This window comes from Amborella trichopoda, chromosome 2 (genome assembly GCF_054954075.1).
Source record: "Amborella trichopoda isolate Santa Cruz 75 chromosome 2, AtrichopodaSantaCruz75HAP2 v2.0, whole genome shotgun sequence".
Taxonomy (NCBI): Eukaryota; Viridiplantae; Streptophyta; class Magnoliopsida; order Amborellales; family Amborellaceae; genus Amborella; species Amborella trichopoda.
The window spans coordinates 19,567,784-19,639,872 of record NC_142337.1 but is presented as its reverse complement, the minus strand read 5'-3'; the positions used below and the strand labels follow the sequence as shown (position 1 = coordinate 19,639,872).

General features: G+C 35.4%; 1 protein-coding gene and 1 long non-coding RNA gene across 23 annotated transcripts; both read right to left on the bottom strand.

Annotated features, from left to right (window-relative positions):
* Positions 1-9,245: 9,245 nt before the first annotated feature.
* On the bottom strand, positions 9,246-12,229 carry LOC18445668 (galactan beta-1,4-galactosyltransferase GALS3). Its single transcript, XM_006855803.4, has 2 exons — positions 10,851-12,229; positions 9,246-9,957 (listed from the first exon to the last, which is right to left on the bottom strand). The coding sequence occupies exons 1-2, from the start codon at positions 12,062-12,064 to the stop codon at positions 9,612-9,614; spliced, it is 1,560 nt and encodes a 519-aa protein (XP_006855865.2). The 5' UTR covers positions 12,065-12,229; the 3' UTR covers positions 9,246-9,611.
* A 14,375-nt stretch (positions 12,230-26,604) lies between these two features.
* On the bottom strand, positions 26,605-64,988 carry LOC105421543 (uncharacterized). 22 transcript variants are annotated; one of them, XR_016049368.1, is made up of 9 exons: positions 64,645-64,988; positions 61,984-62,063; positions 61,662-61,741; positions 61,341-61,420; positions 61,020-61,099; positions 33,666-33,719; positions 28,978-29,205; positions 28,269-28,323; positions 26,605-26,750 (listed from the first exon to the last, which is right to left on the bottom strand). It is a non-coding gene; the product is annotated as an uncharacterized LOC105421543 (long non-coding RNA). The 22 variants fall into 22 exon arrangements; XR_016049363.1 differs by lacking the exon at positions 28,978-29,205 and having other exon boundaries at positions 28,269-28,329; XR_016049367.1 differs by lacking the exon at positions 28,978-29,205.
* Positions 64,989-72,089: the final 7,101 nt, after the last annotated feature.

Here is a 72,089-nt window from a genome sequence, read left to right as displayed (position 1 = left end):
TATTATTTTAGTGATTAGTCTACATGCATATCATAGTGTGTGTAAGTACTTTGTTTGTTATTATTATTTAAAAATAATTTCTATGATTTTAAAAATAATATAATAAAAAAAAAGAATAATATATTATTTTAGTGATTAGTCTACGTGCATATCATAGTGTGTGTGTGGTGGGGGGAATGATTTCATGCAACGGTTGTGTGTGTGTGCGTGTGGGGCAGGGGGGACGGGGGGGGGGGGGGGGGGGGGGGGGGGGGGGCGGTGGGGTGGGGGTCGTATAATAATAGTATAATGCAACCATATTCAAAAACCATGTTAGTGACATTTGTGTTGACACAAATTTTAAATATACACTCTTTTCATTTTATAGAACAATCACAAAAAATAAAAATTTGAAAAAACACCCTAGAAATTGTTTTTCTAGCCCGATTAATATAAACCGTCCATTTTAGTGAGATGGTTAGATGTAAGTCACAGAAAGATTTTTTTATTCCCAAAATTTTAATATAGCGTTATCATCATTAGATTGACAATGCTAAAAAAAAAATGATTTTGAATTTGTTAAGGGCTAGATTTTGAAATACACCAAATGGACAGTCAAGATTCATTGTTGAAGGGTATTAATTTTGACCAAATCTAGGGTGCAAATTGAATATTTCATTTCGTAGGATTGATTGAGGATGGAGAGAATGTATATAGGGTCATACAAATGCCAAAAACACGGTTTTCTATGGGTGTGGTTGCATTATACTATTATTATACAACCATTGCATGAAATCATGGGCCATATATATATATATATATATATATATATATATATATATATATATATATATATAGTGTACATCTTAGTGAGACACACCTAATAAAAACATCAAAAAATAATTCATGAAAAATAACGTATTCAAAATACCCCCGAAACTTTTAAGGGGTATTTTGATCAATTTTTTCATGTAAAATATTTTTTTGATATTTTTCGTAGATTTGCCTATTTTTTATGACAACACGCTCCAAATTTCAAGTCATTCCAATCAGTATAAAAAAACAAAAAAAGAAACACTACCGGACAATCTTGATCGTACGATGAACTTTGGACGGTGATGAGGATAGGCGAAACTACTGTTCATTTTCACCTATAGTGATGAACAGTAATTTCATCTACCCTTATCACCGTCCAAAGGATATCGCACAATCACGATTGTCCGATAGTGTTTCATTCTTCATTTTTTTTTACAAATCCGAATGATCTGAAATTTGGAGCGTGTGTACATCTTAGTGAAGCGCACCTAATAAAAATATAAAAAAATAATTCATGAAATTTCTTTTGCTAAAAATACCCCTGAAACTTTTTGGGGGTATTTTGGTCAATGTTTTTCATGTAAAATATTTTTTTGATATTTTTCGTAGATTTGCCTCTTTTTTATGAAAACACGCTCCAAATTTCAGGTCATTTCAATTAGTATAAAAAAACTAAAAAAGAAACACTACCGTACGATGAACTTTGGACGATGATGAGGATAAGCGAAACTACTGTTCATTTTCGCCTATAGTGATGAACAGTGATTTCACCTACCCTCATCACCGTCCAAAGTTCATCACACAATCACGATTGTCCGATAGTGTTTCATTCTTCATTTTTTTTTACAAATCCGAATAGTCTAAAATTTGGAGCGTGTGTACATCTTAGTGAGGCGCACTTAATAAAAATATAAAAAAATAATTCATGAAATTTTTTTTGATAAAAATACCCCTGAAACTTTTTGGGGGTATTTTGGTCAATGTTTTTCATGTAAAATATTTTTTTGATATTTTTCGTAGATTTTCCTATTTTTGATGAACACACACTCCAAATTTCAGATCATTCCGATTTGTAGGAAAAAAAATAAAAAATGAAACACTACCAGGCAATCATGACTATGCGATGAACCATTAATATCATCAATCATAAATTCAAATGTTGATAATATAACATGTCATCTTGCAAATATTTGTTTTGAAACTAGGTTTTTTATATCTTTTTCTAAGATTTTTTTTACAGATTTACAATCAATCATGATAAGAAATTTTTTATTAAGTAGATCACTTTAGTGACACAGTGAACAATAGCTAAGACCTCCTTTTTTACTGTGGAATATTTTTGCTAGGCAGGATTTGAGACTTTAGAAGTAAATCTGACTAGTTATTCTTTATCATGGATTCTTTGTTTAAGAATCCCTCCTAATCCCTGCTCAGATGCATCTCTTTCTACTATCTTAAAAGCATCAGGATTGGATAAGGTTAAGCTCGGTAATTCTTTAGCTTTTAATTTTATAAAAATCTGAGATGTAATTTAAACATCCTAAAAACTTTTGGAACCCTATCTTTTAAAATGTCGAGAAATTTGTTAGCAAATTGTATAGCTCTTTCAATTGCAATAATACTCCTTTGGTGGATATTATGACCAAGGAACCTGATCCTTATTTGGAAAAGAGTAATCTTCTTTGCAGAGACTAGTAAACCTGCATTCTTTACCACTTTTTCAAAGATATTTAAATGCTTCCAATGTTGTTCTAAAGAGTTAGAAAAAATTAGCACATCATCAATATAAACAATCGTGCACTTTGTATAAGGATTAAAAATATCATTCATAATATTTTGGAATTCAGAAGAGGCATTTTTCAACCTAAATGGCATCAAATTCTATTCATAATGCCCAAAAGGAACATTAAAGTCTGTGTGCAGGAAGGACGCCCATATAGGTCCCTCAAGGATTAGATCAAGGTTGTCGTCTTCTAAGCCCTCCAGCTTTCCTCCTCTCGGGTCTCGATTTCTCCCTTTGATCATAGCGGTTCAACACTCGACTGTCCATGCGGCTCAGCGACCGGTAGTTAGCCATCCTCGCAATGCTAACTCAACCAACTTGTGATATGTCGCTCGTACGCCGACTGTTGAATGTCTTCGTGATGTCAACTTGCTTGGTTCCAAGTATTTTCCTCATCAATTGACAGTTAACCATCCTCGTGATGCTAACTCAACTAGATTGCGATGTGTCACCCATACGTCAGTTGTTGAACATCTTCGCGACATCAACTTGCCTAGTTTCAACTATTTTCCTCATCAACCAACAGTTCTAAGTATCTTCCTCATCAAATAATGCTACACATTTTAAGGGTGATAAAACATTGAGTCAGGAATCCAACAATCTTAGTCCTATGAGTAAATTCCTTACATTCAGAGAGATATCCCAATTTTGGTGACTGGGGTTCATCATGCCTATAACAGATGGCGCATAAGCTTTTAAGGCTTTAACTGCCAAGGGATACGAATGATGGGTTAAGCCAAATCCGAATGACATGAAACTTCAGGGTGATGAATATCATGCCTCAAATATGATTTCCTGAGAGTCTCATCTCAATCCCAAAACATGAAGTTTTGGAGCGTCATCTTGATTGAGAATGAATACAAACGATGGGGTTAAACCAACTACAAGTATTGTTAAATTTGTATAATTCTTGGACTTAGAGGCATATGAAGGCCCCATGATATATATCTTCATGGATATACCTCATTTCGATATCATATTACGAGGTTTCTTTATACGTCGTCTGTTAAGTATTATATCCTTTACTGGCGATGGGTCAAAAGAATCATATTATGTCTCATCAAAACTCGTCCAGAATCATTTGGAGAGGCATATATGGGTCATAGGAATATATGTATCATAGAGTTTCGTCTTAAATTATATCGTCTTCATGATTTCTTACCATCGATGGTTAGGCACGTTGCACATGTGTGACCGATGATGAATGGAAAGCATATCATTCCATATCAAATTCCTACACCTATCACATGGAGAGGCCTATAGGGGCCTTAGGGGTATATGTATCCCAAAATTCATCTCATATTGAGATTGGTCTGATATCTTCTATCATCACCCGTTAATCAAGATGGACATGCTTGACCAACGTCTGGCTGGTATTACATCAAATATCTTGAATATCTTGTGAAGAGATATGTATAAGCCTTAGGAGTATATGTATCCTAGAATATGTCTCATATTAAGATGGTTTGATTCTTTTTTCTATTATTGGTCGTAAGTCAGGATATATATAGGGGCTTGATTGACGAATTAGGACTTCAAAGGCAATTGAGGCCTTCATATGATAAATCCCAATCATATCATATCTTTTATATCTTATTTCATAGCTTCTTATCCCATTATATCATATCAAGAGCATATCTCAACAGGTATTATCAAGAACCATGCTGATATCCTATCATTTGTCTCTTAAGACAATTATCCAGTGTTCGTCAAAAGACTTTGTTTTATAATCAAGCCTCCAATCTTATCAAGCGTTCGTCATAATGCATCTAGTCTTGTATATGACTAAAAATACATCTAACATGGGCAATAAAATTATCATATTTGAGCTTGATAGAGACATATTGAGGGTGAATGAGAAAGAATTAGAACTCATGATGGTGCCATGGTGAGGTCAATGGGCATGTATTAAGAAATCACACCAAATATGGAATGGGAGAATAAGATGAGGTCTATAGAAGATAAAAAGTATAGAGAGAAATTAAAAATGAGTATAGAAAAGGATTAACACGGAGAGAAATAACTGTATCGTGAACAGTGACTTGAACAAGACTCTGTACAGTGATATGAATAGTATCGTGTATAGTAACATGAACGGTAGGTTCCTTAATATGGAAGATATATGAGAGAGAGATAAGAGTTCAGGATAGAAGAATGAGAATGATTAAAGAGGGTAAATATTGAAGAAGAAATATTAGTGTTTAGAAGAGGAAGAGATTATGGATCTCCAAAAGAAGAAGAAGGAAACATGGGTTACGTTTATTAGATTTTTATCACACTGAGGTGCTATCTAAACCTACCCTGATTATTTTTTTTTATGCTTAGAGAAGACAAGAGAGAGGCATGCTAGACTTTTGGCATGAAATGAATTGGGCAATAGACACACGCCCAAGACAATGAATACTGATATTCAAATAAGCGGTGTTGCATTAAGGCAGCAACTTTGCTAAAATGCCCTTGTACAAATACCATATTATCAAATACAAATATAGATAAAACAAACCTTCCAATACTTATATAACATATTACATGTTCCAAGCTCGTGCAAGCATATAGGGGGTAAAAATTATATTTTGAACTCCTAGCGAATGATTAGTTGGGGCCTTAACAATAATAGTTACATATATGCTAAGTAAAGACAACGTACTACTGATCGCCCATCATATTTGTACTTCAAAACTATCCTAGTGTCGTGGGATGATTATAGGTTCCAAGCTCTATGCAGGCATATGGGGGGGGAGCGGATAACTATATTATGACAATTAGCATACTCTATATGATATATATGTTGTCGTCGACCTAATCAGGCCGGTCAAACCTTTAAGCCCCAAGCTGTACATGAAAACACAAGGGGTCAAGGCCAAGGTCTACCTCCAGGACCTCCTATGATTAGCTAGGTATCAAAGGAGAGATTCTATAATCCATTGCATGAACCTTTGTTTTTTGTTTCCAAGGATAACCCTGAGCCTAGCTCTTCTTCCCCAATTAACATCAATCATCTATAAGATACCCTAGGATAACTACTCGTTGTCCGTGCTCTCCTCTCATCAAGGCTCGTGTTCTCAGTTCCTCAGAGATCGAGAACCAAATGAAGAAGGGGAGGAAGAAACGAGAACCGATGAAGAAGTCGTAGGTGTAGAGGAATCCCCCAAAGACAAATTGAAGAATTTCAGTAATGCTTAACTGAAAAAGGACACCAAACCCAGGTTTGAGTACCAAAAGCGATGCAGAAGTCGCCCACTCTCAGCCAAGGTAAACATGATTCCAGCCAGCTGCACCTTTGGGACACCGAGTCCGGTGATACTTATCATTCCGCATATCAACACTCCTGTTTCTAGTTTGACTCCAATCGCACCACCTGCCCCTAGAATCCTATTGGAATCCTTACCAATCTTACATTGACGAGCTTTCATTCCCTCCAGTGTACCAACTCCCTACATTGGAAAAAATCAATGTATTTCTCACTTCAGAGATGATTGTACCTATACCACTTTAGACGGATGTTTGATTCTACGACAATTTGTTCGGTCATTAACCAGAGCTGTATACTCTCTATATTCTCAATTGCCTCCCAATTCGATAAATATGTGGGAGCAAATGGAGGAATTGTTCTATCAATGCTTTTATGGCACCTAAGAACTTATTATAGGACAACAAAGGGATGATGAATCCCCCACCGACTTCATAACCTGCTGGACATACCTATATATTAGCACGAGGTCACCAGTAAGCTGCCTGAGTAGGATGAACACAAATGGCCACCATTTTTCCAGGATGAAATGTTAAACCTATGTTATACCATAGGAAGCCAAAATCCTAATTTCTCTGCAAACTTTAGAAACCCTATAAGAGGATTGACCCTACTAGACAAAGCTAAAGCCCTAGATGTAAATTCCTAGGAAAAACTGCCTTGGACATTTAAGAAATCTCTAGATCAGTAAAACTCAAAGATCCAGATCGAAACTCACATATTGTGTTTGATATGGGACCCAATTCCAAAGTGTTTAGGCCTAAAAGATACATATTTTGACCATGTATACAAATATTTTAGTAGGGTTTTTGACATGTGGCTTTACTTCGTGACATAGAGCCTAAGTCTCATGCTGACCAAACTCGAACACTCCCAAACATCACAAGCCCACTAATTTATTGTAGATAGAAGAACAAATGCCTCACTTTGTAGGGTTCTCAGGAACCCCTAGCTTGCGGAATGGAGAATCCAACCCAAGATCGCGTACATTACAAAATGCATTCAAAGCTCGATCCTCTCGATGCTTGTCCGTCAAAACGGCCAAAGCTAATCCTTGATTCCCCGATTGTCGAAAATTCCTCTTACGCACCTCAACACACATAAGAAATAGGGATTGAAGACCTTTTTGCTGACCTAGATTTGAAGGTATGCACAATCGGCTCTAACACAGCCAAGCGTGGTCATCCACTGATACAAACCCTGGAACATAGTTGGTCGATCATTCCTCTATGTCGATAATAGCTGGAAGCATACCAACGGCACCTTCAAGTCCCGGTGCCAAAAAAGGGATAGGCGCAGGGTGGCCATCTAACAACCCTGCGCGTCCAATCCCCAACATTTCTCTCGCGAGTCTCATAAGGGACACCTCTTGTGTTATTTCAAAAACTGTTGAAAATTCAAAACATGATAAAACTGATAATAATGAAAAAGATTTTTCAAAAGCGGCGAACACTCAAGGTAGCTCAATAACAGTGCATAATACCCAAGACGAAGAATTTGACGACCAAGATGAAGATCAAGAGAGCCAAGAGTCTTCCCCAGCAATGGATTCGATGTGGTAACATCGACCTTTGTAATGATCAAGGCTAGTAAGTCTATTGGTCCCACAGTTGTCCATGTACCAGCGGAAGATTCGGCAGCTACTGCAGCTCCTGCTGCTCTAGCTAATTGTCCGCCATTTCCAAGTGTTATTTCTATATTATGTATGGTCGTGCCTATGGGCATATCGGTTGAAGTAGATTCTTGAAGAAATCCCTCAACTTGAGGAACTCATTTCCCATGTTGAGCAATTCAAGAAGAGGTTCGATGGTGACCCAACGGCTATCATCAAAGAGACGATCGACGTAAACCTAAGAACTGAGAAGGACCCAAGGTTAACCAAGATTGGAACCTCCCTATCTCCTGAGGAGCGGGAACATATGATTCCTTTCTCAAGGAATATCGCGATGTCTTCGTTTGGTCATACAATGATATGCCAGCGTTATATCCCACATTGGTGCCACATCACCTAATATTCAACAAAGGGGCAAAGCCTGTAGCGCAGAAATTCCGACATCAAAAAATCCACCTTGAGCTCAAAATTAAAGAATAAATCGATATACTGCTCAAGACGAAATTCATTACCCCCATCGATTACTCAGAATGGTTGGCCAACATAATTGTCGTACCAAAAAAAGACGGGAAGATCCGAATGTGTGTCGACTACAGAGACCTCAATAAGGCATGTCCTAAAGACAATTTTCCATTACCAAACAAGATCTCTTCATTTACAATACGGTTGAGATTTGTATAAAGTGCCAATCTTATATTATTAAACTCTAAACCTTGCGAAAAAAAATGCAATCGTGGTGCTGAAAAGCCTTACTATAGCATGGAAAATTTATTGCAACCTCTAATTATGAAATACAAAATTACAAAAATCATGACGATCAAGCAAATCTGCTTGAAAATCTCGAATATAGGCTGTCCAGATAATGCTAGAAGACAAACCCACTTTTAGGACTTCAGGTCCTCTTTTAGGTACACGTTATTTCTACATTACATGGTTCATGACTTTTTCCTTCCGATACTACATGGTTCAAACCCTCTATAGACCTTTTCCTGCGTTAATTCTACATTACAAGGTTCAAACTTCAAACTTTGTATAGACTTTTTCCTTCTGATACATAAAACGCGGTATTATCAGATTCACATCGAAGCATAAATGAGGTGTTCTCAAATTCACATCAGTCATCAAAGACTCATTCGGTTGGCTGTAAAAATGAAATTATTTGGTGCTTTAACTGCTTTTGAAATTTTTAAAAAAAATTAATATAAATAGAATATATTTTTAAAAAATATATTTTTATATATAAAAATCTATTAAAATAAAAAAATAAAAACATTTTTTTAAAAAAGAAGACAATTGTGTGCTCCAATAAGAAAGGCCAAAGTTTTAGTCGAAGATGCAAAAGCAACCTGAAGCAAATAAATGCACTAGAGCTAGTAGCTTTGTTCCGCTTCGGTCCTGATTGAAAATCCAAAAATCTCGTTGTCTTAAAAAATGAGCCTAATAAAAAAAAAAAAAAACCCTTCCTCTTAAAAACGAATCTAATAGCATTTGATTCATTATTATAACTACCCCTAAAAAATATCAAATAGCATTGGTACAATGTGCATGATTCCTCTGTTTAATGAAATAAACATAGGAACAGCAGTATGATCAAAAGTTAAAAACGGGGAAAGAAGGTCACATGGGAGTGGTTAGGTTTAGGACGTCATGGTCCCCACCGGGCAATCATGCTCCATAAAAAAAAGTTTGGCGCTGTGCTGGTTTCATTCGGTGGCCACAGGACCGGCGTTAAAAGAATTGTATAAAGGAGAAAAGAATAGTCGTATAAAGGTGAAAGAGGCGTCAAAAGAATTGTACAAAAAAAGGAAAAAAGAAAAGAATAAATTCTTATATATCGCCATTAAAAATCCAATAAAAACACATTTGTCTCCCTCTCCCTCTCCCTCTCCCTCTCCCCTCCTCTCTTAATTTTTTTGCAATGTTTTTTTATTCCCATGTCGACCTCCCCCAATTCGAACCATGATAAAGCAGATAATAAACAAATGGAGGAGGTTTAAGACAGCAGGGAGTGTCCCCACGCGTGTCGGATGTCCCCATCTGGTGGCCCCACGACCGACGCACCTCTATTCCGACCGACACAGCCCCTTTGTGTACAGGGTCAAAAAAAATGATTAATCGACACAAGAATAAACTGCACCGTGATTAAAATACATGACAAGGAGGGAGACGACTCATTGACGCGTGGACCGCAGGCGCTCACCGATTGTCTTGAGCTCGAATTTCTTGATGGAGGGGGCGAGGGCCCGCATGGTGGTGTCCAGGACGAAGGGGGAGCTCTCGAAGATGAGCTCCGACGCGTTCACGAATTTCCGGCAGGGCTCCCGGCGCGTCGAGATCGTCCCGTGGTAGTGGAAGTACTTGATCCTCCCCTCTGTTTTGTGCTGTGCCTTCCCCACCACATTTTCCGACATGTGAACCCCTGTCGCGAAGGCGTTGCGGGCCTGAATCGCATATTTCCGATCTCTTCTAATCCCCCGCTTCACATTCCTGAACACCAGTTTCTCGATGCCCCATTCCCTAACCACACCCACACAACAATCAACCATCATCACATCACGATTCATGAAAAGTTTTGGTAAAATTTCAAATCAACTACAGGAACACGACGCAACCGTCGTCCACGATTCATAAAAAGTTTTGGAAAAGTCCTAAATTAGCTACCGGCCAACACTGCCTAAAGAACCGAAGGAGCTAAAGATCCCTCGCAGCAAGAGAAGAGAATGTAGACCGGAGAGAGCACCACAAGAACAACAGAAACTAAAATCACTGAACGCAGGTGACTGTAGACACGAGAGTAAAGAGAATAATGCGTAAAAACAATAGCAGATAGATGGACCATATTACCTATCTACAAGTTCTGACTTTCCCAATATTTATGAGGCTATCTATAGTCATGAAAGTACAGAGAATACTGTAGGCAAGAGAGTAAAGAGAACGGCAGATAGATAACCCACATTGTCTCTACCAGTTCAGACTCTGTCAATATTTATGAGTACAATACATTTTTTTTGCTCAAAAAAAGAAAAATTGTGAGTACAAGAATCTTAGATTAGTGTAACAAGCATTCTAATGGTTAGATTTCTTTAGCAAGGTCCTCATACTCCCTGCTTGTCACCAATATGGAAATCAGAGAGGAATTAATCCATCTTACAGAGCTATTTTTTAAGAAAGAAAAATCTAAATAAGAAAATACCATCACAGGATCTGGGAAAGAATTAATCCATCCAATAATCCCATTTAAGGAGTAGAAAAAATGAAAATAAAATCTCAAGAGAAAATGGTCCAAATGAATTGCAGAAACCATGATCATGACCTAATTTTAATCTTATAATGCAAAATGAGGAACCTGAAATGGATTTGAGGAGGAGGCCAAAGGAAAGGGAAACAAACTGTAGAGCAAAGAGCAGTACCTTGGAGCACGGCGATAGTCCTGAAGGAGGCAGAGCTTATTGGACATGGGCATCTGCTCAATGGTGAACTGTGTGTAATTAGAGAGGGAGCTGAGAAGAGAGGGGAGTGTGTTCCCCGGGGGAACATAGATATACTCGTCAACATCGAAGAAGAAGATCCATCGCGACATAAACCTATACCTATGCAGGCAATCGTTCACCACCAGGAACTGGTTATGGTAGTACCCATCGAACTTCTCCTGCTCTGTAATATCATGCACCGTCACATATCCGGCCTCAATCCATGGCTCCAAAACCCGAAACACATCAGGGTGAACCCCACCCGCATTGTATATGATGATCCGAGACCTTGGACCAAAGAGCTTCACATGATACGCCAACCATTCCCTAACCCTCTGGGGGCTTAGGTCGCCATACAGGGGAGACCCACAGTAGACATAATCAAGAGATGGGGGAGAGGTGAACACCGAGGCATTGAGGGATCCAGGGCGCTCCGTCAGGGCCACAAATTCTTCGGGCTGCCTGTCCTCGTGGCTGCCGTGGAAGGCCCGTAGGAGGAGACGGCCGCCGGATCGGTCATCACCAACATTGGTTGGGAAGGTGCAGTTGAGGACGACCACCGTGTAGACGCGGCCATAGCCCCAATCGGGGAGGAACTTTGTGGCATTGACAGTGATAGAAGAAGAAGATGCGTTCAGGGTTTTGTTGCCTGAGGCCGAGGGAATCCAAATGCATTGGAAGGTAGGCTTGCCGAAGACATGGAGGGGCTTAGAGGCAAGGCCCGTGACCGCAAAAGTGTTGAGGCCGCCTCTGTAAGAGCTCATCTGGATGAAGAGGTACGCGGCAGCACCGTATGGACGGAATATCTGTTTCAGCACAGGCCCTGCTGTGCTTGCTTCCTCCAGCTCCAAAGGAGGAGGCGGAGGCGGAGGTGGAGGCGGAGCTGGTAATGACAATTTTTGGGTGGCCAAGGAGGGGGAGGAGGAGGACAATTTTTGGGTGGCCAAGGAGGGGGAGGGGGAGGAGGAGGATTGGTTTTGGAAGATCCTCGACAAGCAGGAGCGGAACTCGGTTGGGGAGATGGTGGTGGCGCGAGGGGGAAGGAACTGGAGGAGGGTGAAGAAGGAACCCAAGAGGAGGAGACCCGTTAGCACAAACTTCAGCTCTGCGCAGTTCCACACCACCCCCACCACCATGCTTCTCTCTTTCCCCATTCTCTCTCTCTTTCCTCTATTCAAAATTCCTCCAAAGTCGAAAGCCTCTGTTTACTGAGTAAGCACAGGTGTCTTCTCTAGAGGAGGATGTGTCATGGGGCACGGCAGCTGCTGCGATGGGCACGTGTAGAAGACCACTCGAAGTTTCCTTCTGCCTCGGCCTCCTCCTCCTCCTCCTCCTCCTCCTCCTCCTCTTATGAAAAATAGGCTCCTCTGGTGGTCCTCTTTTGAATGGACCATCTCTTGTGGACTCCTTGACATTGCATCTTTTAGGCTGTGGATTCATGCATCTCCAATTCATCATTTTTGTTTATTGAAACTGTGGAATGGTTTCCACCTTAAACGCACTTCCAAATTTTATTATAACATGTAATTTTGTCTAAATTTTTTTTATAATTATCTTAAAATCTATTTTCATATCTAATTAAAAAAGTTTCAATTTAAAAAATAGTTAAAATCAAGTCGATCTATAAACATATAAAATTTTGAAAAATAGACGGTCTGGATAATATGTTACAAGATACATTATTTTAATAAACTCAAAACTTTTTGTTTTCGTATTCATACATCTCGATGTTAAGATGATCAATTAGAGGGTTTTTCAATATTAAAACAACTTTTTCGATAGATTTTTTAGGTGTATCTATAATTCTACATTTTAAATATGCAACCTTATACAAACTTTTTTTTTTTTCAATTATAGGTTTAGTTTATATAAGGCGTAGGTTTTATGCAAGGTAAATCTCATTCGAATCCTTGTCTAGAATGGATTTTGAGCAGTGATTTGAAAAAAGGGATAAGTGACAAGGATCGTGCATCACAAAAATCGACCTAGATCGGTGGGTCCGAATCACCATTTTATTATGCAGAAAAAATAGTGAACCGGTAAAAAAAATATGTGCTAAAACAGCGAACCGACCAAAAACAAGTCAAGATTGGTGAATCAGTATTTTTTACTGTAGCAAAACGATGTTTTTTACTATAGCAAAACGATGTTTTTTACTATAGCAAAACACCGTTTTACTATAGCAAATTGCCAGTTCTCTTCCAGACTCGGACGATTTCCTATATATTGAAAGATTCGACATGGGAGACCGATTCCTGGGTACAGGATGATTTTGAGCCGACCCGATGTTTTTTAAATCAATGATTTTGAGTATCCAAATTTTTTAATGATAAAATCACTATTTTCGATTTTCAAGACCAACTTGGAAGCTCAAAAAATACGAGAGATCTTAGACATTTAAGATGAAATCACTATTTTTACTTTTTTTTTTTTAGAATTCAAACATCCTAATATTTTTCTACGGCAATAACAGTGAAGGCCGAGAAATTTTGAGTGAGTTTTGATGTAACGATTCTATTTTATTTTTATAGGTGCAACTCTATCAAAACAGTTTCCTTTAATTATTGGTTCTCTCTTTCTCCTCTTTGTCACGAAGCAAAGCAGGAGTTTCTCACTTTAATGTGTCCCGATAAAGAGGATCTCTCTCTTGCGTACACAGGAACAAGCGTATTTTATATTTGTATTACATCCGGGATGCTTTCCTATCGAGTTTAGGATATGTGTGTCACCGTCAGACAATAAAGGCACCTAATTTTTATTGATTTAAATGTATGCTCTACATTCATCTCTCCATTCTCCTTATATAGGAATGGCAAAAAGTCTCTTTGATACAATAAATAACGGAAAAAGTTTGTAGAAGGATGCTACCTTATAACGTAGAACTACGGATGCCCCTCAAAAATCCATCGAAAAATGTAGTTTTAATGTTGGAAAACCTTTTGATTGATCATCTCGACATCGAGATGTAGGACTATGAAATATAAAAAGATTTTAAGTCTCATAAATAGTGCATTTTACAACATATTATCTACACCGTCAATTTTCAAGATTTTTATATGTTTATAGATCTACTTGATTTTAACCATTTTTTAAATTTAAAATTTTATACTTAGATATAAAAATAGATTTTAAGATAATCCTAAGAACATTTTATATCAAAATTATATACCATGATAAAATTTGAAGGTGCACCTTACCTCTACACCTACGGATGCATCCGTATGCCAACTGCACCCATAAATAACATGGTAATAGGGATTCATTGCTTGTAAAAGAAATACATTCACATTCTCAATATTTATGAGTTTTTATAAATAGGGATTCCTTGGCATGCATAGGAATGAGGTCTATATTTTTGAAATATTTGCCTCCCATGTACATTCCTTATAGATTATGGGTTCCAAATTATGAAATGCAAAGCATGCACTGAAAATTTTGAAGACTCTCATCAACAAGGGCACGAGATCACGCTATGAGGAGGGCATTCAACTTTTCATTGAGTTGATAGAATGATGCTAAGATTCTTCTCTCCCGCCTTTCAAAGTAAGAGTCTCTATTATCCTACATAATCCATGTAAAATATGATTACGTACAAATATAAGAATAAAATATAGGGATGCAGGGATACAATTTCTGTAAGATTTAGGCTTTACGAAACCAATGTAAAGCCTCAACTAGAATCCTCATTTGGAAAGTACTTTGGACATCGAAAATCTCTATAATTGCTCTAGAATTAATTTTCAATACCGATTATAAAATTTTGAAGCTAAAAAAAAACAGGTACAGATATTGCAAATCTCTGAACACTTATTTTTAAAGGCGAAATAAACTATCTAGATAATGTATTATAGTTTACATTATTTTTTAAGGTTTGAAATCCTTTTTTTTCCTACAACCATAATGTTTAAGGTTGAGATGGTCCATTTGAAGGTTTCCAATGCCATAACTGCAAATTGTGGTGACTTTTGAGATGAGGCTTTACCTATTTTGATTACGCTAAAGTATAGGTCACTAAAATAGAACGTACGAATGAGTCCACACAGTCTTCTAGAGACATGTTTGAATAGATGGTAAGTTCTATGTGATAGATGGTAAATACTATGGTGATCACTTCATGTGTTTTTCTGCTCCATTTCCAGTAAGAAAGTATATCACATTACAAGGTGTTTTAATGAAACATTTATCATATGTTTTTCTGCTCCATTTCCAATATGTATTAAGAAAGGCAAAATTAGGGTCATAGATTTCTCCCATATTGGTTTCTACTCTTAAAACCTTGATCATATGCCATAGGAAACATTTGGTTAGGCAAGACTTAACTATATTTGTTCTTATACTATTAGGCCAAGTCCAAAATCTCCTCCTAATAAACTTTTTTTTCTTTCAAATAATTCATTATTTGACATTATGTCCTGCAATGATTGATGCAAACGTTCAAATGCATATTTTATTATCATCAGTGCTTCATCCTATATGATTAAGGATATTTCTTTATAGATTTTGCTAAATTACTTTGCTTTCCAATATTACAGGTTGATCTAGCGGTTGGGTTAAATGGTATCTCAAATGTGTGGTCATCCACGGCAACTATTCTGGATGATGTTGTAGGCAGTCCAATTTTTCCTTTTGTACAAATAGTAGCTAATATTGATCGATGTAGATCGATTTTTCCTGTTACTCCAGGTTCGTCTACAAAATAGCATTCAGGCTTATTATTTTCTATTTCATCAAATATTGTATTATAAGCATTCCTTTGTTCATGATTTAAATGCAGATACAAATTTCTTTTGTTTCTCTGAAACTTCGATAAGTTTTTGTTCTTGTATAACAACTAAGATTTGTTGATTAGTTTTGTCAGATAAATCTAGGCCTTTGTAGTACAAAATCAACTAATGTTTTACCTATGTCATGAGGTTAATTTCAAGAACTAAGGTTTGCTCAAGGTCTTCATCTGAAAGATTATTTGACCGAAGGTCATCAGTCATTTGTATTATAAGCAAAGTTCCAAAGTTCTTTACTATTGACCAGTTAACAATGCATTAATATAACTATTGTTGGAGTTATGTCCTCAAGGCTTTTAAAACTCTGTCTTCACTTAAGTGGGAGTGAAAATAGCGGTATGACTCTAGGATCTTGGCGCATTGGGACCAAGAGTCATAGGAATCATGAGACCGTTATGAAGAGGATTCTTGTGATTGATAGAAGGCACCGAGAGGTTACACGGTTGCCTATAGTCAAGGTCGGCTATTGTTATTGGGCCTCATTACTAGATAATTGGGCTAGGGCAATATGATTTTATGTGTATAATGATATGAGCTCAATGATTGTGTGCATGGGAAGATTAGGGCTAATAGAACCTTCTCATAGCATGTGCACTAACAGTTGTATAATGTGAAGCTGACTCTTCTAACAATCCACTATGAAGAGGTTTGTGCATGTGCCGAAGAAGGAACCCTCGCACCTCGTGTGCGCATGCTTATAAGGGGTGCACCTAAAATCTATTGAAACTTGGGGATTCGGGGTTCCTCATTAGTTTGCCTTGGATAAACTATATCATGAGCCCTTTATTAACATTATTAGCCATGAGTTTGTTGGGTCTTGCGGAGAAAGTGACTTCGGATTCTGGGTCTAGCCAGGTCAAGTGATCTGATACCTAGTTCAACTCCATAGGATCCTAATTCCTCTTGAAATTATTTTTAAATGGTGCCAAAATGATTTATTTTAAGAAAAAATGATTAGTTGGAGTTTTGGGAATTTTCGAGAACTTTTTCAGATTTTTCTATGAAGTACAAATGGTTTTCTAAAACCGTTTGGGCTTAATGACAAGCAAGCCTCCACTCTCTCATTTCCCCCACACCAGCCTCCACTCTCTCTCTCTAAGGATTGGCACACCCCACTCCATTCTCACTGTAGGCGGCATCCCTAGCTATTTCCCTCTTATTTTCTCTCATATTGGGATTAAAACCTAGAGTGAGGTGAGACGTAAAGTTTTAGAGAGAGAAAGGTGAATTGAGAAGCCATGAAAGCTTAACTCAAGCTCCATCAACGTTGAAGATGATCAGGCACTTATGAGGCTCTTCAATTGAATAAGATCCAAACCATCTCCATTGTTTTAAATTCATTTCTCTGCTGTAAAATCCAAATTGCAGTAAGATTCTAGAGAGAGAAAGGTGAATTGAGAAGCCATGAAAGCTCAACTCAAACTCCATCAAGATTGAAGATGATCAAGCAACTATGAGGCTCTTCAATTGAGTACGATCCAAACCATCCCCATTGTTTTGAACTCATTTCTCTGTTGTAAAATCGAAATTGCAGTAAGGCTTCATAATCTCTTAGCTCTACGTTTCATGAGTTATTGGTCTATGCTTGATTCTATAAAGAGAAATTGATCTTTGTATTCAATAATACAATCATATTTTCAATACAATGATATTTTTATAGAGATTGTACAACCAATACTTACTAAAAACTGAAGGATATAGTTTCTATGTAAACATAGTATACAATTGGACATTGACATGTCTAGGATACAGTTTCTATGTAGAGTTTTGCCATATCTGTGACTACTACATCTGTTCACACTCCCCCTCAAATTCGAGATGATTTGAGACGATTTCTAAACTGGGAGAAAGGATGCGGGGATGAGACTTAGTGAAGAGATCGGAGAGTTGTGCTGCATTAGGCACATATGGTAAGGAAATTGTGCCTGCGATATATTCGTGTTGAACATAGTGGCAATCAAATTCAATATGTTTCACGCGCTCATGAAATTCTAGATTCTTAGAAATATAAATGGCACTCTTATTGTCACAATAAAACGGAGTAGGAGTAGAGATAGTGACACCTATGTTTTGCAAGCAGCCAACGAATCCAAATAATCTCAGTGGTGGTTTATGCCATAGGCCAGTATTCAGCTTCCGCAGTTGATCAAGCAATTCGTTTCTGTTTCTTGCTTTTCCAAGATATGAGAGAATCACCGAGAAAAATGCAAAATCATGTGGTAGATTTGCGATCACTTAGATTTCAGACAAAATCGGATTTTGTATATGTCCGGAGCTCAGGTGAGGTAGAAGAGGAGAAGAATAAGGCATGGTGACGAGTATCCCTGATATAACGAATGATGTGCAAAACAATAGCAAGATGTATAGAACGCAAGGCACTTAAAAACTGACTAACCATATGTACGGCGTAAGCAATATCGGGGCGTGAAATGGTTAAATATATCACTTTTCCAACCAGTTTCCTATAAAAGGTTGCGTTAGGAAGAGCTTCACCATCTGTAGCCTGAAATTTGACATTGACCTCAAGAGAGGTATCAATGTTTTTTGTATCATTCTGAAGTTGAGCTTGATAAACGATCTCGGAAGCATATTTGAGCTTGGACAACAGATAGCCATGAGGAGAGTAAGCAACTTCGAGCCCAAGGAAATACAGCAAAAAACCCAAATCTTTCATTTCAAATGCGTTATTAAGCTTCCGTTTGATTTTCTGAATTGTGCCCATATCATTGCTAGAGATAATTATGTCGTCAACATAGAGTAACAAGAAAACCCAACCAGCAGAAGTTTCAAATACAAAGAGTGCTGGATCATGATGATTTGGTCGAAAGCCAACAGAAAGAGCTTCATTACGAAATTTCTCAAACCAAGCACGAGGTGCTTGTTTGAGTCCATATAAGGCTCGTCGAAGTTTACATACGCGATTGTGAGGATCCACAAAGCCAGGAAGTAATTTCATATAAACGCATGTATCAAGATCACCATTGAGAAAAACATTTTTGACATCCAATTGATAGAGAGGCCATTGACGAGCAGAAGTCATTGAGATCAGTGTTCGAATTGTGGTCATATGAGAAACTGGAGCAAAAGTCTCTGCAAAGTCAATGCCATATTGTTGACTGTAACCTTTTGCCACCAGGCGGGCTTTGTATCGTTCTAGACTACCATCTGCATTGGTTTTAATTTTATATACCCATCGGCAACCGACAACAGTTTTTCCTTTCCCAAGAGGTACCAGGTCCCAAGCTTGCATATGCTCGAGAGCGTTCAACTCATCAGTCACGACTTGTTGCCACTCAAGTTGACTTGCAGCTTCTTTGTAAGTCTGAGGTTCAGAAAAAAAATGAACAGAGGAGAGGAATGCTTGATGTTGAGGTAAAAATGTTTCACAGTCGGCAAGTCAGGAAGGTTAAAAAGATAAACGGGTACTCTGTCTAAGAGCAGGGAACGGTAGAAGATAAGTAGGTGTAGGGTTCTGATCAGGATTGTCAGCATGAAATGGTGGAGTTTTTTCCTAGACTTCAAAAGGAGTGACCCAGGTGCAATGACTAGAGGAAGGAGGAACAAAAGCAGAGAAGGGGACCAAAAAACAAAGGTGTGAAGGTGAGGAAGTATTGTTATTAACAAATACTGGAATGTTCTCAGAAAACACCACATGTCGAGATACCCAAAGCCTTATGGTCACATGGTCATAACACCTGTATCCTTTTTTATGATCAGGGTAACCAATAAAGCAACATTTGATCGACTTTGGAGAAAACGTATCTCTCTCAGTTGGAGGTAACAAAACAAAACAAGTGCAGCCAAATACACTTAGGAGAGAATAATCGAGTGGCCATGTAAACAATTTTTGGTAAGGTGTTTCACCAAATAAAATGGAGGATGGCATGAGGAAGATCGAGTTACGAACAGCTTCTGCCTAAAATTCTTTTGGGACAGATGTAGAAAACATAAGGGATCTTGTGGTTTCTAAAATATGATGATTTTAACGTTCAGGAATACCATTTTGTCCTGGTGTATAAGGACATGTTTTGTGGTGCTGAATGTTGTACTTAACCAAGAATTGTTGAAGCAACCCACTAACATATTCCCCTCCAGAATCTGAGCGCAGGGCTTTAATTTTAGTGGAGAATTGGGTTTCGACATACGAATAAAACTGAGTGAAGATTTGAAAACGTTCAATGCGAGTATTCATAAAGAAAGCCCATATAAAACGAGCATGATCATCAATAAAAGTTACAAAATAATGGGACCCTCCTTTAGATGGAATAGGTGCAGGACCTCACACATCAGTATAAATAAGATCGAACATAAAAAGGGAAACAAAAGTACTTTGAGAAAAAGGTAAAGCGTAAGATTTAGATAATTTACAAATTGCACAATGTTGGACATTAATAAAAAATTTATTTTTAACAGTACCTAGCACATTTCGGGAAAATAAAGACTGGAAACGAGAAGCAGAGATGTGACCAAGACGTTGATGACATAGGGATGTGTCATTGACAGTAGAAACAACACAGACAAAAGAGTTTGGCATATGCAGATAGTCCAGGTAGTACAAATTGACAACTTTATACCCAGTCCCAATCAATTGCCCTGACTGTTGATCCTGTATGTAACAAGAAGATGGAGAAAAAACAACATTACAATTGAAACGGGTAATCTGACTGACAGATAATAAATTCATGGAAAGAGAAGGAACATAGTAAACATTCGAAATTTTAAATTTATCAGAAGGGTCAGAGGTAAGAGATATATAGCCCATTTTTTATGCTTTCATAATGGCCCCATCAGCAATATAGATAGAATCAGAAAAGGGCTTACAATCAACTAGGATTGACTCATTGGAGATCATATGGTGAGAAGCACCTGAGTCAAGCAACCAAGAGGTAGAAACAAAGTTACTTGAAAAGGAGGGAGTGGGTTTTGAGGCTAGTTGTGACTGGGAAAGCATAGACTGTACTTGTTCCAGAGTAAATGTTACTGGTGGTGAAGCGGGAGTAGGACTCTGACCTCCAATATGAGTTGGTGTGTGCTTGATCAATGGTTGACTTGTATCAGCAACACAAGCAAAGACTTGTTTCTTCTTGCTTGGGCAGGTGTATTTGAAATGTCTCAGTTCTTTACAATAGCTACATTTGATCGATTGCATGTTCTTAAGAGGAAGATAATACGAATTGCGCTGATTTTGTTTAAACACATTAGTCGTCTGAGGTCGGGTCGCCACAAAAACCGCGTCGCCTTTAAATTTTGAGTTAAGAGATTTGATCTTGGTTTCTTTTGCAATTAGCTTAGAGAGAGCTTGATTCAAAGTGGGGAGAGAGCTTCTATGCATCAGGACATTTTTGACACCCTCAAATTCTGGACGGAGTACCATTAAGAATTCAATTACTTGAAAGTCCTCCCGAGATTTGGCGATTATTTTTGCGCTAGAACCATGTTCAATTGCAGGTTCCATCATTGCAAGAGCATCCCAAAGTGACTTCATATATGAGTAAAAGTCCTAAATTGACTGCTCTCCCTGTCTGAGGGACTACTCTCCCTGTCTGAGGGAGCGAAGTTCCTATAATAACTGGTACTTTCGTGCCCAGTTAGTCTAATTATAAATTTCCTCAAAAAATATCCATGCTTCTCGAGCAGTTTTGAAAAAGCTCAGGTTGATCCCTATATTACTTGCAGATGAGCCCATCAACCATGCTATAATGTGAGTATTATTTATGCTCCATTCTTCGAAGTTTCTTCTAGGTCCCATCTATGTATCCGAGGAGACCTTTTCCTTATGCAAATGAGGGAATAGTGCAACAAGGTGATCCCTCTTGCAAATGAAAGAAAAAGGTAGAGACCTGCAAATGAGGTAGAGAGAGGAAAAAGGGAATAGTGCAACAAAATTTCTCTTGATTCTTTGCACAAGAGGCATGCCACAGGAGGGAAGAAGAAGGCCTAGAGGAAGAATAGAAAGTATGAGTTGGGGCGACAACCTGCAAACACGAAGTTGTCCAGTAACAAGACAGTGTGGAGAGCAGAGAGTCGAGAGAGATGGAGAACAAATGAGAGAAAGTGGTCAGAGATCGAGGACAGGGACTGAGAGACAGAATTTCGACACTGATTCTGGCAAGATTCCGGCACAGAGAAGGCGGCGAACTCATAAGCTAATTCCAAAAAGATTCTAGTACTGATTCTGGCCAGAAACCATTGAGGGATGACAGCAGGTTGCAAGCACAGGCGATTCCGGTCAGATTTCGTAGGGAGAGATCAATAGAAAGAGAGACAATTCCAGCCAGAAATTTGGGGGCAGAGATTCCGGCCAGATTCTGGCACGGATGACAGCAGAAAGCACTGATCTGAAACCTAAGAACCAATGAAACCAAGCCTCTATGGCTTCACAAACCACCCAGATCTGAAAAAAAATCCATCCGCCGAAAAATACCTTGTCAAGTTCAGAGATGTTTCCGGCAAGTTCAGGGACAGATTTTTGACAGGTTCAAGGGCTTTTCACGCTGTTCCAATGGGTTCAGATACTTTTCCGGTGAGAGAGAGTTTATTTTCAGGGAAAGTCAAACGTGAGAATAAAAGGGGGATCAAAGAGGAAAATACCGTAATACAGGAAACGGGAAGGCCAAACAAGACCACAAGGAACCTGGCTTGGCTCTGATAGACAAACTTGATCTCTGTATTCAATAATACAAATATATTGTATTTACAATACAATGATATTTTGAAGGAAAATATTTTATTATCTCCTATTTTTAACTTCTATATTTCATTAGATCCAAGAATTGAAAATATATATATCTCATCAGATCCAAAAGTTGAAAATATTACTCATAAGTAAAAAGACTTCTCTTTTCTATCTTCCAACCCCGTAAACTCTTTTGACCATATATAATAGACCTCAATAACTTATGAAATGATTTTCTCTCTCTCTAAAACTCTATCTCTCTCTCAAAACCCTATCTCTCCCTTTCAAAACTCCATCTCCTTCCCTAAAATTCAAACTCCATCTTTTCTCTTTCTAAAACTCTCTCTCTAAAACCCAAACTTCATCTCTCTCTCTCTCTCTCTCTCTCTCTCTCTCTCTCTCTCTCTCTCAAACTCCATCTCTCACACACACATAAGAAGATGTGCTCGTGTTCAAGCTCAAGCTAAACCCTTTAGCTGAAAAACTCATCGAGAAGTGAAGAGAGAGAGAGAGATGGAGTTTTAAATAGAGATGAAGTTTGAATAGGATGTCATTTTAGTATTTGTTTGAGTCAAAAATTTATGATCAAAAGAGTCCAAAGGGTTGTAAGATAATACAGTTTCTATGTAGATTTTTGCCATATCTATGGCTGTTATATCTATTCACAGATTTATGAGATTGAGGGTATGATCGATGTTGATTTGAGATAGTTTCCATGAGAATTTCTCTCTAAGTTTCTTGGCGCTTGATTGATTGATATTCTCTGAGATTTTTGAGGTTAAGACTTAAGATCAAAGGGAAATTCATATTTGATGGAGCTAAAAGGTTAATCGATAAGGGGAAACTATGCCAAGCTTTTTATTTGGGCATGTTGGTGTTTTTGATGCATGATTTTTTCCACGAGCTCCCATGATGTGTTTGATCTTGTGATTATTTGAAATCCTTCTATGAATGAAGTGTAGCTCCATAGATGCTTGGTTTCCCATTTGATAGAGTATTCTTGGCCACGACTTGAGATTTACCATTACATGTCACACTATGGAAAATAGATAAGACCTAAGGCCGTGAATGGGGCACCAAGAGCTCATAGTGGCTTCCCATGTTCATGATACTTGTTTTACTTAAGCATTCATGTGTATGTAATATGGAGATCATGATGAAGATTTGTGGTTATATTGATGTATAATTTTGCCTTATAATACGTATTGTACTGTATCTTGCAAAGCGTTAGTTACAACTGTTGTGAACTTGATCTCCTCGTGTAGTCTTGCATTGTTTTGGACAATGAACCCTAATTGAGTTGTATCCTCGTTGTTTTGTGTATGTAACGTGTTTTGTTGCCTTTAATTGCCATTATGTGATTGTGAATGAGGCTTGTGAAGGCATATGTGATGCAGTTGTGTTGAAAATTCGAGTTGTATTGTCACAATTGTCAAATATTTTTAAAAGTGTTCATCTACACTTTCAAATGCTAATAGCTATCACAAAGCAAATGGCATCTTCTAAGTCATAGATTCTTCAATACATTTGCTCTTCTAAGTCATAGATTCTTCAATACATTCTAGGAGGTCATTATTTCCTTCCCGTTAATGCTTTTTTCTGTACTTTTTTTAAAACTAGTACTTACATAATTATCTAGAGTTAGAAGGCTTTCATATGAGGTTTGTCCTCTAATGTGATTCAATAATAATCGTAGGTAGTATTTTTTACCATCCATCGGGTTAGCATCTAAATTCTTCCTATATTATTTTTTTGTTCCCTTCTTGACTAGATTTTGTGTTTATCAGTCCATGTGTGCTTTTCTGGGAAATCTTTGCATGTTGTCCTTCTCTTCTAATGGAATGTTCTCGTTGGCCTCAAAAACTATTGTAAGTTTTGTTTTACATATATCAGGATTTTTAATAATATTACCTAAATATTGCTGTTCACTAAAACATAGTGAATGTTGGTTTGGTAAATGTAATGGCAGACGATGGACTGAAGGAGTCAATTCAAATAAAAAATCCTCCATGTAGTTTATTGTGGAGAAACTCATCGTGCATCACGGAAGTTTGTAATTTCATTTACTATTGCACCCTCATTATCTGAATTATTAATAATTTGTATTATGTCATGTCTGTTATATATATAAATTTGTATAAATATCTACTAGCTTTAATATTTGAGCATGGACATTTATATGGTGTAGTTATATTTTATAATAATAAATATATGTTATATGGAACCACCCATCTATCGTCAATTATATCGTTATTGAGAGTAAGAATTGTAACAATATCTTGATCTCTCGTAGATTGGATAATTCTTATAAGATAATATCATATTTTCTGAATATTCCCTTGGGTACTGAAATTTACATCTGCCATATTTAATACATTGCGTTATTTTTTTTCTTAAACCATAATATCCGTGGATCATATATTTTTGGACGCGTTCATAGAGAATAGGATTTATTTCTTTACCTGGCAATTCTGCTGAAACAATTCTATTCTTCAGCTAATTTTATTATAGGAAAAAGTTTATATAAAGCCAAGGCTCTAAACAATCAAATTAGAGCCCATCTTAAAAGTATCACTAGAAGAGGTTGTTTTGATGCCCAAATATCCTTAAATTGATCATCTCAACATAAAGATGCATGGACATGAGAAAAAAAATGGATTTCAAGTTTTGGAAATAGTGCATCTTGTAACACATTATTTGACCGTCAATTTTCAAGATTTTTTAAGTTTTGATAGATATTCTCGATCTACACTATTTTTGAAGCTTTAAATTTTATAATTAAAGACGAAAATATATTTTAAAGATATCACAAAGATTTCCAGCATTGAAACCATATTTCTCGACACTACTTGAAGGTATGTTTCTACTTTGATTGTTTAGAACCTTTGCTCTATACAAACCATACCCTTTATTCTATCCTCATCTTCATATTAATCTCTGTGTTTCGAGTTTTACATACATATCTATTATATATTGCTAGAAAAATCTCCCTCCACGTAATACAGATTATGTATTTCCGCTCTCAATATATTATCTTTCCACCCAAATTTGTCAAGAGGGAATAAGAGAGGATATCCAAAATAATTCGTTGTCAATATCAATTGATCTGATCATCAATTGATCTGATCATGATTAGATAGATACATTTCGTTCTCTACATTCAATATCATTATTTCCAGTAATCCAGATTGTGGCTGCTGAAGTTTTATTGTATAGTCGTTTATCTAAATTGCTATTTTTATTTAAAACAATTTTATACTCATCTAGTCTAGGTTGATTATCTATAGGTAATAGCGTGGATCATTGCGATCTACGCGACTTCTAATTTTAAATGTATAAATGCTATTTCCTTTGTAGTATGTTTCCATCATTTCAGGAACCCAAAATATTGTTAAATTGAAAGACGGAATTATATCCTAGTATATTATTTTGGAAATTTTTGTGATATTGCGTTTTATTTGTAAATAAATCCCATATCTCAGTTCGAGGTTCTATATATGTCATAACAATTTGTCGATTCAAGCAAAAAAAACCAAGTAATTCGTATTGTACTTTCACTGCATTGCAGTAGCTACATGTATCTATTATTTTTAACTGGTTTTCAACATCATCTTTTTGGGTAGGAACTTTTATCGCGTATTCTATATCCTATTTTTCACCTTTATTCTTGTTTGGCAACTCTCTTGTTTGCATCGTTATTCTACTTGAATAGACTGTTGTTTTATTTTTTGAGGCATATCTTTGTAACAAAAATAATAATCTACATTCAAATGAATACACATATTTAAATTTGTCAAAAAGTTAGTAAAATTATGGGCATGTATAAAGGCAAGCTTTCTATACTTCCTCTAGCATAAAACTTATATACTTCTCCTTATCCAACCGTCCATTTTGAATGGAAGGTTAAGATTGCCCCAATCACAATATCACATCTCTACACCATTTTATTTTTAACTTTTTTTCTATAAACTATTTTGACACCAAATTTTGGAAGTCCAATCCACTATTAAACTCACACTAGCGCAAAATATTAAAACAATATTTCCAATAAAATAAAATGACCAAAATACCCTTAAAATTTTCAAGGGGTATTTTGGTCATTATATTTTATCAAAAAATTATTTTTTTAATATTTTTTATAGGTGCGCCCCAATGAGGAGATAGAACATATCAAAGTTCATATTCATACAATTTGTATAAAAAAAACTAAAAATAAAATTCTTTGAGACGTTGGATCTAAGATCAAACAGTGAGTGGCTCTCTTGATCAAAATTTGAACGGCTGGACGGTAGGGGAAATATAGATCTTCTACACTGTAGGAGAAGTATAGAAACCTCTCCTCATGTATAATATCATATCAACAGAGCTCAAAAACATATTCCACTGAATAAATAAGTGTAAATCAGCAACAATCTCATGATCATTGAGCATCCAAAAGCACCGGTATGATTCGAGATATATTTAACAAAATCTTCAAATGACTTCACGTGCGTAGAATGATAGTATCATAAACGTGCCAAAAAGCACAAAATATGTTTACTAATGCTAAAATACACCATATGATCACAGATAAGAATAAATCAATACATTTTATATGATGAACAAAGATGTTCAATATGGATCTTCTTTCCAAGGGAGCAGATATTAAGAGGAATTTTTTAAGACACTGAGGACTGAGCAATCGTAGAAGTACTACTTTCGCAACTCGTTGATGCAAAATACCTCTAAATATATATCAAAAACCAAGGTTTAATAAAACGGATCGGAGAATCGGTCGGATTGGCCATTTTCAACCTCAAAAAATTTCAAAAAGTCACACTATAATTTCTCAAAAATCAAGTGTTTTAGGTTTCTAAAAGAAATAATAGCAATTGCATTATGATTTTTCATTATTGTGTCAAAAGTATGTAAATACTGAGAACCTATCTCATGTTGAGTATTTATTGTCTATTAAATTTATTTTATAGTCAAAATAAAATGTAAATATAATATGATAATAAATTTGTTTTTTTTTTTTTTTTGCATTAACTGAAGAGTTTTGAGTTTTAATAGACGTTATATGAAACAAATTTAGTGGAAGAAGTTATTAATAGAGGAAAGAAATAATCTTTGTGAAATTGATTGTTTGTAAAGAGAGAGAGATGCCAAGTGACAGAGAGAGACACCAATGGGGGGCGCACGAAGGAAATACAAAGAGACTAGAAAATTTTGGCCCCAAAGTTTGTTTTGTGCGATGGTGAAGAAATGAGACTGATTTGTCCTACATCAAAGATTAAATGAAGTCCCTACATCTATAAAAGCCTTACACAATACGCGTGAGTTGTTGAGTATGTGCACACTTATCAACGGAGTGGCAAATGGTTGGTTAGTTGGGTGCACGTAAAGTTAACTTTTTGGGACAAAAAAATATGGCGTGGGCATTTTAAAAAGAATTTAAAAAATGCACTTAAAAAGAAAAAATTTCAACAATGCACTTATCCAAGTTTCCTCATTCAACCCAATTCATACCAAAACTGACTGGTTCTAGCCTTACAGATTCGATGGTTTCTAACAAAATCGGGCAGTTTTGTTAAAAATCTGACCGGTTCAAATCGAGCAATTTTGTCAAAGATCTGACCGGTTCAAAAAGGGCCCGACCAATTCCCAATATATGACGGGAATCGAATCGTCATCGATGATTTCTTATCCGGATTGAACGATTCTGATCCAAATCGCTGAATTTTTAAGCCTTAATCAAAACAATAAATATTATGATACGTATCATATATCATATGTATTTATTAATAACCAGATATTTTCATGTCTTTCTCTAAATCGAAACATTTCTGTACCAAATATCTAATTTTCTTGATGTCTCATAAAAAAAATAAAAAAAATCATGTGATTGATTATTATAAATACCTCTTATGCATGATATATGGAAACAGTCACTTGCCTCGCTCTCTTTCTCTTCTAACTGTTCCTACGTTGATATATTATGTAATGGTGCAATACAATAAATTTAGTGAGCAACATAAGATTATTAAAATGAAAAGTAAAAACTAAGTTCGTGTTGTATTTGGAACGTCAAAGTTTCATCATGATGCCTTCACAAGTAAAATACATCTGCATAAATCAATTTTGAGAAAGTAATCATGCACAATAGTAATATTCAAATATTCTTGCTGAAATTTTATTAAATAGAGCAACAATTAATGTCTTTGTATCATAAACCAAGCTTCCCATGCATAGATATGTCAATAGTTCTTAGATATCCTTTTTTTTGTTGTCATTGTAATTGTTCAATACATCGATTAGTATTTGATATTATTCTTTTCCGTGAATATTTTGACAAATTTCTGGAATTTAACCTGTTGTATAGAGGACGCTCTCTCTCTGTATGCTATACTTTATATTTCCTTTTAATTCTAGAATACTCATACAATTATGGTTCAAATTGAGAGCATATAAGGATTTGGTTGTAAAAAGGCTGCATTTGTATATTTTTATGTGAGAGTTGAGTATTGGTTTTGCAGGAGAGTTATACCTTGAATGCATTAGGAATTCAAGATTATTCGATGCATTATGAAGTAAACCTAGAGATCAATAGTGGTTAAGAGCAACTCATGACCTTAAGGCCCCTCACGAATCTTTTGTATATGATTCAACCTGCGGTTCTCCCAATGAGATTGTTGATGGAGTCCTATTGATTGAAGAATACCTCTATGGAACTGACGTTTGAAATTGCAGCTAGGGGTTCTAATCGGTTTAGAGTGTGCCTCCAAGGAAATCGGCCTCCTTTTCAACTCGTGTTTGCAAGAATACCTCTTGTTCCTCATGTGGAGGCTATGAACTGCATCTTTAAATGAAAATGGGAGAAAATAAATTAGGACTGTAGGATCCCTAGGCAAACTATTATGTTTTGTCCGCAGTGGGACTTTATATCCATGCTTGCAGTTCTTTTATTTATCAAACTCACTGTGCTTCGGCCGAAGCTTATAGATTTTAAGCGTAAACCGAAGCGAAGAGAAGCGCGGTGCTGCTTCGGTCAAAAAAGAAATACTTATATAAAAGTATTTTTAAAATTTTAACTTTTTTTTTTTTTAAAAAAAAAATTTATTTTAATTTTTTCCATTCTTTTTTTTTATAATAAATATCTAATTTATTTATATTAAATTAACTAAATAAATAACTAAAGTCTAAAATCTTCTACATAATCAACCAGATTGCTTCATTTTTCTCACCAAACTAAAAAAGACTCCCAAGCGAATCTGACAACATTGCCCAATAGTACAAACCAGCGTTTAAAAAATCGTCGAGTCGAACCGGACTCGCCCGGTTCGACTCGGAATTCACGAAAAAGGGACCGGATCGGTTCAAAAACCGGGAATCGTCCGGTTCTAGAGAGAACCGGACGATTCCGCACAGTGACTCGCCGATTCACTGTGCGGAATCGGCGAGTCCGTGAAGAACACGGGTTGCACAGTGTTCTTCACGGATTTTTTTCAAATTTGTCATTTTTTGATCATTTTTTTTGTTTTTTTCGGCACGTGATCTGTTTTTCAGGCTGTAAACAGCTTTATTCAGCTTTTTTAACGATTTAATGGTGGAAAAATTGGTTGTTTTTGGATCAAGAAAAATTCGGGGTTTAGGGTTTCCGCCATTTTTGAAATTTCATGCCAAATAGGGCATGAATCTTTCAAAATTTGTTGGCATATTGATCTTAAAGCTGTGAATCAAAAGATTTTGTTACTAATTTGTGAAAATCGTTGAGAAAAACAGACTTTTTTGGAGATTGAAGGCTTCGGTTCACAAAAACAGGTAAGAACTTTGGGTTTTTTTGTTTTTCCGCCATTTGATTTATTTCATGGCATATTTTGAACAAAATGAGTTCAATAATTAGGGTTTTTAATCTTTATTGTGTCTAGTATGATTTAAAATTTTTAATTTTACGTAATCTGGTCAATTACAGCAAGAAATTTGATATGAACAGTGAGATGTCAGGGGAAAAAAATTCCGCTGTTTTTTTTGTTTTTTTCCGCCTTTTGATTTTGTTTTCATGATATATTAGAAATAATGTGTTAAAAATTTAGGTTTTTGATTCCTTATATTGTTGTTTATCAGAAAATATAGTCAATTGGATGTAATTTATTCACTTGGAGGTGAATTTTTGAGTTAAAATCGCTTATGTAAAACGACTCTGTGAAGAACAAATTTTTTTTTTTTTTTTTTTTTTTTTTTTTTTTTTTTTTTTGTAGCCCATGATAGAATTTTTTGTAATCTATGATCGAATTTTTTGTAATCCATGATCAAAATGTTTGTTTTTTTTTCTTGTAATCCATGATCGAATTTTATTTTTTATTTTTTATTTTTGTAACCCATGATAGAATTTTTTGTAATCCATGATCGAATGTTTTGTAATCCATGATCGAAATGTTTGTTTTTTTTTGTAATCCATGATCGAATTTTTTGTTTTTTGTTTTTTATGTAACCCATGATAGAGTTTTTTGTAATCTATGATTGAATTTTTTGTTATCCATGATGTAATTGTTTTTTTCTTTTTTAGTAATCCACGATCGAATTTTTTGTTTTTTTTTGTTTTTTTTTTTTGTAATGCATGATCGAATTTTATGTAATCCATGAACGAATTTCTTGTAATCCATGATAGAATTTTCTGTAATCCATGATCGACTTTTTTGTAATCCATGATCGAATTTTATGTAATCCATGATCGAATTTTATGTAATCCATGATCGAATTTTCTGTAATCCATGATCAACTTTTTTGTAATCCATGATCAAAATGTTTGTTTTTTTTACTTGTAATCCTTGATCGAATTTTTTGTGTTTTTTTTTTTTTTGTAACCCATGATTGAATTTTTTGTAATCCATGATGGAATTGTTTTTTTTTGTTCTTGTAATCCACGATCGAATTTTTTGTTTTTTTATGTTTTTTTTTTTTTTTGTAATCCATGATCGAATTTTATGTAATCCATGATCGAATTTTATGTAATCCATGATCGAATTTTTTGTAATCCATGATCGAATTTTTAGAAAATTTATGAATTTTTTTTTTTAATCCATGATCGAACTTTTTGAAAATTTGTTAATTTTTTTTTTAATCCATGATCGAATTTTTTGAAAATTTGCTGTACTTTTTTTTTTTTTTTTTTTTTATCCATGATCGAATTTTTTGAAAAATGATGATTTTTCGAAAAGATGTGAAAATCGTGATAAAGTTTTGATTATCATGATGTATTAAACATTTAAACCTAATTTTTAATTTTTATTGTTTGAGTTTGCTGTAATTTTTTATTTTTTTTTTTTCATGATCGAATTTTTTGAAAATTGATGATTTTCCGAAAAGATGTGAAAATCGTGACAAGGTTTTAATTATCATGAGGTATTAAACCATATTTTAAATTTTTATTGTTAAAGTTTTTGTTGAAAAAATTGTATGTTGATGGATTATTTATGCAAAAAAATGCATGTTATTATATTTTCAATACAAAACTGTATTTTTTTTATTTGTTGTTCATGGATTTTTAAGTTGGAATGACTGATGTTAGCCGGCTCTTTGAAGAATTGTTTTTATTATTAATTTTTTAATGCAAAAAATGTATGTTCTTGATAATTGAGTTGTAGCCATGTTTGGAGCTTGCATTTTGTATTATTCTAAATGTTTGTAATTGATATGTACGAAATATTATTGTCAAAAAAGGTATTTTGCAATAACAAATAACAACGAATATGACTACATGAACTACCGCAACATATTATCACTACATATTGTGATTATTTTTTTTTTTGAACTGTCAGGTTAATTTAAACTTTTTACATCTTAAAACAGTTGAATCATGTCAAGATCTATAGAAGACCCTGCATGGCAACATGGGGTCAGACTTGATCTCAACAAGAAAGACAAAATTATTTGTAATTACTGTCAAAGAGTGATAAGTAGTGGGGTACATAGGTTCAAGCAACACTTGGCAGGGGTTAAGGGAGAAGTTTCTGCATGCACTAGTGTCCCTAGTAATGTAAAAAAACAGATGGTGGCAATTCTTAATGCTAGCAAAGGTAAAAAAATTGCCAAACATAGGACATATCAATATTCGCATATTCATCCAAAAACATGAAAATTCTTAATGGAGTACCCTCATTTTTTATTGAATTCCTAAAAAACAATATTTATAATGAATTTTAATAATTTTTTCGGATTTTTTTGAAGCTTTATTCACCCGATTCCGATCCGGAACTCCGATTCGCCGATCTGGATCGCCGATTCGCCGATCCGGATCGGTTTTTGAAAAGCCCGATCCGGGTCACCGATCCGGTTTTTAAACCATTGGTACAAACTCATCTCCAATGACCCTCAATTTAAGGATCTTTTTCGTAAAACTCTAGCGATTGTATGGCATCAACAACTCAAACTGGCTTCTATTCCACTCACTAAATTATTCAAGATTTGTTCGATAATCTGAATTAAAGCCAGCTCTAGGTCGGTGTAGAAGGACAAATCTTCTACGCCTTGTGGTGTTAAATATCACAAGGCTTATGGGCATATTAAAAAGAGGCTTATTAGGATGGTTTGGGGTATTTAGCGAACTCTTCTCTAGGAAATGCACCAAAGCATCAGATTGCAAAAATCCCTACTTCAGTTGACTGTTTTTAAACAGATGAACCGATAACAATATGTTGCAATCCAATAATCACTACCATTAAGAGTTTTGAGTATTCAATTGGCCGGGATGGTGAAGTTGAAAAAAGATAAGTCTCCTAAAGGATGTAGGTCTGGTAGTTTGGGAGGGGTTAGAGAGGGAAAATGATTGCTTGTTATTGATATCAGGCTCCAAATGGCAATCATTTTCTTAGATCAGCAAGCAAATTGACATTCATTGATGAAGTCCACTACAGGGAGGAAATTCGTCAATATAAGTGTGGATTGAAGTCATTGGAAGTGATTGTTGAGTTTAACTAGGAGTATCAGCTTGTTATTGATAATCTGCGCTTGCTCAATTTCTCAATTACCTTGACAAGAGATAAGTGTGTACTTTCCGTACTTGAATGTTGAATGCCTTAGGAATTCAAGATCATCGAACACATTGTCAAGAAAACTCAGAGATCAATAGAGGTCCAGAATTGAGCTATTCACTGCACAAATCACATTTTCCATCCCTTTCTCATCGAAGACATCACATTTCCCCTTGAAGATCAAAATCTAAAGTTTATAAAAGACAAACAAAAGAGAATGACATGTGTTATTCTTAATTAATACTACTTTAAGAATAATAAAAAAGAGCATGAAGAATGAAATATATACCTAGAGAGAGAAATACAGATGGCCTGGAAATGTGTCATAAATTGGTGGTTACATCTGCAATGTACATATACATTAGCAGTGCATTTAGTCAGTTTGATCAAAGAATTGAATCAATTACACAGTAATATGGATCGGATTTGCTATTTTTCTATAATGACAAGAGCAACAATTTTTTTTTTCTTAAATTTTAATTGAAGCGTCACATAAAACTTATCAAAATTGATCTATGACTATTCTAAAATTGTGTTATCCATTCATCTATGATTTGAAGTTAGTTTGATGAAAGAATCGAATCAATTACACAGTAATGTGGATTACATTTTTTGTTGGTTTTACAACAGCAAAAACACCTGCATTTTTTTTCTCCAAATTTGATTAAAGTGTTGGAGAAAAAATTGCAGATCATATTACTAAAGATTTTGGGTGATATTTTGATCAATAAAATGAGTGAATTTCCATCAAAATTTGTTGCTGAATTGGAGCAGCACAAACTGCGTCAAGATTAGCAATATATTTATTGACTTTTTGTTATTGACTTGAGCTGCTAAAATTTATTGCAATTTATAGACCACGTCTAGCCTATTTTAATCTGACCATCTTTGTTGAATTGATGATTATCTGATCAAGGAAATCAAACAGAAGTGATTAAAGATTCACATCACAAAATTGGCATATGAAATGACTGAATTTCTTCAGCGTTGATTTGATGAGAGATCGAACATCATACAAACCCATAATAAAAAAATACTCTTACGGCTCTCTAGAAGTTGAAAGTTCTAGATTATACGAAGCAGATTTAACATGATGAATGTTTTAAGAGCCAAGGTGGTATAACTCCATTGACTGACATAATCCACTATGCTTACCTACTGCGTTTCTACCTAAAAAACAGAACTTTCTCACTCCTGACTAGCAGCCACTAAAGCCAAAGGATCCAAACAACTGCCTTTTACATGACCTCCTTTTTTGAGCAAAATATGATCTTTTAATGGTACACCTTTTGAGTGTTACAGAGAATAAGGTTTAGATAGAAATACGAAGGGCCCTATACAATGTAAGCAAGCAATTCATAATAGAAAAAACTCAAATAATATATTACTCAGGAAACTCACTAATACATAAGAAACTTACTGGTTCATATAGACCTCACTCTATTGGGTTTATGTGGCCTTTAAAGGCCTTATGAGTGCTTGTAAAATGAAATGATATAGTGGAACATGAACTCAGTGGGAGTGTGGTCCCTTGTGGACCATACTAAGCAAACGATGTTTGCAGATACCGGACTGTGCTTGACAATCTAGGCCAATCGGTTGGGAAAAACCCATGTTACCTGGGCATAAAAAACAAACCGAGAAGGGTTCTAATAGGTTAACCCTTGATGAGGTCGGAGAATATACCCTGATGAGTGAGCCGAGGGACTGTGTGACCCTTGTGTGTGATGGTGCCCTACAGAAACAGGGGCTAAAACCTCATCCATATACCATCACACGGCATGCATATCGATATATCGTTCGAGAAAGCCAAAAATCTACCTTTTAGGGGGAAGTGTATGCATGTGCGAGAGATACCCCTATGCACTATAGAGATGTGGTTGCATAAGGTCTTGGTGAACTTGACTTGTCTCTAAGGGAGGACCTGAAATCTACAGACTGGGATTGCGATCCCTTGGCTCATCGATCGGACTTTGGTGACTCGCTAATGAGCCCCTACTTGGACTGTGGGTCATGGGAAATGCTGGGTCGGTCTGATAAAGCAAGTGTGGTCTGTAGTCCACAGTTGAAGGTGAAGTGCCCCATGATTGTTGATTCCTAAACCATATGGATCATTTTCTCATCAAATTAATTTAATTGTGTTTGTTTTATGATGGAAATTATTTTAAGATTATTATTTGAATTTTTATGAACACCTGGATATTTTATTTATAATTTTTGGATTTATAAAATTAAAGATATTGATTTTATAATTGTTTAAATATTCAAATAATATTCTAAAATCCTTCTATTAATTTTAAATATATAAAAATATCATGGGGGCCCATTGTGCACATGGGCCCGCCATATTTTTTTTAGCAGGTGGGGCCCATGAGTGCCTCCCTTGGGTGGCACGCCCCACCCTTATTCTCTTTCCTATTTTTTGGTGATATGACATGTGGCCATATGGTTGGAAGACATTGACTAAATATTAACTTGATCTATATCTTTGAAAGATTTTGTGGAAAGATTGAGTAGACTTGTGCTATTTATGGTACGCACAATATTTTGATTAGATTTAATTTATTTAATTTCTATTGATGGGAAAATGGTTTAGAAAAAAGGGATAATGGTTCATGCACCTTCCATAATGTTGATAGCCTATCTATGGAATGGATGGCTCAGATCTCTCACCCCACAAGTTACCCTTGATCGACGGTCTATGTTCAATCTCACAAGAAGAGACAAGCCAAAGAAAACCTTAAGAAACCCTAATCTTATTCAAAGCCTATAAAAAGGGATTGTCTCTACCAAAAAATCTCTACACCTTGTCTTTCTATCTCTCTCTCTTAAGAAAGTTTATCTCACTCATGTTTGATCTCTCTCTCCCACATTGTGAAAGAACCTAAGGGTTTAGGTTATGGAGTTCTTCTCTCCTATCTCTCAAATATGGATTTAAGGCTAAGGGTTTTAGGGTTTAACAAAAAGAGAATCCATCTCTCTCAAACTAGGTTGCTAAGAGAATTCACTTAGGGTTTGAGTTTGTGATCAAAAGGATTCATGTTCCATTGGTGTGGCTTGACGCCGAAATTTGCTTTCGCGGTTCGAGATTGAAGCTAGACCGTTGATCCCGTGCCATCGGATGGTAGTGACTCGGTGTGGGGTGTAATAAGCCCGGTTGAGGTAATCTCCGGCGCTCTTCCTTTTCTTTCTTGCAATCTTATCTTTTTATTATCAAGCATAGTGCATAGTTGTTTCAATGGCATCAAGTTGTTAAGATCTTGGTTTTATTGTTATGTTGATTTTATTTTGAAATTTATCTTATTATAATAAAGACCACCTGTAAGTGATCTTTTGCCAAAAGAAAGGGGTGAAAAAAAAAAAAAAAATGTATTCCCCAGTAAAAGATCACATAGGTCTTTCTTTCATTGACATCAGAGCCATTACTTATCTTTTCTCTTTAATGAGGTTGAGATCAAGCTTGGGAATGAGATATAAGAAAGCTAATGACCTTTGTTGTCAAGAAATACACCCACGATTAAGAATTATTGAAATATTCCAACACCGAAAAGACACTCTGCATAATGAGTATTCTGGGTCATTTTAGAATAGAGATATAAAAAATATAATGAGATATTTTTCTCTTACATACTTCAATGATATTTTGTGTATTTAAGAGTATGATCTACCCGAAAACTTTCAGTGGGAGATCTTAAGGGAATTGAGAGTTAGGGAATCATCAATAAGGGTGTCAGTTCTGACCCTGCAAAATCTAGGAACTGTCCATTGAGTTCCGTGATTTTTCCCACCAATCATATGATTTTATTTCTTGCTGAAATTTAACTGTAACTCACAAAATTGAGTCTAATTTCAAGCAAAAAAAGTTTCATCAAGAAACTCCTTGTGGTTTAAAAGATATGATCAATTTATTAAAGGGTGCTCAAGTGCTGTTTTCTGCAACGAAAACTATTTCCATGACTTGGAAGTCATGATTTTATTTATATACTTAACAGAATGTTTTATGGTCCATGCTAAATTTTTAGACTTCCATTCTGAGTCTATTTTTTAATAAAATTTATTTGAAAGAGAAATATCTATGGGAAGAGAGGAATAAAAATTTTAGATTGAAAACAGGGCATCCTGAATTTTCTGCAATTTGGTATGTTCTTCATTGAGACATGAATATCTCTATTTATCAAGCCTACTTAACAAATTCATATGAGGCATGGTGGAAATATATGTGCTATCATTATGTGTCTAATTTCAAACAAAATTGGTTTGAAAGGGAAACTCCATGATGGTAGAGAGAAAAGACAATTTTACTAGATAGTGTTTATCTTGGAATTCTGCAGTATGATTTTTTTTGTGACGTGAATGTCACTTATTTATTTCTATGAAGAAAAGTATTATTTGGGATTCAAACTATGATGTTATAATTTGGTTTTGAGTCTAGTTTTCAACACAAAAGATTTCAAGAAGAAATTCTTCAAGGATTGAGAGAAATAAATTTTTTATTGAGAGGTGCTCAATCTGATTTTCTGCTTGTGACCTTAATGTCGCTGAAACGAAGACTCACTATATGATATGATTTAATAATGAAACTGAGCATTATTTTATATTTTTGAGTCTATTTCAATACTAAAAAGGATTTGGAGATAAACTTTTTATTAGTTGACAGATATTATATTTTTATCACGGGATGCTCATGTTCTATGCTGCAGTAAATTAAAAGATGTGACATGTTAAGGCACATCCTTGAATTCCCAATTATGAAGACCTTTAAGACTCATTTTAAAAGGCTTTGTAGTGCGTCATGAGTATGGTTTATTATAGTACAACTTCAGAGAGATGTAATGCAGAGTTAGCAAGATAAGAGAATCTATATGAAGAGTATTTGATCCAGAAATAGCAGAAAGAAGAAGAAATACAATACCTATAAAAGCATCGTGGTTTCTTCAAAATGAAGGGATATATAGAGAGACTTGGTGGAAGCGTAAAAACGCTAAAGATCAATGGGAGAATCGAAATTGTGATATTTGAAATAATCGGATGAAGAAGAGATTTTCTTCACGGTGTAAGACAGGAGAATCCAAGTGCCGAAGAGCTTGACGCTTTGTGACATGTGAAACCAATGACCAATATATTCTCCAACAATTGCATGCACTTCCAAGATCAGAAAAGCTTGTCAAACAAGTAAAAGCGATAATCAAGAAAGCCCAGGTACCATACAACATGGTTTTGAGGTATGAAATCTATCCTACATTATAAGGAAAGGTCATATAGGGAAAGAGGATTCAATAACTTTATTTAATATGCTTTGGTTATATTTTGGCTAATTGTTTTATAAATATTTATAGAGTGTATGGACATTAAGTGATAAGTACTAACAAATTTGAAAGAGCCGGTGTTGAATACCTTGTGTTTTTGTGCCTCCTTGTGGTTGAGTATGAACTACTTAAGGCAGTAATACACATGGAGATGTGATTTGATCAAGGGCTTTGAGCCATAAGGATGAAACACGAGAGATGGGTGTGGTTCATTCAAATATGTAAGCACAAAGGGAGAGTTCTGGTGGAATTTGGTCTTGGTGACCATCCTCTCAATAATGTCCATAATATGATGTGTTGCATGTGATGATGATCTCTTGATAAATTCTCCATAATTGCCAAAAAGGAAGTATTTTGTCAAGGCTTTAATAGACATTATTTAGTCGTGCTTTATTTTGGATAAAATTATAAGATGGTATATATGATTTGTTTTTATGGCCATGAACTTGACTTGGTAGGAAATTAAAGGTAAACGCGGTAAAATGATTTATGAAGGCTAAGCATGTATTTTATAATTAAATTGGATGATTTGAGACAAGCCTAAGTCTATGAATATGGTTTTGAGAAAACCACATAATCTTGCAAGGTCCATTAAGTTTTTATGAAATTCATTTTAAACTGTCATACTATTATATAACAATTGCTTGTGAATGCATATATCTATATACCAAGTCAATTTTTTTTTATTAAAAAGAATAACATTTTGTCTTTAAGGTATTTATAAAAGTGGGAGAAAAACTATCATGCACTGTTTTTTTTTAAATACCTATATGCCTTGACCCATGTTTCTAGTTATTTAGAATCCTCGATTACCTAAGACTTTGAACCATAGGGAATGTTGTAGGAATGCCATCATGCTGAGCTTCCCTAACACATGTTGTGTTGATTAGATAACTTGGTTTGTATGAATTTACTACCAAGATGTCTAGTGTGGTTGAACCTTTGTGGCTCATGAAGGTTTTTTGCATATTGTGAAACCAACGGGTATTGAATTACATATTGCATATGACTTGATATGCTACCTCATGATATATGCATAAGAATGTTGAGAATGTATATGTTATATGTGCAATAATTGAGTGGGAGCTGCTACAGTCCCACATTTTTTTTTTAGCTGCTTGGATATTCAGATATATAGGTGCAAGCTATCTCACAGATCTAGATGATGCGAAGTCTACATCTGGATATGTGTTCATGCTTGGAGGGGGTGCAATTTCTTGAAAATCAAATAAACAGGATATGACAAAATTGTCCACCATGAAGGCAGAGTACGTGGCGTGCTGTTTGGTGATCGAGGAGACCATATGGATTAAGAAATTTCTTAATCGACTTGACTTTCACTTCGTGTGTTGTGAGGGTGCTCCTGTTTAACTTATATCGATGAACAAAGCTTTATCTGGATTAAGCTACTTTGGTATTGGTAGTTGTAGGGCATGGTTTTGGACTCTATAAGCCATTTGGTAGTGAAGGGTCGCAATGTGTGAATCTGACACCATTGGGGCTCCAGTTATTTGTATTTGGACTTTTAAAGCTTTCAACATATTTGGATCCGCAAGGGTCATTGTGAAATTTGGGAAAAGAGTTATGAATATTGTTCCACAATTCAAGGAGGTCGAAATAGTGGCAATGCAAGCATACTCATATTTAATGGAAGGCCATCTCTTCCATGAAATGTTAATGCAAGTCTTATTGCTCCAAAATAGATATGTGAATATTTTTTGTTCTAAAGGCTTGGAAGATGTTCTGGTAAAGTCAAGGTGAAGACTTCTTCTTCACCTGTAGCAAGTATAGGATACTGGTCAAAAGAAGAGGTTCGAAGGAATTGTTTAATAGACTCTGGCGCTTATCTTTTAAATAGTGTTCATATGGTTTTATTGATTGATGGTGAAGGTCCTTTAAATATATGATAGGGATTTATTAGGGGTAATTCCAGGAGAGTGTTGGTTGAGGCTTCAAGGATATAATTTATTTGGTATAGGCTTTCGAATTCTGAAATAGAACTGGATCTAACAGATGAACAAGCAATTAAGGATTCAAAAGTATTGGACAATCTTCTGGTACTCACTGTTAACTTAGGCCTTTCAAAAACCCGACGCACTCACTCTCGGCAAAAGAAATTAGACTTAAATGGCTTTGATACCAATAAACGCACAGATTCGAAACCAATAAACCCAAAATCTTAATTAGATGGAACTTACAGATAAATAAGGTAAAATCCCAAACTAAATTGTCTTCAAAGAAACCCTAAAACAAGGCAAAGTAATTGACAATGAAACCCTCTGATGTGAATGATCCAAAGGATGGCGATCACTAAGAGTGATTAGGTGAAAGAGGGCATTCAAAAACCATAAAAATACAAACTTAACAAAGCATGCTAGACACATGGGTTCTTTTTGTCTTTTTGATAAGAGGGAGTGAGGTTTTAGTCTAAATAAGGGACAAATGGGGAAAGTGATGCGTAATGTCAATATTGTGGGCCATAATGCATAGATATATTGGGTGGAGATCGGGGATAACAAGGGAAACTACTTTCATTAGCAACAAAGTGTTAACATAGGTATAATCTTTGTGAGAGTAAGAAGTTGGGCATAAACAGCAGGCTATATTATAATAGCAATCCATTAAATACAGAAAGGAAGGCTAATAAGAAAGGAAACTTACAGTACAACTGTGACTTGAACTTGAACTAAAACTTAAAACGAGAACTCAATTGGACCTGGAACTCGAAACTGAAGCACTTAACTCTGCCAACCTCTGCCTCCCAATGAGGGACGGAGGCCTCCTTCTATAAACTAAAGGGAGGTCGGATTTGAAATCTGTTCAATTCCGAATAGTGGCCCAGGTGTAAAGTAAAAACAGTAACAACTCGTGAACTTTCACATGGCACAGTGCCTTCACGTGATAAAGTAAAAGCTTGCTGACATAAAGTAAAAGCTGACTAACTGACGTAAAGTACAGATGACTGACTAGCATAAAGTAAAGTTGACTAACTAGCATAAAGTAAAGCTGGCTAACTGACATAAAGTAAAGCTGACCGACTGAAATAAAGTAAAACTGACTCCCACTAGTCAGTGTCCGAGTTTGAGAACCCGAATAATTGTCCTTCTGATGAATCGCTTCTCGATATTCTGAGTCTCCCGTCTTCATACCTTTTGTTGTACTAACTAATAAGTGTTCCTGTAGTTGTTCCATTAATAGGTGCTGGATTGTTTCCCATTGGCTTTCAGTGTTGTGAAGTATAAGTTCTTGTGGAATAGTTCTTGGATCAACATTATTGGTGACGCACATACTGACTTTATATTCTTGAAATTCTTGATTGTGGAGTTGGTCTGCAATATTATAACTCTTTAAACCAAGAACTTCCATTTGGAGGTAATGGGCAAACTACTGATTTTGCTGCTCTTCAGAGGGATGCACCTAGTTGAAGGTGATGAAGTCTGTTGGACGGTGTAGAGTGAACAGCATGTACTGGTTTAGATGAGGTGTTAGCAACATTTGCCATTGCTATATGTTCCTAAATTTCATATGTACTTTGGTAAAATATAATGTTTTTGGAGAAGTACCTAGGATTTTTGTGTTGGTAAAGCGTTAAGACAAATTGGATTCCTAAATGGTATTCTCTAACCATTACCAAATTAAGCATAGGGCTTCTTTCGGGAAGTCTCGAGGGTAATGTATCTAAAAGACGGAAAGGAAAGGATAATCAGGGCGAAGTTTTAGTCCTGGGAAGGCTATTCCATTTCTTTTAAAAGTAGTACGTAAATGGATGTATGCGTGTTTTTTCCTTCTGGCTTCAAGGACCGTTTTTAGGATGGTTTCTTGTACATCTAATGGTATGTCAAACATAGTTGTTGGCTTGGATGGTGGAGGCTCTGGATTGGATGGTTTTGGACACACAAGGGGTAAGGCAAAGGGAGTTTCTGGTTTTGGTTTGCGAAGAACTGGTAGAATTTGCTTTTTTATCTGTGATAAGAAGTCTGCAAGGAAGTTGTTGGTACCCTTGATGTGTTTAACTTCAAATGCCCAATGTGTAAACCAATTAGCCCATCTGAGCAACTGGCTATTGGGGAATATCTTTTGTTTGAATTCAAGCATTCTTAGAAATGTGAACATATCCATTTCAACTTTAAAATAATATCTTGTGAGGTGAAATTGAAACTTCTCAATTCCTCTTTTGACGGCTAAGATTGATTTGAACGTTGAGAAGTAGTGTATTTCTCCTGGTTTAAATACACCGCTTTTGTATGCACAACATGTCTTTTTCTTGCGATCTCTTCATATAAAACTACTGCCCAATACTCATCACTAGCATCTGTCTAAAGAATGCTTATTCCATCTGAGGGTTTGTAGAGGTGGAAGCTTCATTGCTAAAGTCTTAAGTTTTCGGACAGCTTTGGTTTGGACTGAAGTCCGTGGAGGGGGATCCTTTTTGAGTTGTGGGAATACATGGATAGTACACTGGCTGAGTATGGATATGAAATCTAACATGTAATTAACAATTCCTAAGAATTGTTGAACTTGTTTTTTGGGATTTAGGACATCAGAGAAATCAAGAAGGGTTTGTGTTGTATGGGGTTGTAGGTGATACAGTCCATTGGAGATTTTCTTTCCAAGGAAGTTTATTTCAGATTTTCCTAATTGCATCTATTTCTCGGATAGCATGATTCTATAATTTTGGACAATCTCATGGAATTGGGAAAGGAGGTGCCCATGAGAATCCTTGTCTTTTGAAAATAATAATATATCGTCAATATAGATAATATGTTGGCTAATAATGGTTTAAGAATATTAACCATGGTTTTCTGAAATTGTGATGGTGCAATTTTTAAACCGAATGGCATGACAAACCATTGATAGTGGTGATATGGAATACAAAAAGTTGTTTTGTATCGTTCTTCTAGGAATATTGCTAATTGCCAAAATCCAGCTTTCAAATCAAATTTTGAAAATACCTTTGTTGTAGTAAGATTCTGAAATAACGAAGTTTTACGAGATAAAAGGGAATTTGTCGTATTCAAGGAATTTATTGAGTGGTTGGTAATTGATAATCAATCTCAATTTTCGTTGCTTTTGTTCTGGTCTTTTATTAACATAAAATCCTTCACATGCCCAGGGAGAATTGGTGTCTTCTATTAGGCCCTATGTTTTTAGTTGAGACAACTCTTATAAAGCAAGGTGGACATGGTCAGGTTTCATACCTAAATGGCTGGCTTTTGTGGGATTTATATTTTCATTTTTCTTAAAAGGAAAGGAAATAAAGAAATTTTGGTTTGTCCATAAGGGATGATTGCATTTTTTGGCGTATTCTATGTGGGATTCGGCACAGGAGGTGCTTATGATTTTGGATTTGATATCAGATAAGGTTTTAAAAAGATAAAGATTTGGTGTTTTTGTCCAAGGTAGCAAATTATCTTAGTACTTGAGTCCGTTTTTTGTCCACTCTAGCATGGGCATGATTGTATGCAGGATATCATATCCTATAAAGCTTTTCCTAGGAGGTGGAAGCCTAAAACTCTGGTTTTAATGATGAAATCTGGAAAGAGTTTAATGGTCATTAGATCAATTATTTTATTAATTTTAAACTTTTGTCCATTTGCTACTTTAAAAGCTTCGTTATATGGGTTCGAATATTTTTCTGGAAGAATATCTCCTATATCACAAAAGGCTAGGACTATTATGGGTTCTTCTTTTTCTCTAAGGATTATTTGAACAGTGCCTAGGGTGCAGAATTGACAAGGAACTCATTTCTAATATTTGTTCTATTTTGTAAATTTATGATTCTGAAGTATCTGACTCAGTATCTGAGTCATTTTTCATTAGCAGAATGGATCCGGGGTTTATCTCGTCGTCTAATGAAAATATTGATTCTATATCAGCATCATCTTCTGACATGTATTGAGAGATTTGGTGCATAAGATCTTTTCTTTTCTTTTTCTTGGGACATTTTTGGCAAAATGACCTTTTTGAATGCAAATGAAACATCGATCAGTGGATTTTTTGCGATAATTTTTCTTTCTAAAGAACTTCTAGTTTTTATTTTTCTTGGGCAGGTGTTTAAATTTCGATTTTTTCTTACGGCTTTTATGATTGGACTTTTTTGCATATTTAGGAGAACAATCACAACTATTTTAGGGTGGACATCTGATTTTAAGATTTGGTAAATTGCAAGCTGTTCAAAGATTTGAAGCTGCGTTGTCGTAATTTTCTAGGAATTGTTTGTGAGCACATAGTTAGCCTAGAGCTTCTATGGCTGATTGGTATAATTCTCCTATTATAGTGTCTTCTGGGGTGGAATTTTGCAATTTTATTATGTCAGGTATTTCATCAGCTATGTGTTTTGGTAAGGAGCTTATAAATGTTTGTTTGACATTTGTTTTGTCAAATCCACCTATTTTGAAAAAGTTTTTAAGCATTCATTTGTAATGGTCTTCAATATCACTTTTATTAAATGAGCAACATTTCGAAGTATGATATTCATTTCTGGCCTGTGCAGCCTGCTGTTCTGCTTGTCCTAAAAATTGGGAATGAACACATCCTAATAATGTTTCAAGATCTGGGGCTTGATATAGAATTCCTTGTCTAAATGGCCCAGTTGCTACAATCCAATCTTTTAATATACCACTACATCTTGCCAGGCATTTTTTTATGACAATTTCAAGGGGTTAGTCAAACATTTCTGCTTGGCACCAACAGTACATATCATCGAAGCGTTCTTTATATTGGCTTGGGAGAATAACATCGATTGTGAATATTCACTTTTTATCTAAGATGGGATATACGTTTTCATCAAAAAAACATTTCTTCATCCTGGTTTAGGGGATTTGGTTGTTGTTGCTGGTTTGGATTTGGGAATTGGGGATTTAGATCTACAAATTGGGGATTTGGATGGTGTCCGTCCATTAAGAAAATGTTGTTTGTTGGTGACTCTGTTGATGTTTCTATTATAAAACTATCTACGGATTCTCTTGAAGAGCTATCTAGTGATCCTTCTAAATCTGATTTATCATAAATCTAGGCAACTATCTATGGGTTGCTCAACAATTTTTATTTCCAGTTGGTTTTCTTTGGTGACTTGACTTTTTAGAAAGGCTAAAATGGGATTTTCATATTCTAATGTGTTGACTACAGATTTGTCTGGGTTATTGGATGATGGGGACTTTTCTTCTTCTTTTAATTCTTGCATTTGTTGGTTCTCTCTTTTTTGTGTTTTAGGTAGGGTTCTTAGTCTTCTCGGTGGTGATAACGCCTTGTAGACTGAAGGATCAAAAGGAGTATATAATGATCAAGGTTTTAAGGATTGCATACAGTTGGTTTTAGGGCTATTTAGTGTTGGCAATACAAGTGTGGGACTGTTAAAAAAAGTTTTATAGCTGCCTAATTCTTCTGGTTTAGGCAAGAGGGATAAGAGCTTTTTCTATTGTTCTTAAGTGAGCTTCTAGATTTCTTTTTTCTTCTTCAATTAGAAGTAGTAGTTTGTTTACTTTCTGGAGGTCTTCATGGTATTTAGCTGATGATATTTCAAGTAATTGTTCATGAAGATTTTGGGTTCTTGTTTTTTATTCGAGGACAAGTTTTTGTACGGAATCTATTTAGTATTTTGTGAGTTTTGGTTCTTAGGGATTTGCACATTGAGGGTTGGTGTTGGCCTTGGGCATTGACATTGGGGCTTTTTTTTATTTTTCAAGTATGACTATAAACTTCGGCTGGATTTTCAAATTAACGGAGGGAATTGCTCAATGTAGTTTGAAGAGGAATGATCAAACATATAACATCCTATAGCCTTTTGGGTTTCTATTTGTTGTTGAGAATCTATATACCTCATAGTATGGCATTAAAGGTGGATTAGGTGGCGGTGGTCTTGGTGGTTTAATGAATAAAGAACATTCTTCTAGAGTTGGGATTGGCTGATCTGGATTGGGCTTTCCATATTTCACTAAAAACTCATATTTTCCCGTTGGTTCACCCAAGGTTCCTATTGTGGGATCTCCATTTTCAAATCTCTTTCTAAGTTTCTATTCAAAAGATTACTTTTTATTAGATCATTTTGGTTCATTCATATCTTCATCCATTAGATCAAACTGGTCCTGAATACAACCACGACAATCACATAAGGGGTCAAATGGTTTGTGTCCTTCTTTGGTCTTTCCTTCATGGATAGGTGTCCCATCATTTTTTAAGGCTATGATTGGAGTTATCATCATCTTTGTTGGGAATATTGATTGGGTAGAGTTTTTATTAGAAGATTGGATGGAAATTTGATTTCTACAGTTCCATCTTCCAAGGCAATGTATACAGAGTTTGTTGCTCGGATAGGTTATTTATCTGGTTCTCCTAATTTTTCATAACTAGTGACCCATCTGTTGGGAAGTAGCTATATTAGATCTTCTCTAGGAATTTGTTTGGGAATATAAGTGTGGCAGGGTGCCCCTGTTTCACTTACATTGATGAACAAAGCTTTATTTGGATTAAGCTCCTTCGGTATTGGTAGTTTGTAGGGCACGGTTTTGAACTCTATAGCCCATTTGGTAGTGAAGGGTTGCAATGTGTGAATCGGAGACCATTGGGGTTCCAGTTATTTGTATTTGGATTTTCAAAGCTGTCAGCATATATGGAACCACAAGGGTCATTGTGAAATTTGATAAAAGAGTTATGAATATTGTTCCACAATAGTGGCAATGCAGGCATGCTCATATTTTAATAACCTTGTGTCTAATAAAGCTATTCTGGATGAGACTAGAAGGCCATCTCTTCCACGAAATGTTAATGCAAGTCTTACTGCTCCAAAATCGAAAAGTGAATATTTTTCTCTCTTTAAGGCTTGGAAGATGTTCTGGTAAAGTCAAGGTGAAGACTTCTTCTTCACCTGTAGCAGGTATAGGATATTGGTCAAAAGAAGAGGTTCGAAGGAATTGTTTTATAGACTCTGTTGCTTAACTTTTAAATAGTGTTCGTATGGTTTTATTGATTGATGGTGAAGGTCCTTTAAAGATATGATAGGGATTTCTACAGTTCCATCTGCCAAGGCAATGTATACAGCGTTTGTTGCTTGGTTAGGTTTTTTAACTGGTTCTCCTAATTTTTCATAATTAGGGACCCATCTGTTTGGAAGTAGCCGTATTAGCTCTTCTCTAGGAATTTCTTTGGGAATATAAGTGTGGCAGGGTGCTCCTTTTCACTTACATTGATGAACAAAGTTTTATTTGGATTACGCTCCTTTGGTTGGTAGTTGTAGGGCATGGTTTTGAACTCCATAGGCCATTTGGTAGTGAAGGGTTGCAATGTGTGAATCTGAGATCATTGGGGTTCGTAGTTATTTGTATTTGGACTTTTAAAGCTTTCGACATACTTGAAACTGCAAGGGTTATTGTGAAATTTGGGAAAAGAGTTTTGAATATTGTTCCACAATTCACGGTGGTCGAAATAGTGGCAATGCAAGCATGCTCATATTTTAAGAACCATGTGCCTATTCTGGATGCGACTGGAAGACCATCTCTTCCATGACATGTTAATGCAAGTTTTACTGCTCCAAAATGAAATGGATATGTGAATATTTTTCGTTCTTAAGGCTTGGAAGATGTTCTGGCAAAGTCAAGGTGAAAGTTGTTCTTCACCTGTAGCAGGTATAGGATACTAGTCAAAAGCAAAGGTTTGGAGGAATTGTTTTATAGACTCTGGGTGCTTTTCTTTTAAATAGTGATCATATGGTTTTATTGATTGATGGTGAAGATCCTTTAAATATATGATAGGGATTTAGGAGGGGTAATTCCGGAAGAGTGTTGGTTGAGGCTTCATGGATATAATTTATTTGGCATAAGCTTTCTAATTCTTAACCAGAACTGGATCTAACAGATGAACAAGCAATTAAGAATTCAGAAGTATTGAACAGTCTTCTGGTACTCATTGTTATCTTAGGCCTTTCAGATACCCGACGCACTCACTCTCAGCATATGGGATTTAGACTTAAATGGTTCTGATACCAATAAACGTGCAGATTCAAAACCAATAAACCCGAAACCTTAATTAGATGGAACTTATAGATAAAGAGGGTAAAACTCTAAACTCCTTCAAACAAACCCTAAAACAAGGTAAAGACTACCGCCACCTAATCCACCTTTAATGCCATACTACCAAAAGGCTCTGAAGCGTATAGAACCTAAACAACAAATAGAAGCCCAAAAGCATATAAAATGCTATACATTTGACCCTTCCTCTTCAAACTACATTGCGCAATTCCCTCCATTAAACATTGATGCTTATGAATAAAGCATCGTCTGTAATATTGGGTGGAAGAGCAATATCCATTGAGTGGTCCTGGCTTCTACAAGCCATTTGGTAATGGAGGGTGGCTGCATAGGTATTTTCGACCTGAGCAAATCCTATAATTTGGAGCTGGACTCTTCAGATAGTTCTCAAGCACATCGATGCTTATGAATAAAGCACCATCTGTAATATTGGGTGGAAGAGCAATATCCACTGAATGGTCCTGGCTTCTAAGCCGTTTGGTAATGGAGGGTTGAGCAAATCCTATAATTTGGAGCTGGACTGTAACAATCCTAAACTTTCAAAAAAAATAAATAAATAAATAATTCTTTATAGTGTGATGGTCTATATAAGTATTATGGTCCTTAGGGACAATCACCACTTTTGTTGACTTTTTCCCTTCATTACCACGTCCTTTAGTTGACGTGGTACTCAAATGTTTCACGTTTAATAATATCGTCACACCTCATGTATGAGGTGGAGCTTAATAAATAATATAATAGTGTGTTTAAAGAATTTAAATAGAAGAGGTGAGGACTCCCACCCAAGAGAACTTTTGTATAAGCTCTCCCAACACACTGAGATCTTTCTCTCTCTAGTTGAAACGTCGTGAGCTCCTCTCTCTAGCCGAATTTTTATCGGAAGCTCCCTCTCAAATATTTTAGGTAAGTGACTTCATTATCTTGAAAAATAATCCGTTCATTTTAAAAATGAAATAAAATAATTACTTCTGCTTATTATCATGAATTTTAGGCACGATAAATTTTACGCGCAAGTGATCTCATTATTTTGAAAAATAATTTTTTTAATAAAATTGTGATATTTTATCTATGTTAGAAATTTTAAATGCTGTAAATTCTTAGAAATAAATTTATTTATTTATCTTATCTATTGTTAGAGAATTTAGATATTGTAAAATTATTAGAAATAAATGTGATATTTCTGCTTTTAGTAAAATTGTGAGATTTCTTTCTACTGTTTTTTAATATTTAGACATTGTAAAATTCATGTGCAAATGACTGCCTTATTATTTGAAAACTGATATTTTTGCATTTAATTATAGCATTGTCTGTAAAATGTTTATTTGCAAATTGACATCCCATAAATTATGATAATTCCGTATTCTTGAATTTCTATAAGAGTTTTTCTATACATATTAGATTGGCAATTATGCTAAAAAGTCTTTACGAACTGCTACCTTTCTAAATTTGAACCCAAAATATTTGACTGGTTATTTTTGAAATGTTATTGAAAGTGACTGTTATTAATGGTTTCAGTGAAATTCATATTAATAATTTCAGTGATTTGTTGAGTACATGATATTGCTGCTTTCGAATGTTTAAATAGATTTAAAAATACTTTAAGTATGCAAGTGGACTCATCTGGTTCGCCGCTGAGGTATAAGTGGACCAATTCGGTACGCCGATAGGGATTAAGTGGACTCATCCGGTACGCCGGTGAGGTATAAGTGAACCTGCAGGGATTAAATGGACCTATCTGTGACGCCGATAGGGATTAAGTGGACCCATCAAGACGCTGATGGGGTATATAGGTGACCTACTTGAAACGCCAGTAGGGTATTTTGTGAAATTTTTTGAATTATGCACTGACGTTAAAATGTTATACGCATTTCAACTATTCGAATTATACTTAATTATGCATTTTTTAAAGTGAAACTGTTGATGCATTTCTGTTAATAGATCTCCTTTTTGAAAATATTGATATCTTTCAACCATGATTATTTTTAGGATTATGATGATCACTTTCTGAGTCGCCAAACTCATCAAATTATGGTAAACATTTTTTTCAGAATAACTGCGGTTTCATTTTGAGTGCTCGTCAGGATCAACTCTGGAAGATATTGTAGTTGTGCTTAAACTTTCTTTTGTAACTTTGTAAGAATTCGCCATTTTAAATTTGTCCTAAAAAAAGATGTATATATGTTTTGACTGTCACATCTCAGGAATATCAATATTGTAAATTCTTGGGGCGTGACAATTATGGTATCAGAGCAAAAGGTTTACGATTCTTAGGAAACTTAAAAAGAATGTACTTAAAATCACATTTATAGCGTGTACAAACTGGGACAAAGTCAAGATCCAGAATAGCTGAAGCGAATATGGAAGGAATTCACAAAGCCTTGGAAAATATCGTTGCTCTAATGCAACATCAGATTGAAAGCAACAATTCACCCAGACAATCAGTTACGGGAAATGGTAGGAGTAATATCGAACAATTTAAGAAATTGAACCCACCTTCTTTTAAGGGTGTTGTAAACCTACTGGAAGCCGAGGGATGTATTATGCAATTGAAGAAAATATTCGAGGTAATGGAATGTCCTGAAGATAGGAAGGTGGCCTTGGCAGTTTTTATGTTAGAAGGTGAAGCACAACATTGGTGGCGAATGGCAAAAGGAGTATTGGTCAAAGAAAATAGACTCTTGACTTGGGAAGTATTTCTAGAGCCATTTAATAAAAATATTTCCCATATTTTATTCGAGACCAAAAAGAAATAGAATTTCTGGAATTAATCCAAGGAAACCGAACAGTAGCACAGTACGAGGCTAAGTTTACTGAATTGGCCAGGTTTGCACCACAGATGATAACAATGAGGCAAGAAAGGTGAAAAAATTTGAAAGGGGTCTCAAACCAGCTATTAGAAGCAGAATATCAGTCTTAAAATTGAGAACTTATGCTGAAATAGTGGATCGAGCCCAAATTGTCGAAAAAGATTTCGAAGATTATCAAAAGATGAAAAATCAAAAAAGTCAGGTTAGACCCACACCATCTAATCGACAACAATTTGAAAGGGCAAACAAGAAGCCAAGGCCCTTGCTACTTCAAAGCCCAATAGAACCATGTAAAAAATGTGGGAAAAACTATGGATCGAGCCCTTGTTATTGGAATACTGGAGCTTGTTTTAAATGTGAAAAATTGGGGCACCAGATTAGAGAATGTCCTAGCTTACAGATGCAACAGCTTCCAAAGCAAGGAGAGATAGCTCAAAAGCCAACCTCAGATGAAGGGAAGAGTAATTGCGATCACCCAGCAAGATGCTCAGGCCTCAAAATCAGTGATCCAAGCTACTCTTATTATCTTCCAAAAAGTAGCTCATGTTTTGATTGATCCTGAATCTACTCATTCAATTGTATCACCACACTTTGCATGCTACTTAAAGGTAGAACCAAAACTATTAGAATACATTCTAAAGGTAGCCACACCGATGGGAAATTCAAGTGACACCAATATAGTGTACAAATCCTGTGTAATAAAGATAGAAGAAAAGGAATTGTTGATTGATTTAATACTCCTAGAAGTTCAAGATTTTGATGTAATCTTAAGCATGGAATGGCTTTCTGCATACCATGCAAGTATTGATTGTTATAAGAAAAAGGTTACCTTTACTATTCCGAATCAACCTGTATTTTACTTCAATGGTATCAAAGAAGACTCACCATCATATTTAATCTCCTGTATTCGAGCAAATCGCCTCCGTCGAAAAGGGTCTCAAGGCTTTCTTGCCAATATCAAAGAAGATAGGAAGGAAGAAATAAACTTGGATACCACTCCGGTTATCCGAAAATTTCCCGACGTTTTCCCTGAAGAATTGCCAAGATTACCGCCTGACAGGGAAATTGAATTCTCTATTGAATTATTGCCAGAGGTAACCCCATTTTCTAAGGCACCTTACAGAATGGCACCTGCAAAACTTAAGGAACTTAAACAACAATTGGAAGAATTATTAAATAAAGGTTTTATCAGGCCCAGTGTGTCACCTTGGGGTGCTCCGGTATTGTTTGTTAAAAAGAAAGATAGGACCATGAGATTGTGTATCGATTATAGACAGTTGAACCAAGTGACAGTGAAAAATAAGTATCCATTACCTAAAATTGATGATTTATTTGATCAATTACAAGGATCTCAAGTGTTTTCAAAAATTGATCTTAGATCTGGATACCATTAGCTCAAGATTTAAAGTGAAGATGTTCCCAAGACAGCATTCAGAACAAGGTATGGCCATTATGAATTTTTAGTCATGCCTTTTGGATTAACCAATGCACCAGCTGCATTTATGGATTTGATGAATCGAGTCTTTAAGCCCTTCTTGGATAAATTTATTGTGGTATTCATCGATGATATTTTAATTTATTCCAAGAATCAGAAGGAACATGAGCACCATGTAAGAATGGTATTGCAAATATTAAGAGAAAATAAATTGTATGTCAAACTTAGTAAATGTGAATTTTGGTTTGAACAAGTGACATTTTTAGGACATGTCATATCAAAGGAAGGTCTATCAGTTGATCCTTCAAAGGTTGAAGCCGTTGTTAATTGGAAACAACCAAGTCATGTGATTGAAGTTCGAAGCTTTTTGGGATTGGCAAGATATTATAGAAAATTTGTAGAAGGATTTTCTCGATTCGCAACCCCATTGACTCAATTGACACAGAAAAATGTCAAATTTGAGTGGACAAGTGAATGTGAGGAGAGTTTTCAAGAACTAAAAGTTCGATTAACTTCAGCACCTATTTTAACTATTCCTGAGGGGGCTGGGGGATTTGTGATTTATAGTGATGCTTTACATATAGGCTTGAGCTGTGCATTAATGCAATGGGAAAGTAGTGGCATATGCATCCAGACAGTTGAAAGAATATGAGAAAAAATATCCAATTCATGACTTGGAACTGGCTGCAATAGTATTCGCTTTTAAAATGTTGAGGCATTATCTATATGGTGAGCAATTCAAAATATACACGGATCATAAGAGCTTGAAATACCTCTTCTCTCAGAAGGATTTAAATATGCGATAGATAAGATGGATGGATTTCTTAAAAGATTATGATTGTACAATCCATTATCATTCAGAAAAAGTTAATGTTGTGGCCGACGCTCTAAGTAAAAAATCTACAGGAGTCTTAACTCATCTAATGATCCAAGAAATGAGATTGTTAGAGGAAATAGTGGATTGGCATCCGACTCCGTCCATTAATGGTGTGGTAAGTATGATTGCCAACATTAAGGCAGTACCCCAATTAATCCAACAGATTCGATCCGTACAAAAGACAGACCCCCAGCTTATAACAATTGTAGAAGAGGTGAAGCTGGAAATGAGAGAAGAATTCTCTATATGTAGTGAGGATTTGCTAAGATTCAAAGGTCGGGTTTGTGTCCCGAATGATGAGAGTGTGAAGAAAGCTATCTTAGAAGAAGCACATCATTCTCGTTATACGATACATCCCGGAAGTATTAAAATATATCAAGACCTAAAGAAAACCTTTTGGTGGAATAACATGAAAAAAGAGGTAGCACTATTTGTGTCTAAGTGCCTAACATGCCAGCAAGTAAAAGCTGAGCATCAAAGGCCCGCTGGGTTGCTGCAGCCTTTACCCGTGCCAGAGTGGAAGTGAAAGCACATCTCTATGGATTTTATCTCTGGCTTGTCTAGAACAAATTCAAAACATGATAGCATTTGGGTCATTGTAGACCGGCTGACCAAAGCTGTTCATTTTCTGCCGATTCGCACGACGTACACTTTAGATCTACTGGCCCAGTTGTACATTAAGGAAATAGTGCGATTGCATGGAGTTCTGGTCAGCATTGTATCGGACAGGGATACTTGGTTTACTTCTAAATTTGTGGCTAGGCTACAGTCAGCCTAGCACTGCCTTTCACCCCCAAACTGATGGACAATCGGAGAGGACCATCCAAACCTTGGAAGATATGTTGAGGGCCTGTCATTGACTTTACAGGAAGCTGAGATGACCATTTACCTCTGATTGAGTTTGCTTATAATAATAGCTTCCAAACCAGTATTCAGATGACACCATATGAAGCCTTATATGGAAAGAAATGCAGGATACCTATCTATTGGAACGAAATTGGTGAAAGAAAGCTTTTGGGGCCAGAAAATTGTCCAGGTAACCACAGATAAGATAACAATAATTCGAGAAAGGCTAAGGACAGCTCAGAGTTGACAAAAGAGTTATGCCGATAACCGACAGAGAGATCTTGAATTTGAGGAATGTGATCGAGTTTTTCTAAAGATCTCACCAATAAAAGGCATTATGAGATTCAGCAAGAAAAGAAAGCTGAGCCCACGTTACATCGGACCATTTGAAATCCTGGAAAAATCGGAGGTGTCGCTTATAACTTGCCTTACCACCGGAATTGGCAAACATCCATAATGTCTTCCATGTATCTTCACTACGAAAATATCAGCCCGACCCATCCCATATCTTGAAATATGAACCTTTACCGATCAAGAAGGACCTATCTTTCATTGAGCAGCCAATTTTGATACTGGATAGAAAGGTACAAATGTTGCGCAACAAAGAAATTCCTATAGTCCATATATTATGATAGTACCATTCAAGAGAGAAGTCGACTTGAGAACGAGAAGACGATATCAGAGAAAAATATCCCTATCTTTTTCAGTAATCAAGTACACAAATTTAGAGGGCTAAGTTTCTTTAAGGGGGGAAGAACGTAACAATCTTAAACTTTAAAAAAAATAAATAATTCTTTATAGTGTGATGGTTCATATAAGTATTATGGTCCTTAGGGACCATCACCACTTTTGTTGAATTTTTCCCTTCATTACCGCGTCCTTTAGTTGACGTGGTACTCAAATGTTTCACGTTTAATAATATCGTCACACCTCTTGTATGAGGTGGAGCTTAATAAATAATATAATAGTGTGTTTAAAGAATTTAAATAGGAGAGGTGAGGACTCCCACCCAAGAGAACTTTTGTATAAGCTCTCCCAACACACAGAGATCTTTCTCTCTCTAGTCGAAACGTCGTGAGCTCCTCTCTCTAGCCGAATTTTTATCGGAAGCTCCCTCTCAAATATTTTAGGTAAGTGACTTCATTATCTTGAAAAATAATCCGTTCTTTTTAAAAATGAAATAAAATAATTACTTCTGCTTATTATCATGAATTTTAGGCACGATAAATTTTACGCGCAAGTGACCTCATTATTTTGAAAAATAATTTTTTTAATAAAATTGTGATATTTTATCTATGTTAGAAATTTTAAATGCTGTAAATTCTTAGAAATAAATTTATTTATTTATCTTATCTATTGTTAGAGAATTTAGATATTGTAAAATTATTAGAAATAAATGTGATATTTCTGCTTTTAGTAAAATTGTGAGATTTCTTTCTACTGTTTTTTAATATTTAGACATTGTAAAATTCATGTGCAAATGATTGCCTTATTATTTGAAAACTGATATTTTTGCATTTGATTATAGCATTGTCTGTAAAATGTTTATTTGCAAATTGACATCCCATAAATTATGATAATTCCGTATTCTTGAATTTCTATAAGAGTTTTTCTATACATATTAGATTGGCAATTATGCTAAAAAGTCTTTACGAACTGCTACCTTTCTAAATTTGAACCCAAAATATTTGACTGGTTATTTTTGAAATGTTATTGAAAGTGACTGTTATTAATGGTTTTAGAGAAATTCATATTAATAATTTCAGTGATATGTTGAGTACATGATATTGCTGCTTTCGAATGTTTAAATAGATTTAGAAATACTTTAAGTATGCAAGTGGACTCATTCGGTTCGCCGCTGAGGTATAAATGGACCAATCCGGTACGTCGATAGGGATTAAGTGGACTCATCCGGTACGCCGGTGAGGTATAAGTGGACCTGCAGGGATTAAGTGGACCTATCTGTGACGGCGATAAGGATTAAGTGGACCCATCAGGACGCTGATGGGGTATATAGGTGACCTACTTGAGACGCCAGTAGGGTATTTTGTGAAATCTTATGAATTATGCACTGACGTTAAAATGTTATACGCATTTCACTTATTCGAATTATACTTTATTATGCATTTTTTAAAGTGAAACTGTTGATGCATTTCTGTTAATAGATCTCCTTTTTGAAAATATTTATATCTTTCAACCATGATTATTTTTAGGATTATGATGATCACTTTCTGAGTAGCCAAACTCATCAAATTATGGTAAACATTTTTTTGAGGATAACTGCGGTTCATTTTGAGTGCTCGTCAGGATCAACTCTGAAAGATATTGTAGTTGTGCTTAAACTTTCTTTTGTAACTTTGTAAGAATTCGCCATTGTAAATTTGTCCTAAAAAAAGATGTATATATGTTTTGACTGTCACATCTCACGAATATCAGTATTGTAAATTCTTGGGGCGTGACATGGACTCTTAAGGTAGTTCTCAAACACTGGGGTCTTTCAGGGGAATATTGAAATTAGGAAAAACTGTGATAAACACCATTCCTGCATCGAGGGTTGTTTGGACATTGGCAATGACTGCCTGATGGTATTTTTTGAATCGAGTGTCATGGAGGGCTAGCCTTGTTGTAACACCGAGGCCTTCCGACCATGGAAGGTTAATGCTAACCTTACCGCTCCAAAATGCATGTGGGTATACTCCTGCCTCATGTAGTATTCAGGGAGTGGGAGTTCCTTAAGCATTTCTAAGGTGATGTATCGCGCGGCTTCTGTGGCTAGGATGAGGTACTTATCAAACTTAGAAGATTGATGCAGTTCTTTCACTGAAAGGGGGGACTTGGACTGGAAAAAGGTTTTGATTGTTTTAACAAACTGGGGTTGTGGTTTATTGAACACATAATAAGGATTGATTAGAGGAAGACTTGATTCTGGGACCTTTCCATCTATGGGAAGGTAATCTATCTCATACAGGCGTTCTAATCTAGATTTTGAACTTTGACAGAAAGGTTCTACAAAAGAGGAAGTGGAGGGTTAATGTTAACCTTACTGCTCCAATCTAAGTCCTAACCCTTTCGATCGGCGCCACATATAGCCAGCCCACTTAAGTCTACTCTCTCTCACCTTATCGCCTATTGATACCACACCTAAACTCTCCCAAATGAATTCATTTTGAATTCTATCCATTCTTGTCTTGTCACTCATTCATCTCAACATCTTCTTCCTCCATAACACTCATTCTGTGGGTATATTGTTTTTAGTCTACCCAACATTCCGCCCCATAGAGCAAAGCTGATCTCACAGTTGTCCCATAGAATTTGCCTTTTAGCTTCATTGGTATGCGACGATCACATGAAATTCCAGTTGCACATATCCACTTCGCTTACCCAACTGTAATTTTATATGCGACATCTTCCTCAACAGCTCCAATTTCTTGGATTATCGTCCCAAGATATCAAAAGTACTGTCTTTTTTGTACTTCCTGGACGTCAATCTTAACTACTTCCTCATCTCTACTCCTATTATTACTAAACTTGCAGTCTGTATATTTGGCCTTAGCCCGGCTAATTTTAAAATCTTTGGATTCTAGAGCACCCCTCACAAATTATAACTTTATGTTGACACCATTACAGGTCTCATCGATCAAAACTGTCATATGCGAACAACATGCACCATGGCACCTCATCATGTAGCTGCCCAGTTAAGTCGTCCATAACTAAGACAACGAGGTACGGCTCAATACTGACAGTTGATGTAAACCTATTGTCACTGAAAACGCGCTCGTCTCTCCACTATTTGTTCGTACACTAGTTAGAGATCCATCGTACATATACTGATTTGGATAATAAGAGGGAAAATATACAAATATCAATCTACATTCAAGGATAGGTACTAGAATTACCCTCAATCTAGATGAAACTAGTATAATAATCCAAGTCATTAGCAAATAATAATAACCGACATAAATATCGAGACCATCTAACTAGGTGAAGCTTAGGACCTTGCTACAGCCTGCAATTCATTTGCAAGTGATCTGTGATCAAGATTTCATACCCCAACAGAACGGCCAAAAAATGGAAAAGAAACCGCTAGCCAGTTGGTTCCCGGAAAGTGGTCAAAATTATTAGACCAAAGTAGGAATCTTATAAATGACTAGTACTCCCATTCAAACTAACACCTTCATGCCGATTCCTATTGGAAAACCTTCTCTCCATGTGTTCCTCTTACCCCCTCCAACATATGTGCCTTGTTGTTTTCATGAGCATAAAAATGTCCTAAGTTTTTATAAGTGGAATCAAGTTCCCATCTACTTAATTGAAAATGCATTTATTTTCCAACTTATAGTGACTAGATTAAAAGCAGGCTGGTATATGCATAAAAGCAGCAGGGCCAAGAACAGTCAAAATTAGTCATCCGCCAATGCAGCCTTTTTGTTGCACTTCTAGCCTTTCTAAGTGGTGACAAGTAGTTGAGTCTCTATATTTTACTCCAAATCTATTAATGGCTTAGTTAACATCAAGGAGGAAGAACTAGGGAAGCGTGCTAAGCAACTTAAAATAAATACAGAAACTAAGACCTTGGCCTAGTAGAACCGCAACATTTTTTAGAAAGGAGGTTCACAAATCACGAAGAATGTCAATATAAAAATCTCCAAAAAATTTGTACACGAAGCATTTCAGATATAGGATAGCAAACCCAACCCATGTACAAAATCTAACATAGAATTTTGTATTGCTAAATATCACAAGCTTTTAGTCAAGTAGTTATTCCATAATCAGTACCCTTTCATAGTGTCTCAAATCTAGCACTTCTATAAAACTATTGCTGAAATTCGTTGATGTGCTGTGATTTTTCACACATCAAACACATATAAGACCAAAGGAAGAACACCAACCAATTACACAAACGGCAAGCTTTCTATGCTTCCTCTACAACATAAAACTTATATACTTCCCCTTATCCAGCCGTCCAGAATGGCGAGCTAAGATGGCCCCAATCACAATGTCACGTCTCTACACTACCGTCCAGAATGGAGGGCTAAGATTGCCCCAATCACAATGTCACGTCTCTACACTATTTTATTTTAAATTTTTTCTAAAAACTATTTTGACAAAAAAAAAGTGTACGTCCAGTCCTCTATTAAACTCGCACTAGCAAAAAATTTAAAAAAAATATTTGCAATAAAATAAAATGACCAAGATACCCCAAAAAGTTTCACGGGGTATTTTGGTTATTATATTTTATCAAAAAATTATTTTTAATATTTTTTTATAGGTGCGCCCCAATGAGAAGGTGGCACATACCAATTTCATATTCATAAAATTTGTATAAAAAAAACTAAATATAAAATACTTTGAGACATTGGATCTAAGATCTGCTATGCTATAGGGGAAGCATAGAAACGTTCCCATATACAAAAGCAAGGAAACATGCATCCTCGGGAAAGTTAATCCAAATAACTGAGCTTTGAAATAAACTGCAGCATAGTTTGAAAATGATGCGACAAAAAAAATGACTGAAAGGGAATCAACACATACATAAAAATGGAACTAAAACAATGTACCATGGTTTCAAATCTCCAATGAAAACAACTGTACTGAGGGCCATGCACCAGCAGCACCAAAACCGGCGGCAACTAGAGAATTCAAAGCTTGTGATATTTAGCAATACAAAATTCAAAGCTTGTGATATTTAGCAATACATCAGGAATGACAACTGCATGGTTCTTTGCCCCCATGTTAGACTGAACGAGTCAGCCAGTTGAGCATTCATAACCTCAATGGCAGGACTACATAATAACTAGCTCATTTACAATCCTTCTACAATAATGAAGAAGATTGTTGTCTGAACACGTTTTCCTTTTGCTGCTGCCCAAACATATATGTGTATTCCAACATGCTAATCCATATTTACAAGATTAACTATATGAAGTATTGATACTAATTCAATCCTACAGATCAAAGCTTATTAGTTAAAAGCTTACTGTACAGATCAATTACATAAGTTAAAACTAAGAATGCAAATTGAAGTTCATAAGATAAAACTTCTTGTATTTGAATCCACAAATGATATTGCCTTAATGTCTTCGTCAACACAAATATGGTTCACAATGTCCTGCTCAATTCCAAATTTGAAACACGAAACAAGCAGTTATGGTACTATTTTATAACCAAACATTAGATAACAACGAGACCCTAGAAAATAGAATCCTGTCCTCCATAAGGTAAAAAAGTCAGCAAATAATTTCATACTAAATTCCAAATTAAGTATTGTTTAATTTAAAAAGTATCTCAAGATGGTTACAATAGATAAACCATGTACATATTTAGGACAATATTTAGGACATGAGACATACAGTAGTTCCATGAACAATATTTAGGACACCATCTGGTAGGCCTTGATGTCTTCATCATCACAAATATGGTTCACAATGTCCTGCTCAATTCCAAATTTGAAACACGAAACAAGCAGTTATGGTACTATTTTATAACCAAACATTAGATAACAACGAGACCCTAGAAAATAGAATCCTGTCCTCCATAAGGCAAAAAAGTCAGCAAATAATTTCATACTAAATTCCAAATTAAGTATTGTTTAATTTAAAAAGTATCTCAAGATGGTTACAATAGATAAACCATGTACATATTTAGGACAATATTTAGGACATGAGACATACAGTAGTTCCATGAACAATATTTAGGACACCATCTGGTAGGCCTTGATGTCTTCATCATCACAAATATGGTTCACAATGTCCTGCTCAATTCCAAATTTGAAACACGAAACAAGCAGTTATGGTACTATTTTATAACCAAACATTAGATAACAACGAGACCCTAGAAAATAGAATCCTGTCCTCCATAAGGTAAAAAAGTCAGCAAATAATTTCATACTAAATTCCAAATTAAGTATTGTTTAATTTAAAAAGTATCTCAAGATGGTTACAATAGATAAACCATGTACATATTTAGGACAATATTTAGGACATGAGACATACAGTAGTTCCATGAACAATATTTAGGACACCATCTGGTAGGCCTTGATGTCTTCATCATCACAAATATGGTTCACAATGTCCTGCTCAAATCCAAATTTGAAACACCAAACAAGTAGTTATGGCACTATTTTACAACCAAACATTTGATAACAACAAGACCCTAGAAAATAGAATCTTGTCCTCCACAAGGTAAAAAAGTAAGCAAATAATTTCATACTAAATTCCAAATTAAGTATTGTTTAATTTAAAAAGTATTTCAAGATGGTTACAATAAATAAACCACGTAGAGACACATGAGATTTACTGAGAACAACTGACATACATTAGTTCCATGAACAATATTTAGCACACCATCTGGTAAACCAGCCTCCATTGCAAGCTCGGCAAGCATCATAGATGCCCCTGCACCAGTCATACAACATACTTCAATCCTCTAAGAAATTCAGAGAACAGAAAAGGCAAATCATGATGAAGCCACGAACCTTATAGTAGTAAGTTTATATTTAAAATAAACTAGCATTCATGAACCACAACATGCAGGAGGCAAGGGAAGTTCAAAATATTATAGTTCCAATAATGGTCAAAATCGATCATGATGTTTCAATGGATCAAATCTATACGAAGAAATGCAGACCCTTTTATTGTTGTGTGTGACATTTCAATGGACCAAATCTATAAGAAGAAATGCATACCCTTTTATTGTTGTGTGTGGTGAAGCACAGGCATGCTGCCTGTGTTGGTAAAATGAACCTCACTAGAGTGCTGCTTCCATGCATGACTAATCACTAGGAAGTTCACGTTTACAAAGAGCGCAAATAATAATCATTAGAATGTCAGCAATGTTAAAATCTTAAATACACCAAATCCATAAAGGCGATACAAAAATTTCCTGGATCTTTCTCTGAAAGGCTTCAAAACAAATGTATTACCACATTTCGCCGCCACGGGAAACATCTAAAGAAACATATGAATCAAGAAGGAAAGGTCCCCAAATTATTTGTATAGATCAAACTACACAATCCAAACAGAAATTTAAAATCAATACCAAAAAAATCTACTTAACAAGAAAAGCATTCAATTAAAAAGAAAATAAAAAAACATGAGCCACATGTCACTGCCATGGGAAACATCTAAAGAAACATATGAATCAATAAGGACAGGTCCCCAGATTATTCGTATAGATCAAACTACACAATCCAAACAGAAATTTAGAATCATTACCAAAAAAATCTACTTAACAAGAAAAGCAATCAATTAAAAAGAAAATAAAAAAGATGAGTCACATATCCTAGCTCACACAGCACAAAGAAACAATCTAAGATGCTAGGAATATGCAGAGTACATGAAGTCATATATTAACATTGTAAACAACCAAATATTGATCTAACACTTGCAAATAGAATTTCATGTTAATGGGGATACATGTAGGCACTGTTTGGACACACCATTTATTCATGAATAATTCCATTCTCTGCCCACCAATTCATGAATAGTAATAAGCATTGTTTGGTCCACTCCAGTTATTCATGAGTAAGGCCTATTTCTATTCTGCACATATTAATATGCCGCAAAACCTTCCCCACCAAATAAAAGTAAATCTGTTTCCCCCATATTCATGAACAAATCCATGAATATATTTGTGGGAGCATCCAAACTGGGCCATAGTTCAAGATGTAGAGATTGTGGATAATTATTTGTTTTCTTCTCTATGAGTAAAATCCACTCCTCTATGAAATTTATAAATTTTTATGAACTAGCATTTCTGAGGCCCTTATTCAAGAGGACTTCTATGTAATCACTCAGGAACGAAAGTGAGATATTGTTGTCAGTAGCGGTTGCCAGGCCTCAAAGGACATTGCTCAATTATTTACTATATATAATAAAAATAAAACCATTGCTCAATGACCCCTTAAAAATAAACCCTAACACAGCCATGCCTCTGTTTTATGATCTATAGAAATGAAAAGAATAAAAACAACACAAACATTGACTTCCCACAAAAAATCAAACATAGGTTCTGTAAAAATAAGGCCGAAACAAAGAACTATTGGGCATGGAAGAACCCCTGAGACCACAAAATAAAAACAACTGAGCCAGTGAAATCCTAAAACTAAATCTGGAAGTCTTACTCAAGAGCACAACCAAAAAAAGAAAAAGGAAATCTAAGAACAATGGTTGTGAGCTCAAAAATATGAAAACCATTTAAACCCATTTCAAGTTAGAACAAGTTGAAGAGGATGAAAGTAACCCTTACGTACAGAATAAAAGATAAATCCTAACAGTCATGCCTCTGTTATGAGGGTCATTGACATGAAAAGAATGAAAAGAACACTACCATTGCTTGCTACAAAAAATCAAACATAGATTCTGTAAAAATATGGCAAAAAACAAAGAATAAATGGCCATGGCGTGAGACTACAAAAAAAAAACAACTGAGCCCATGAAAACCTAAAACTGATTCCGGAAATGTTCATGAAAATATATCAAAACTAGTTTCAGAGAAGAAAATAACACTAAGTATTCCAAGATTTCTAACAGAAACAGGAAGCTATTCTGAATCAATTTTGAGAAAATTCACAGATTCAGTTGCAAATGAAAAGAATCCCTAAATCATTCTCTGATTCCGGAAAACCTAAATCATTCTCTGAGCCCATGAAAACCTAAAACTGATTCCGGAAATGTTCATGAAAATATATCAAAACTAGTTTCAGAGAAGAAAATAACACTAAGTATTCCAAGATTTCTAACAGAAACAGGAAGCTATTCTGAATCAATTTTGAGAAAATTCACAGATTCAGTTGCAAATGAAAAGAATCCCTAAATCATTCTCTGAGTCAAAAACAATGGGGATGAAAGAAAATTAAAAGAATATAAAAAGTTCCATTCTGATGGAAACCAAACTAGATTCTAAACAAACAAGCAAGCAGCGAAAATTTCAGAGAATTCACCATAATATAAAATAAAACCTAAAACTATTTATTACCTCTGATTAGGTGCACTACATTCCTGGTTGTTGCCATCCCGTCTTCCAAATTTTGCCCACAAACAACAGCTCCATGACCCGACAAAACAAACGAAAAGAAACAATGGAGGTGAATTCTCGAGCGGGGTTCACAAATTAGGGTTTCACCACAGTGAGAAGGGTAAACTAAAAGGATAGCAAGAAAATTCCCGGCTTAATTTTTTCTTGCTCTCTTCTAGTCACTTCTGACAGTGGCAAAACCCTAATTTCTCGGTTTCGAAATGGCTTTGTGCTTGTCTGGTAGACAGATCTAGATCCCGCTCTCAACGCCCAATCCTTTCCAACGATTGGGATAGAAGAATAAGCTAAAAGCAATGGTTTAAAAACCGGATCGGTGGCCAGGATAGGGCTTCCAAAAATCGATCCGGATCGGTGAATCGGCTATCCGGATCGGAAATAAGGTGAATCGGTCAGAATAAAGCTTCAAAAAAATCCGAAAAAAATTATTAAAATTTATTATAAATATTTTTTTTTAGGAATTCAATAAAAAATGAGGGTACTCCATTAAGAATTTTCATGTTTTTAAATGAATATGCGAATATTGATATGTTCTTTCCCTACATGAACCGCCATTCAACATTTAATTTACATCACACAAAAGGATAAACATAGAATTATCATGGAATAAGTATATCAACATACATGGACTACAATAAAGCATAAAATTAGTAACATACGATCTAAAAATAAAATGATAAACGATGTTGTTGTTCTTCTTGGTCATTCTGGTGCCATTGATTGAATTCGTTTGACAATTCATTGATTCGATCTAAAAACGAATCATCGATATTAGCAGGCGTCTGACTATTCCCAAATCCCTGAGTGTTAGTGTTTTCTTGTGTTCCCAATCCAAAATCCCCAAAGCTTGTCCATCCTTCATGCTCACCTGCACTGTCGTGCTCATCCCTACACGGTTGCTGTTGGGACTCGATATGTGAATAATATGGCTCGGATAGGGTGGCCTCAGAATCATTATCTCTCTCATTTTCTCTTAGACCCCCTTCCCACTCTCCCTCATTAGGTGCAATATCACCGACATATTGTGGATACATTGGCTGGCTGCTTCCTCTTTCATGCTGCTCATCACTTTCTTCAATATCTTCATCACCGATAGCCTCAAGGAACGCTCTCTTGTGCAACACTGGCTCCTCCTCTTCTACTACCCATTGGTCTGCTGTGTCTGTGACAAATATTGTGTCTAAGTCTATCGGCCCATAGTCTTCAAGCTTCCTTCATATTTGTCGCTCTCTGAGGTTTAAATTATAATGAACGTAGACTAGTTTATGAAGCTTCTCAAAAGCGAGTCGATTCCTCCTAGTAGTGTGCAACCATTGGAACGTACTCCAGTTGCGCTCACAGCCAGTAGCAGAACATGTCTGGGAGAGCACCTTGATTGCTATCCTCTTTAGGTGAGGTGCATCAGTACCATATATCTCCCACCATTCAGCTGGATTAAAATGTAAAAAGCATTGTAAGGGCAAGAACAATTCATAAGATTAAATATATGAATAAACAAAATATTAGCGAGGGGATAACCTGGATCCATCATAGTTCAAGAATTTCTGGCAAGTCTAGTTCCGAAGGATCCTATAGCATCCCTATACATAGCAAGCTAAAACAAATATATTACATTTTAGTGCATTATTCCTCACAAATATAACAACTCAATGAAGTTCTTACCCAAATATTAAATAATACCTCTTGTATTGCTGCTACTTGGTTTCGATGGCTTCTCTCCAACCTTGCAATAATGTATCTGACCCCTTCCATAATCTTGTGGGGTTGTTCAGGTGTCAAATAGAAAAATTATGGGTTGAAGTAGTAACCTAAAAAATATATAGGTAGAAAAATGTCATTTACAATTTCATAAAAAAATGATTTAAACTGAAACATTGTAATGATATAAATATATATTTACCAGCATAATGAATTCGACGTCCAAATTTGGTGTTCCACCTCTTTTCTATAATCTCGATCACTTTGCTAGCAAAATTACACTTCTCCCCAATAGCTGATTTCGCCCTCTCAATACCTTCATAAAGGACACCCATGGTAGCTTCTTATCAGCATCCACCATTCTTAACACCGTGACCAAAGGGGCAGTGGCCTCTACAACACTGGAACATCGAGACCAGAACAGCCTATTTGATATTATGTTATCCACTTTTATACCGGTACTGGACTTCGAGAGGCGGTCATTTAACCACTCTTCACAAGTAAACAATCTCTTTAATGCACCTTCAGATTGTCGAATAGAGTCCACAGCTAAGTAATCGGTCGCAAAGCGGGTTATGGCAGGCCTGATTATCTCTTTTTTCTTAGAGTGTTCTCTGAACAGAAATAATATTTTAAAGTGGTTGTATATAAATCTCGACACCAACCTTGCTTCATCTAGAGTCTCCTTCACAATTTTGATCTCACCGATTTCCTCTAACATAAGATCGATGTTCTGTGCAGCACACGGGGTCCATACTAGATGCTTCCTCTTATCCATCAACTTGCTGCCCGCAGAAACACATGCACGCGCATTGTCCGTAATAAACTGGACTACATGCTTATCTCCCTCCTCCTCCACTATCTGATCATACTGTACGTAGAAGTTTGCATCCTTCTTCGTCCTTGATACGTCTTTGCTAGACAAAAAAGCTGTACCTTTTGGGGAATAGGCCAAGAAGTTTAAAAACTCCTTTTTGCTAACTTTATTCAACCAACCATCACTCATGAGAGTAATTCCTGTCCTTGGCCAACTCTGTTTATATTCTTCAATCCACTTTTTAACTTCCTCTACCTCTTCATCTAATATTGGCCCATTGAGCTTATATGCCGTCGGGGGTTTTACCTCGGGCCTGACTCTCTGGATTGCACTAACCATAGGTGAAAAATATGGGCTATTGGCTGCATCAAAGGGAATCCCTTTATCGTAGAACCATTTACCAACATATCTCCCTAACATGTTTCTTGTACCTTTAACCATGCCTTTTAGGGTCACCTGTTGTGACTTAGGCTTTGAGAGAAATGGGTCTTTACGACCATGACCTGCAATACTAGCACTCCTAGGTAACTTAGAAACAATTTCTTCAACAATTGATTCTCCTTGATACATATTGCCACCAACCCCTCCATACATATTTGAGCTGGGCCCGCCATACATGCTCGAGCTGGACCCGCCATGCATATCTGAACTAGGCCCACCATGCATATCGGAGCTAGGCCCACCATGCATGTCTGAGCTAGACCCACCAGGCATTCTAAACCCACATTCCCTCTGATATTGTTCATGTAAACTCAATCTTGTGGCCATGTCCAGCTCATTATTATATTGCTCTTCTAGGTCATAATTATATTGCTTTTCTGTATCATTCCTGCTTGATGGTGTATATAAACTAGCTATCTCCTCATTCATCCTATATTTGGCAATTTTTTTACCTTTGTTAGCATTAAGAATTGCCACCATCTATTTTTTTACATTACTAGGGACACTAGTGCATGCAGAAACTTCTCCCTTAACCCCTGCCAAGTGTTGCTTGAACCTATGTACCCCACTACTTATCACTCTTTGACAGTAATTACAAATAATTTTGTCTTTCTTGTTGGGATCAAGTCTGACCCCATGTTGTCATGCAGGGTCTTCTGTAGATCTTGACATGATTCAACTGTTTTAAGATGTAAAAAGTATAAATTAACCTGACAGTTCAAAAAGAAAAATAATCACCATATGTAGTGATAATATGTTGCGGTAGTTCATGTAGTCATATTCGTTGTTATTTGTTATTGCAAAATACCTTTTTTGACAATAATATTTTCGTACATATCAATTACAAACATTTAGAATAATACAAAATGCAAGCTCCAAACATGGCTACAACTCAATTATCAAGAACATACATTTTTTGCATTAAAAAATTAATAATAAAAACAATTCTTCAAAGAGCCGGCTAACATCAGTCATTCCAACTAAAAAATCCATGAACAACAGATAAAAAAAATACAATTTTGTATTGAAAATATAATAACATGCATTTTTTTGCATAAATAATCCATCAACATATAATTTTTTCAACAAAAACTTTAACAATAAAAATTTAAAATATGGTTTAATACCTCATGATAATTAAAACCTTGTCACGATTTTCACATCTTTTCGGAAAATCATCATTTTTCAAAAAATTCAATCATGGAAAAAAAAAAAAAAAATTACAGCAAACTCAAACAATAAAAATTAAAAATTGGGTTTAATACATCATGATAATCAAAACTTTATCACGATTTTCACATCTTTTCAAAAAATCATCATTTTTCAAAAAATTCGATCATGGATAAAAAGAAATAAAAAAAAAAAGTACAGCAAATTTTCAAAAAATTCGATCATGGATTAAAAAAAAAAATTAACAAATTTTCAAAAAGTTCGATCATGGATTAAAAAAAAAAAATCACAAATTTTCTAAAAATTTGATCATGGATTACAAAAAATTCGATCATGGATTACAAAAAATTCGATCATGGATTACAACAAATTCGATCATGGATTACATAAAATTCGATCATGGATTACATAAAATTCGATCATGGATTACAAAAAAAAAAAAAAACATAAAAAAACAAAAAATTCGATCGTGGATTAGAAGAACAGAAAAAAAACAATTCGATCATGGATTACAAAAAATTCAATCATGGGTTACAAAAAAAAAAAAAAAACAAAAAATTCGATCATGGATTACAAGTAAAAAAAACAAACATTTCGATCATGGATTACAAAAAAGTCGATCATGGATTACCGAAAATTCTATCATGGATTACAAAAAATTCGATCATGGATTACATAAAATTCGATCATGGATTACAAAAAACAAAAAACAAAAAAAAGCAAAAAATTCGATCGTGGATTACAAAAAAAGAAAAAAACAATTACATCATGGATAACAAAAAATTCAATCATAGATTACAAAAAACTCTATCATGGGTTACATAAAAAACAAAAAACAAAAAATTCGCTCATGGATTACAAAAAAAAACAAACATTTCGATCATGGATTACAAAACATTCGATCATGGATTACAAAAAATTCTATCATGGGTTACAAAAATAAAAAATAAAAAATAAAATTCGATCATGGATTACAAGAAAAAAAAACAAACATTTCGATCATGGATTACAAAAAATTCGATCATGGATTACAAAAAATTCTATCATGGGCTACAAAAAAAAAAAAAAAAAAAATTGTTCTTCACAGAGTCGTTTTACATAAGCGATTTTAACTCAAAAATTCACCTCTAAGTGAATAAATTACATCCAATTGAGTATATTTTCTGATAAACAACAATATAAGGAATCAAAACCCTAAATTTTTAACACATTATTTCTAATATATCATGAAAACAAAATCAAAAGGCGGAAAAAAAAAAAAAAAAACAGCGGAATTTGGTTCTGCAGACATCTCACTGTTCACATCAAATTTCTTGCTGTAATTGACCAGATTACGTAAAATTGAAAATTTTAAATCATACTAGACACAATAAAGATTAAAAACCCTAATTATTGAACTCATTATGTTCAAAATATGCCGTGAAATAAATCAAATGGCAGAAAAAAAAAAACCCAAAGTTCTTACCTGTTTTTGTGAATCGAAGCCTTCAATCTCCAAAAAACTCTGTTTTTCTCAACGATTATCACAAATTAGTAACAAAGGGTTTTGATTCACAGCTTTAAGATCAAAATGCCTACAAATTTTGAAAGATTCATGCCCTATTTGGCATGAAATTTCAGAAAAGGCGGAAACCCTAAACCCCGAAGTTTTCGTGATCAAAAAACAACCAATTTTTCTACCATTTAATCCTTGAAAAAGCTGAATAAAGCTGATTACAACCAACAAATCAGATCACATGCCAAAAAAAACAAGAAAAATGATCAAAAAATGACAAATTTCAAAGAATCTCGTGAAGAATACTATGCAACCCGTGTTCTTCACGGACTCGCGGATTCCGCACAGTGAATCGGCGAGTCACTGTGCGGAATCGTCCGGTTCTCTCTAGAACCGGACGATTTCCGATTTTTAAAACGATCCGGTCCCTTTTCGCGAATTCACCGGACTCGCCTGGTTCGACTCGGCGATTTTTAAAACGCTGGCTAAAAGTATTTCCAACGGTGGAAAATTGTTTTAAGACTTCATTTTTGCTTTTAGGTGGAAAATAGCCGTTGGAGATGCATCCACAAGCGCTAACATTCCAAATTCTTTTTCTATAGAAAAGATTTTTACTCCTCACTCTCTATAAGCAACTTCTTTCAAAATTCTCACACACTCTCTCTCTCTAGGTAACATTGGCTGGAATGTATAATAATTATAGATACATAGTTATCGGTCATGTCCATAGTAATTAGTCGTATGTTTATATATGTAGAAATGAGTCCTTTCTTAAAAATTCATTTTTGAGATAAATTTTTTGCACTTAAGGAGTACATAATTTTTAACATGGATATCATGAATTTATTAAAAAAAATTTAAAAATTGAAACAGAGAATTTTATGAAGGAAATATTTAAACCATTGGTTTTAACTTTATTCTAGAGGAACTAACCATGTGGATCCATTATTAAGATAGATGTCTTATGTTTTTGAGGAGACAAATTTAGGAATTCGTCCCTTGGTGCATACACCAATTTTTTCTAATCTGAAGATGGTGATACCTCACACCAAAAAAAAATGAGAAAGGGAAAAAGAAATAGAAATCCATAAAAGTTGAGGTCCCTCCCGTATACACATGGAAGGAGCCCACAGTGGTACTCCTGTAGGTATACAACATACTTGTATTTCTTCAAGCACAAGATTAATTTCTTTGATATAAATTTCAAGAGGAAAAAATGAGTTCTTCTTTGCTTGGATTTCACAATCAAAAGTGGACTAAGTTGAAAGCACAAATTATGTATCTAAGCTTTTTTCCCCGTAAGGGTCGAACTACATTTTTTAACTACTTCATAGGTCGGTCCTCGTAGTTCCAACTGTGTTGCTCTATTGGTAGTTGGTTCTTTTTCCCCTGTCTAATGACCTATTTGATTTGAGTAACTGGGCTGGTAGCGCATGATATCTTTCTTATGATCCACCAATAGTTTGGATTTATCTTGTCTTGAGGATGAGTTAGACGTTAAAAAAGTTCTTAAGCAAAGACATTGGAGAGTCCAACGTAAGTTACTGTCATTATCTCCTTGGAGCATAGATGTCCATGTTTCAAACGTTCTTAAAAAAGATGTATGGGTAAAGTTTTGGGGATTCCTTTTAAAGTATGGAATATGAGAGTATTTCAAAGTCTGAAAAATCTTTATGGTATCTTGTTTAATATTGAGTAGAAGTCTATCAATGGCTCTGATCTTTCATTTGTTAGAGTTCAGGTGAGAAGAAATTTTATTGACCCTTC

What these genes read in the sequence shown, in the direction of transcription:
- LOC18445668 (XM_006855803.4), bottom strand. Translation starts at nt 12,064, where the DNA reads ATGGGGAAAGAGAGAAGCATGGTGGTGGGGGTGGTGTGGAACTGCGCA. An exon ending in GACTATCGCCGTGCTCCAAG is followed by an intron (nt 9,958 to 10,850) that starts GTACTGCTCTTT and finishes GGGTGTGGTTAG; the next exon opens with GGAATGGGGCATCGAGAAAC.